General features: G+C 40.9%; 2 pseudogenes; one reads left to right on the top strand and one right to left on the bottom strand.

The window, feature by feature from the left end:
- Positions 1-33457: 33457 nt before the first annotated feature.
- On the bottom strand, positions 33458-43235 carry LOC107373047 (G2/M phase-specific E3 ubiquitin-protein ligase-like; annotated as a pseudogene).
- A 3320-nt stretch (positions 43236-46555) lies between these two features.
- On the top strand, positions 46556-57862 carry LOC129157136 (uncharacterized; annotated as a pseudogene).
- The last annotated feature ends 14227 nt before the right edge of the window (positions 57863-72089 follow it).

The raw sequence follows: 72089 nt of genomic DNA, 5'->3' as shown, positions 1-72089 counted from the left end.
GAGTTGCTATTCATATGGGCAGAGATCTGGCCATGCACAATTTTCTCAAGGACCTTCGAGAGAAACGGGACTTTCGATATCGGGCGAAAGTTCTCATAAGTGGAGGGATCCAAACCAGGTTTTTTCAATATCGGCTGAACAACCGCATCTTTAAAAACCTTAGGGAACACTCCAGTGCTGAGGCTAATGTTAAAAATGTTCATGAGTGCCGGGCTCAGCGCAGACACCGAGTCACGTACCAATTTAGCTGGGAGGCAGTCCACCGAAGAGCCAGCTGGCTTCATGGAGCTAATCAGTTTCATCAAGTCAGCAAGCTGAACTGGAGCAAAGTCCTTATGAGTTACCTTTGAACTGCAGTTCTAAAAGATCTACCGACCGCAAAAACAGAGGAGCGCTTGCTGTTTGGCGGCCTTATCAGTGATCAGTGCGTCGGAGGACAAGGTGATGCCCGCAGCGCCCCGCTCCACAGCATGCAGCCAAACGCATCAGGCGCAAATAAAAGACAGAAAACATTAAAGGAAATAAACCGACATGAACGATCGCGTGTCAGTACCTATGGTCCGGCACAGCGCGTTGCTGATCACAGAGAATGTGATCATACGATAATTCAATAGGGAGCGTGGTTTCACAGACGCGGAAGTGAGAGCGTCGGTGAAACGCCGGCTGCTCTAGGAAACCCCCAAGCATTCGAGCGTCAACGAAGTGACACGGAAATGCCGGGCTTTCCAGAAGTAAGTAAGATAACTTACTATGAGCTGATAGTTCATTGGATTGATTGGTAGGTTGGAAACTCTGATCATGAATCTGAAGAAATGATGACTGAGCTGGAAAGGCGACTTCCGTTTATAGCCGCGGTTTGTGACGTAGATGCGACGTGGAGGGAATCCCCGCGAGGGGCATGCTGGGAGTCCCTACTTTGCGGATTTTCACCTATCGCGGCCAGGTCTGGAACGCATCTACCGCGATAAACGAGGGATTACTGTAGTTCATACACCCCCTACTGCTGCTCTCCAGAGTGTTCTGCAGCATAATCAGCACATTCTCTTTGAACTTGATAGTGTAATGACCTGGCTGGGGTTGTAAGCCAGGTGCATTCTAGGTATTGTGTTATATGTGTTTCCTATCGTTCTGCTAGTTCCTATGTGCTGATTTGCTTGTTGTGTGAGTGTTATGTAAGCCACAGGGAAGGTGATGTGTGTTCTGTGGAGCGGGTTGAATTAGCATGGTTAACTGACACCGTGACTCTGTGTGGTAGGAGCATGATAGAGGATCGTGTCTGTAGCATTACAAAGCGTTGAAGAAAAAGCTTAATACAGGTCCGCGTGAACCCTACTGCCTCCTGCTGGTTGAGTTGGGGACTATAACCTTGCCGCTGGGACGCCCTACCTCCTTGTTACCACTTCCATCCGGCCACAATAAGAGACCGGCCATTGTTTACCTCCGATAACTCCGACACCGGCCAAAATTGGAGACCCGGCCTTTAATTGAATACCGGCCTGTATTAGAGGATTTACGGTATTTTAAGTAGCATTTACATAATATGCAACCAAGTTCATATTAATCAATTATAACAAGTTTAATAAACTTAAAAAGAAGGAAAATGTTACTTTAACTCAATATTTTTAAGTAAAGATAACTTCTGAGAACTTTTTAAGTTTACCTACTTATTCCAATTAATTATTTTGAGCATTCGGGTTGATTTAACAATACTGCTGTGAGTCATTTTGTGAACATCAGATTAAGCATGCTTTTAGAATGTGATCGACCACAACTGAGACAATTTTTTATGATTATATTATAAATAATTAATAACAATATGCTCTAACTGTACACCTATGATAAAAAATGTTTATTGATTTACAAATATGCAGTGCAGGATGAGTAAGACCACTGGCAGGATCAGAAAAACTTTGGTCAAGGTATCTTGACCAGTGCTTTTCAAACTTTTGCCATTAAGTACAACACAAAATATTTAAGTACCACCAGGCCTAAATGTAGCTAAAGCCAGATTTAGCTTGGTCTTTAGCAGATGAAAAGTAGATTAAATTATGTGAAAACTGGTTGTAAACAAGAGATGCTGACGTTGTACCTCTGCCAAATCCATATGAACGGGACTGATTGTCTTTAATAAATGTTCCCATTTTAAGAATGACAATGAAATTCCTGATAGTTTTTTTCTCCTATTTCAATTGTTATAAAATATGTGCTTTTCTTTACCATTTAAGGATTGGATGTTGTTTAAAATAAACAGAAAAAAGTTATGACACTATAGACTAATAGAAACATCAGGTTCACTTAGGCTATAATATTAAGCCACATGCTGACCTTTTGTCCAAAATTAAAGATCGAATAAATAATATTTGAACCGTCTTACAGTAGAAAGCAATCCAGCAAATGTGACAATATATAAAATGGGCTACAGTCAAAACAATACAACTACAAATGGTTTTTATACCATGTCAAATTTGGACTTTTCATGAGATATTGTCCAGTGCAAGCATTATCTAAATGTAAACTTTAGTCCAAGTATATATATTACTTTAATATGCAAGTAGAATAGTAGAATTATAAGTATACTTAAAATTTACTTGAAGTATATTTCTGATATGTACAATCTAAATGTTAGTAAACTTTACAAGTATATATTTAAGTATACTTATACATTACTTGGTGAAAATTACTTCTGATAGAGTCAAGTACAAGTATAGTCTAAATGTAAGTAAACTTTAATGTAAGTATGTATTAAAGTATACTTAGTAGTATTTAAAAAATGTACTCGGATGACTATACTTCTGATAAGTACATTGAAAGTAAACTTGAAGTATACTGTACAGTAATCCCTCGCTACTTCGCGGTTCGTTCATCGCGGATTCGCGGATTCGCAGATTTTTTCTTTGGAGCATTTTTCAGGGGGAATTCGCAGATTTGCGGTATTTTTCACTGATTTGCGGTATTTTTCTATGCGAAATATCAAGAAATTCTTGTTTTTTTTCATCAATTTCATCATAAAATGCACTTTTTGTAATAAAACAAAAAAAACCAAGTAAAAATTTTTTTTTCTTGAGTTTTACCCACAAAAAGAGAATGTGATCATACGATAATTCAATATGGTACTGTATGTCAGACAGGTCGGCTGGATTCGGGAGCTGAGCTTGTAGGGAGCGTGGTTTCACAGACGCGGAAGTGATAGCGTCGGTGAAACGCCGGCTGATCTAGGAAACCCCCGAGCGTTCGAGCGTCAACAAAGTGACACGGAAATGCCGGGCTTTCCAGAAGTAAGTAAGATAACTTACTATGAGCTGATAGTTCGTTGGATTGATCGGTAGGTTGGAAACTCTGATCATGAATCTGAAGAAACGATGACTGAGTGGTGAGCTGGAAAGGCGACTTCCGTTTATAGCCGCGGTTTGTGACGTAGGTGCGACGTGGAGAGAATCCCCGCGAGGGACATGCTGGGAGTCCCTACATCGCGGATTTTCACCTATCGCGGCCAGGTCTGGAACGCATCTACGGCGATAAACGAGGGATTACTGTATTCATTTTTAGTATACTTCAGTGTACTTCTTTTTGGTAAGGGTGTACTTGATTTCAAAATCAAAGGAAGCCAGTTGTGCCACCCAACGTTGTTCTGCTGCCCCCAGTCTGGCAGTATGGATGTGGGCAACTGGATTGTTATCTGTATACGCCACAAACTTTGCCCCTGTCAAATAGTCCTTGAACTTCTCTGTAATTGCCCATTTTAGGGCTAAAAGTTCCAATTTGAACGAGCTGTAGTTGGCGTCATTCCGCTCTGTGGGGTGTAGACTCCTACTGGCATATGCATCCACATGTTCCTTGCCGTCTCGTACCTGGGCTAACACAGCACCCAAACCTTGGTTACTAGCATCAGTGTAAAGTACAAACGGTTTGGAGAAATCAGCATAGGCCAAAATGGGGGATCTCACGAGGGCAGCCTTCAAAATTTCGAATGCTTCTTGACATTTGGCGGACCACTGAATCTGCGTGTCTGATCTTTTATGGCAAGGACGCCCTATTAGAAGGGCATGCAGAGGTTAAGCCAACTTGGCAAATCCGGGGACAAATCGCCTGTCATAACCTGCTAGGCCTAAAAAGGCTCTGACCTGACGGGTAGTAGATGGAACAGGCCAGTCCTGGACAGCCTGGATTTTCTCGGGATCTGGTCTCACCCCATGTTGATCAACAAGATGCCCGAGGTACTTTACCTGCGGCTGAAGCAGCTTACATTTGTCCAACCTCAGTCTCAGCCCATGTTGCCACAGTTTCTGCAGAACACTCTCCAACTGTTGCAGGTGAGTAGAGAAATCAGGTGAGTAGATGATTATATCATCTAAATAAACCAACACCGATTCTGACAGGTGGCTGTTTAAACACCGCTGCATCACCCGTTGGAACGTGGCGGGGGCGTTACAAAGCCCAAAAGGCATGCGATCGAACTCAAACAAACCCAGAGGGGTAATAAAAGCAGTTTTCTCACGATCCTGAGGGTCCATTTCTACTTGTCGGTATCCGCTGGCAAGATCCAATGTCGAAAACCACTCTGCTCTGGTCAAACATGTCAGGGTCTCCTCAATTTGTGGGAGTGGGAAGGCATCTTTGTGAGTTACTGCATTAAGTTTTCTATAATCAACACAGAACCGCCAGCTACCATCCTTCTTCCTCACCAACATGATTGGGGCTGCCCAGGGACTACTACTCTCCCGAATGACCCCCTTATCCAACATATCGGTGAGTAGTGTCTTAATCTCCTTGTACATCAGTGGTGGTAATGGACGGTACTTCTGTTTAATAGGTGGTATGTCACCTGTGTGGATCTGGTGACGAACCAGATCTGTTTTTCCATAGTCCTCCTCATCCACAGCAAACACTTTCCGCTATCTCTGAAGCAGGGCCCGCAGCTCTGCCTTCTGCTGTGGGGTCAAATCCATACAATTGGTTAATTGGCTCACCTCCTCATCAGGGATTGCAGGCTCCTCTGGTCCAGCTGCCTTCACCACACCCACCTCCACCACGCCATCAGATCCCATCATCAGACTAAGGTCATTGTCCCTCTGTACATCAGAATCCTCCACCTGGTACAGCTGACCCAGCTTCTGGTAGCGACCTATAATGACTTCATGCGGGTGGGGGTTACAAAGTCTGATAGGAAGTCTTCCTTCTTTAACTACAGCTAGAGTTCTGGCTATTCCCCAGGGTTTATCCCCAGGTAGAGTGTCCACCAACACCAAATGTTCTGATCCGCCCCTGCTTCCGCATGCTCAGCCCCAGACTGTAACTTCACAATTTGGGGGCACCCGAACCCCTCTGCGGCTGGCAGGCCAGACATAACCCAGAAATCCATCAGTTCAGGTAGCAACAGTCTCTCGGCAGATAGCAAAAGCGCCCTTCCAGGCTCTGTGAGCTTGGAATGTCTGGGGAAGAGAAGCAGACTTGCCTTTGGTGAAGACAGCATCCCAACATGCACTAATCACATTCATCCCCACAACGACAGGGTGTGTGGAGCAATCATTTTTCACAATTACAATCCCTTTTCCTGGTATTTTAACACCTTCCACTTCAAAATCCATAACGGCATAACCAGTATATGGTATTTCGAGCCCGTTGGCTGCTTTTAAGGCAAATACTAGGGGTGTGTCTGTTTTATTCACTTCTGGAAAATGAGTGTCCATCACCTGTTGTTGCACCAATGTGACCTGAGAGCCTGTATCCAACAGTGCAGTCATCTTAACTCCTCCCATGCACACTTCTGTGAGGGGACACTGTCCAATGAAAGATGTGGTGGCCCTTTGTTTATTGGATATACACATTGTCCCCACCACCTGGGCCTCAGTAGCAGGGTTACTTAGTTTAACGGCGGTGGATGGTCCAGAGTGGTTTGGCAAAACCGGGCAATATGTCCAGCTTGCTTACTTACAGCGATGACATATGGGCTCCCCATCCCGTGTCCAACAATTGGTGTAACCGGAGCGCTTCTGCTTAAATCTTGGTTTATTAGGAACTGGACTTGTCTGACTTTGCTGCAGCAGGTGAGGTTTAATCTCATCAAAAACATCTCTTACGATTTCTCTCATTTGACTCTTTACATCATCCAGAATTTCTTTTTTAAACTTCTCCTTCCAGTCTGGTTCACACAATGGTTTATTCCTTACGGACTCACCCACTGTGAAGCAAGTAGTTTGCAGTCCTTGGCGTCCCAGCTGTTCCTCTTCTAACAGTAAAGCCTCCCGATGGACAGTTGCAAAGTCATCTTCAGGGTGGTGCCGCACACAAGCTCGCAGAGTCTGTGACAGTAGGCCTTCACACAAACCCAACAGCATCTGTTCCTGCAAGCTCTCCTCAGCAGGTGCGTGGTCAGGACTGTGCCGCTGTAGCCTGCAATATAGCTCCCATAATTTTAAGACGAATGCTTTCACCGACTCATTTGGTTTCTGTATACAACTGAAAAACTGTGATCTTAACACTGCCACAGGAGTATTGTCACCACACAGAGAATCCAAATACTCAAAAATTTTCTTAACTCTGTTTCTGCCTGCTTCTTCCAACACAGCAACTTGACGTTTTGGCTCACCGCTCAGAGCCCCAATTAAGATTTCTATCTTCCTGGGTTCCTCCATCTCTTAGCATTTAACAACCCCTGCAGTTGCTCCTTCCAATCCCCATATGAAATATCTGCATCCGGACCCCTGTACTGTGGTACCCAAGGGGCACCCGGATACACAGGCATCATCATTCTTGTCTCCGCCCCTAGGCACACAACCCCGCTCCCAAACCTGTGTCCTGCTGACAACGCCAAATTATGTAACCTAGGCAACGCTGGAGCTATGCCGCTCCAGCTTCACACAGGGATTCACAACGGCACAGGTGGAGAGCGAGGGTGCAAAACCAGAGGGACAGAGACACCAGAGAGCATAAGTTTGTCTGCAACCTCTTTTATGAACTAAATAAAAGCCCCCGTCTAAAAATATACAACTAAAAAGTTTGAGTCCATGAAAGCAGTTTAAAACACGTCCTTCAAAAATACCCCAAAAGATAGTTGGGCTCCTCCCACATCCACAACGTCACACGGAGGGAATTTCCAGGAGGGGAAAGGCGGCGTCCCGCCTTCAGCCCGGGGGCTCTCGCCGCTCCTTCCTGACAAGGACAGAACACTGGGGCAGAACTTTTGTCTGTGACACAGTGCAATCTCTTTCTCGTAGGATCGGCCCATACGGCGCGTCACCCAGCATACAACAGAGGAAGCAGGCAGAGGTCCAACCTCTGCCCTGCTGTCATTCAAAGGCGTTGCTCCCACTCGTTGTCGCTGCACGCCAGGGATGAACCGGTCCTCCTGCGATCCAACGCGTTCTGTGCTACATCCACCTATGTTAGTCCAGTCCCTCTGCCTTCTTGTTTCTTTGGTCTCTTTTTCCTCTCTCCTCCTGCAGTTCTGCAGCTTCTTCCTTTTATCAGCCTGCTAACTATGCGCACCTGGTGTGCTCTCCCAGCCACGCCCACCTCTCCAGGTGACTGTCATGTCAACAGTGGCAAAGCAATCTAAACTAAACAGGCACATAAAACCAACAACACACGACAAAATCATGCAATAACACAAAACTGTTAAGAAATTCCAACAATTAATAAAAGAATTTAAAGCAACAGAAAACACACATTCCACTGTGTGACATAAGCACAAGATAACTTACTGGAAGAAACAGAATTATTATCATGAGAACCAGAACAAGACAGCCTGATAACAGTCATGTGAAAATAACAGTTAAAAAGTATGTATGTGTAATAGAAATAAAAATATATTAGAATTAGTGTAACTCACTGTGATCCAAACAATAAATCAGCTATAGCTGATTAGCAATCATGAAATGAGGTCTGGGAGTTTTTAAGTTTCATTCTTTTATTACATTTTTTTTCTTAGATCTGTTAAAAGGTCACCATGGCAGCCTGTGTGTCTCCAACACCAGCTACACAACGCAGCAAGTGTAAGTTCCAAATACCTGCCTCGACCACTTCATATAGGAATTTGTACTTTAAAGAGCTAGGCCAAACCTGTTATTTTTTTTCTCCATAGCCATTTGGATCATCGGTGACAGCTGAGTGAGGCGTGGTGCCCAGAGAGCTGCAGAGACCCTCTGACAACCTTGGCCTCCCTGACGTCTGTGTCTCCTGGTTCGGTTGGGGCGGACTGAGGTGGAAAGACCCTCTCCCCTTCTTTTTCCACTCCCTGCATGGAAGAGCAGCTCCTGATCTGCAGTGTGAATCTGGTGAACATGAAGGAGGACCTGCACCGGCTTCACCTTTTACACTCTCATATCACACTGTTGAGAACTGTACTTCCTTCGCAACCCAATGTTCCACTCACTCTGCAGCTCTCTGGGCCCCTTTTATTATTTTAAGTATTTTTTAACTTTGTGTCCTGTTATTTTATAAAATGTGACGTAAAAAAATAAATGTTTTTGCGCAATTACTGGAATTTCTTTGGTTAAGACAAAAAAGGAAGAATCATTTATGCCAAGTTGTTTCCACAACAGGTCTGTTTTAAGTCCAACAGTTTCTTAGCAGCCAATAGAAATGTGTTCTTTACTAACTTTACTTGGTTTTAAAATCTTACTAAAATAAACAGAGTGCTGTATTGCAAAACCCAATCATACTTGTTATGTAAATATTAGCTTTGTAGATACTTTTTACAGATAGATATTTGTGTGCTAAAAAAAACCATAAACTTAAATAATTTGTCATTCTTTATTGAAAAACAATAAAATACTGGTATACAGAAAGTGTGGGAAAATTGATAATGTTAACGTATTGCTCTTTAAATGTAATACTATTTATCTTTAAAAAGAAAAACTCTAAAAATGTCCTGTACAGCAACATGACAGAAGAAAGGTGGTCTGTCTGTCAGAATGTGCTGAAAAGATTTGCTCTATCAAGAGGAGCGTTTTGTGTAAGAGTTTATGTTATTGTAATATTGGTTTGGGTTATGTATCTGGAAGGTGGAAGGTGCCACTAATATTAAAAGGATTAAAATAGGTTCTAAAAAAAATAAGGCAAGCAGTGCGACAGCCAAAGCAAATTAAAAAGGTACATTTATTACAAAACCCTCATGATGATGCCAAGGGAAAAAAGCGTTCAGTCGAGTGTGCGCAGGGCCCCAAGGGACAAGGCGGTCCAGTCCGGCCCTGCTGAGCTCTCGACCAAGGAATCTCCAAGGCCGGCGTCGTCATCTGTGAACCACAGGATCGCCGCACGGTGGATCCAATCCTCCTCGGCCCGGTCCCTGTGGCACACAACAACTCCGGCAGTAAATAGGTCCCCGGCACCAGACCACTCACAGAGAGAGAGCAACTCTAACACTGCCAGGCACTGATCAATTACTTACGCGCGGGGGCAGATTAACTCTGCCCGCCTGCCGTGTTGCTCTCTGTGCCCTGGCGTCTCCGGCTGTGGATCTCTCTCCACTGTTGCTGCTGCTTCTCCAGCCATCTTCTTTGCCATCACCTGCTAGGCACTCCTGATCCTCCACCCCACCATCACCTGCTGGGAATTCCTGCTCCTCCACCCCGCCATCACTTGCTGGGCACGGCTACTCCTCCCCGCCTTCACCTGTTGGAGATTGCTGGTCCTCCACACCGCCATCAGCTGCCTGTGGCGCACCGCTGACAACCAGCCCAGGCCCAGGTCTCACCTCTCCCTGCCCGCCCTGGATCCACCTCCACCCACCCAGGCTTAAGCCTCCCCCTGCCCGCTGCACATCCAGCCGGCCTCTGCCCTGTCCCTTCTCTCACCTGCATCACACCCAGGCTCATCAGGCTCCCCCATGCCCGCAGCCTTCTCCCACCCACGCAGCCTCTCCAACGTCATCCGCACCTCCAGGTAACCCACCCTCAGCATCACCCCCCCAACACGCTCACCCTCACCCGGCTGCCACCTGGGACAGACATGTCATGAAATGAGAGATGCACAGACCTTTTCAAAACTAACCTAAACATTTTTGGCCTATACCTTAGAAATCTGGCTAAATTATGAGCCAGACTTTCTGGAAGATGAATTTCCGTCATGGTCCCTGTGTCACCAGACACACAGCAGCTGGGAGCTCTAAACTGGGTGGCTACTGTATATAAAAAACAAAGAAACAGCACATTTATAAATGTTTAAAAGAGCATAAAATCACATGTAACAATAATCTGCAAAACAAATTAAAACTACAAGGTGATAATAAAATGTTTACATAGACGATTATTAAAAATAATTAACCTTTGCTACGGGTAAGATTTCACGTCAGCCTGGACAAGTGCATTCTTGCAGCTAAATCAGTCTGACAGCCAATGTCTTGGGTAGATTTAGCCTGAAAAAAAAAAATAGAAGCACATTGTTGTTGGAGTTTATAAAGTCAGATAATATACAAAAGAAACTGTCAGATATAGGCACTTTATAACATTCCTAGTGTGTGGTCGTTGTTATAACGTAAAAGTCAGTCACATATGATGTGGAGAGCCTGAAATGCGACCTCCTGAACAGAATTCCTTACAGAACCGGGTCACGCTGTGCTGGATTTCACGCTGTAATGATGTCTGTCAACTGTTGCAGGATTACCGATTGACACAAAAACAACCCGAATTTTCTCCGAGCCTGACAGTAATAGTCATGTGGACCGTTTTGTCGGCCAGGGCTTCGAGAAATGTTCCGATTCGTCGCTGATTCTAAACTTACATCCCGTTCCACATTTTGTGAACTTGACAAATTCGCCCGAAGGAAGTGCAGACCTAAGTAAACCACGTCTCTCAAACTTTGCATTTAGGTAGGGAATTGAGCTGCAGTATATTTGCGGTCAGGTCTCTCTACGAGTCCGAGAGCGCCACAAGCGGTCAGCCCCGTCCGAGAGCTCCATGAGCGGTCAGCCCTGTCCGAGAGCTCAACGAGCGGTCAGCCCCGTGTGAGAGCTCCACGAGCGGTCAGCCCGCGCAGAAGCTAGTAGGCGCCGCATTGGTCAGACATGCAGAAAAAGAAAGAATAGAAAGAGAGAGAAAAAAGAAAGAAATATAGAAAAAAAGAGAGCTAAAAAAGACAGTAAAAAGAGAGAGAAGAAAAAAAAGAATAAAAAGAGAGAGTGAAAAAAGAAAGAGAGAGAGAAAAGAGAGGAAGAAAAAATGAAAAAATAAAAGAAAGAATGAAGAAGGAAGAAAAAAGAAAACAGAAAGAAAGAAAAAAGAAAAGGACAAAAACAAAAAGAATGAAAAGAAAGAAGGAAGAGGAAAGAAAGAAATAAAAAAGAAAGAAAGAAAAAGAAAGTAAAAAGAGAAAAGAAAGAAAAAAAGCAGAAGAAAAAAGAAAGAAAATACAAGAAAATAAAAAAGAAAGAAAGAAAGAAAGAAAAGGAAAAAAGAAGGAAAAAGAAAAAGAAAAGAAAGGTCTGAGAGAAAAAAGATAAAAACAATGAGAGAAAAAAGAAAGTACCGTAAATCCTCTAATACAGGCCGGTACTCAATTAAAGGCCGGGTCTCCAATTTTGGCCGGTGTCGGAGCCAGCGGAGGTAAATAATGACCGGTCTCTTATTGTGGCCGGGTGGAATGTGGTAACAAGCAAGTATGAGCGTCCCAGCGGCAGGGTTATAGTCCCCAAATCAACCAGCAGGAGGCAGTAGAGGTTCACGCAGACCTTTGTTGGGCTTTTTCTTCAACGCTTTGTAACGCTACAGACACGATCCTCTATCACGCTCCTTCCACACAGAGTCACGGTGTCAGTTAACCATGCTAATTCAACCCCTCCACAGAACACACATCACCTTCCCTGTGGCTTACATAACACTCACACAACACGCAAATCAGCACATAGGAACTAGCAGAACGATAGGAAACACATATAACACAATACCCAGAATGCACCTGGCTTACAACCCCAGCCAGGTCATTACACTATCAAGTTCAAATAGAATGTGCTGATTACGCTGCAGAACACTCTGGAGAGCAGCAGTAGGGGGTGTATGAACTAGTCAACTTCACTATACAGTAATCCCTCGCTACTTCGCGGTTCGTTCTTCGCGGATTCGTTGCTTCGCGGATTTTTTCTTTGGAGCATTTTTCAGGGGTAATTCGCAGATTCGCGGTATTTTTCACTGATTCGCGGTATTTTTCTATGCGAAATATCAAGAAATTCTTATTTTTTTCATCAATTTCATCATAAAATGCACTTTTTGTAATAAAACTAAAAAAAAACCAAGTAAAAAAATTTTTTTTTCTTGAGTTTTACCCACAAAAAGAGAATGTGATCATACGATAATTCAATAGGGAGCGTGGTTTCACAGACGCGGAAGTGATAGCGTCGGTGAAACGCCGGCTGATCTAGGAAACCCCCGAGTGTTCGAGCGTCAACAAAGTGACATGGAAATGCCGGGCTTTCCAGAAGTAAGTAAGATACGCGCTGTGCCAGACCGTAGGTACTGACACGCGATCGTTCATGTCGGTTCATTTCCTTTAATGTTTTCTGTCTTTTATTTGCGCCTGATGTGTATCGCTGCTGTGGAGCGGGGCGCATCAACTTGTCCTCCGAAGCACAGATCACTGATGCGGCCGGCAAGCAGGGAGCGCTCCGCTGTTTTCGCGGTCGGTAGATCTGCCTCCTGAGCACGGCCACAGTAACAATCAGGTGTCGCCACCTCAAAAACTAATTTAACACGTGATCGTTCATGTCAGTTCATTTCCTTTAATGTTTTCTGTCTTTTATTTGCGCCTGATGCGTTTCGCTGCATGCTGTGGAGCGGGGCGCTGCGCGCATCACCTTGTCCTCCGATGCACTGATCACTGATACGACCGCCAAACAGCGAGCGCTCCGCTGTTTTTGCGGTCGGTAGATCTTTTAGAACTGCAGTTCAAAGGTAACTCATGAGGTGAATATATATGAACCCAGGTAGCAGTTTTTCTTTAGGATTGAGAGGAGATGCAGGAAGATAATAAACAGACAGGACAGAAAAATAGTCAAATAAAAACAAGTTAGTTTTTGTACCTGGTGGTTGCAACAAACATACACCATTGAAGGTCATCAGAAGTGAGGAACAGAAAATGAAATAATTATTTTAATGTTTAGAGCAGCAGGAACTCCGAGAGGCTGCAGGCGCATCAGTGAGTTTGCGGCCGCTGCGCAGGGGGAGGGGGGAGAGGGCTGAAGCAGGGGGAGGGGGGAGATGGCTGAAGCAGAAACTACCGTTGTTAAAAGAAATGTGTTTAACTTTGAAAATGTGGGCGCAATTTTAATAGTCAAAAACTCGAGCGAACCATTAGTTCATTTTGCTCAATTAGAAACAGAGGTCTGCCTCTAATACTGGCCCTCCTTCCAATAAAGGCCTGGAGCTTGATGAGCTTGAGTCAAATACAGGCCCAGGCCTGTATTAGAGGATTTACGGTAAACCCTTTTTTCTGTTTTTCTTTCTTTTCTCTCTCTCTTTTCTTTGTTACGACTGGTGATGGTATGGGTGAAGGACGTCGTAACATAGAAGGCGTGGGGTCAGGATTTTAAAAGCAAACCGTTTTATAACAAATAAATGACAAAACTCATGCACAGTTACTAGGCCAGTTAAATACAAGAACTAAAGGTGACCTCCTAAATAGGGAAAAACAAGGACTGGAGAGAACACGCAAGCTGGAGCTCAGCTCCACTAATATACTAAACCAATAAGTCAAAAGTAAACTCACCAATTCTGCTATTCCCCCTTTTTGGGTTAAAATAGCAAGCAAACTGATTTAGTCCAAACCAACTAAAGGCGAGCACAGGGCTGTTAAGGTAATGGAAACAAAACAGTAATAATTACTAAATCAAGTGCTTTTGAGCCAACACACCAAAAGCAATACTTATGCTCCACTGAGCACACACAACCAACAGGTTAACTTAAACTCTACAAAGGCTATACTGAGCAAACACAGGAAGAAGGTTCAAACTAACCTAACTAACCTATTTCCTACCTCTATTGAGCACACTCTCCAAAAGTTCCACAGAACTCAGAGTAAAACCAAACTCAATGAAATTACATAGGTTCAAACTAAGTGTGTCTAGATTTCATCCACTCTGTAGGTATTCCCCACTCTTTCTGCCCCCTGGTTCTTCTGGCCGCGCCCTTTTAAAAACTCAGAAGCTGATTAGGGATTGAGCGCAGCTGGAAGGCGGGAAGGAGGAGCAGGAGCGGAGGAGGGGCTGCCCCTCTCTGCAGGGAAGTGGAGCAGGAACAGGAGCAGGTAGAAACTGGTGATCATAACACCCCCTCCCTTAAAAGAGAAAAAAAAACAACAACATTTCAATCGAAGCATTTTAGCTATTTTATTTATTTATTTATTTTTTTTCCAGCCAATTACTTTCCATGGTCTGTATGTCTTAAGTCCCATCATTGGAGGTCTATCAAAGGATCACCACGTTGTCCAGGACATTCCCGCTAACTTCCTAAGGAAATACTGGCTAACTCAACCCTAGTCTTCATGCGGGTCAAAGGTGAGCAAATTGAGCACAAAACCAGCGGGAGATGAGGTGGCCCATGTCTGAAGCCCGCCTCACAGCCTCACGGAGTACCCCCGAGATGACCCGAGGGCCAACACTAACCTCCTTACCGCAACGCTATTAAAACAATAAACGGGACACATCCTAAAGAGGATGTATCCATACGTCCTACAAGGGAATTCCATAAACATTGTACAAATGGTGATTAAAACAAGGGACATACAAACCACTGTAGGCGAATATACTTAGCATCCTCTGGATAGGCCATCAGCTACAACATTCTCAGTCCCCTTCTTATGGCGGATCTCTATCAAAAACTCCTGCAGGATCAATGCCCATCTCATAAGGCGCTGGTTATGGTTATACATCCTGCTGAGAAAAACCAAAGGATTATGATCCGTGAACACAATAGTGGGGGTGGAACTGGAACCAACATAAACGTGAAAATGCTGCAAAGCTAGCAGAAGGGCCAGAGTTTCTTTTTCTATTGTGGAGTATTTTAACTGATGCTGGTTAAACTTCTTAGAGAAGTAGCACACAGGGTGGTTGACACCCTCCCCATCCTCCTGCAGTAATACTGCACCAGCACCCACTGAGCTAGCATCCACCTCAAGTTTGAACGGCTTGTTCAAATCAGGAGCCGCAAGCACTGGAGCATGACACATCAAGCATTTAGCGGCCTCAAAGGCAGCTTGACACTCTGCAGTCCACACAAACTTCATTTTTGGACTGATCAATTCAGTAAGAGGGTGTACGACAGTTGAAAAATTCCTGCAAAACCCACGGTAGTAACCTACCATGCCTAAAAATCTGCGAAGGTCCCTTCGAGTCTTAGGAGTGTGGAACTCTAGCATGGCCTGCACTTTGTCTTTAAGGACTCTCACCTGTCCTTGCCCAACTTCCTTTCCTAGGTAATTTACTGTAGCTTTCACAAATTCACATTTGGCTAAGTGGTCATAACATCTTCCTTTTACTTTCTTTTTTCTCTCTCTGTTTTTTTCTTTCTTTTTCTCTCTCTTTTTCTTTCTGTTTTTCTCTCTTTTCTTTCTTTTTCTCTCTAATTTATCTTTCTCTGTTTTTTCTTTCTTTTCTCTCTCTCTGTTTTTTCTTTCTTTCTTTCTCCCTCTGTTTTTTTCTTTCTTTTTTCTTTCATTTTCTCTCTCTCTCTTATTTTTCTCTGTTACTTTTTTCTTTTTTCCTTTCTTGAATTTTCTTTCTTTTTTCCTCTCTCTTTTTCTTTCATTTTTTCTCTCTCTTTTTCTTTTTTCTTTTTCTCTCTCTGTTTTTCTTTCTTTTTTCTCTCTGTTTTTTCTTTCTTTTTCACTCTGTTTTTTCTTTCTTTTTTCTCTCTGTTTTTTTCTCTTTTTCATTTCTCTCTCTCTCTCTTATTTTTCTTATTTATTTCTCTGTTTTTCTTTCTTTTCTTTCTTTTTTCTTTCTCTCTTCTGTCTCTGTTTTTCTTTTTTTCTTCTCTCTCTCTCTTTCCTCTCTTTTTTCTCTCACTTGTCTCGCTGTTTTCTTTGTTTTTCTCTCTCTGTTTTTCTTTCCTTTTTCTCTCAGTTTTTTCTTTCTTTGTTCTCTCAGTTTTTTCTCTCTTTTTTCTTTCATTTTTCACTCTTTTTTCTTTCTTCATTTCTCTCTCTCTTTTCTTCCTTTTACTTTGTTTTATCTCTGTTGTTTTCTTTCTTTTTTCTCACTCTGTTTTTTCTTTCTTTTTCTCTCTTTTTTCTTTCATTTTTTCTGTCTTTTTCTTTTATCTCTCTGTTTTTTCTTTCATTTTTCTGTCTGTTGTTTTCTTGCTTTCATCTCTCTCTAGTTTTTTCTTTCGTTTTTCTCTCTTTTTTCTTTCATTTTCTCTGTCTTTGATTTTTCTCTCTCTTTTTTTCTTTCTTTTTCTCTCTGTTTTTGTGTTTCTTTTTTTCTCTCTGTTTTTTTCTTTCTTTCTTTTTTCTCCCTTGTTTTCTTTCTTCTCTGTTTTTTCTTCCTTTCTTCTCAGTTTTTTTCTTTCTTTCTTCTCTCTCTGTATTTTCTTTCTTTTTTCTCCCTCTGCTTTCTTCTTTCTGTTTTCTTTTTCTGGTTTTCTTTCTTTTCTCTTTCATTTTTCACTCTCTCTTTTTCTTTCATTTTTCACTCTCTCTTTTTCTTTCTTTTTTCTCTCTCTATTTTTCTTTCATTTTTCTCTCAGTTTTTTTCTTTCTTTTTTTCTCCCTCTGTTTTCTTCTTTCTTTTTTCTTCCTGTTTTCTTCCTCTGGTTTTCTTTCTTTTCTCTTTAATTTTTCACTCTCTCTTTTCATTCTGTTTTCTTTCTCTGTTTTTTCTGTCTTTTTTCTCTCAGTTTTTTTCTTTCTTTTTTCAGTTTTTACTTTCTTTTTTCTCTCATTGCTTTTATCTCTCTTTTCTCTCAGTTCTTTCTTTCTTTTTTCTCTGATTTTTCTCTCTGATTTTTTCTTTCTCTCATTTTTCTCTGTTATTTTTTCTTTCATTTTTCTCTTTTCTTTTATTTTCTCTCTTTTTTCTTTCCTTTCTCTCTCTCTCTGTCTGATTTGTCCTTTCTCTCTCTGTGTTTATTTCTTTCTTTTTCTCTCTTTTTTCTTTCATTTTCTATCTTTTTTCATTTTTCTCTCTTTATTTATTCTTTTTTCTTTCATTTTTCTGTCTTTTTCTTTCTTCTTTCTCTCTTTTTATTCATTCTTTTTTCTTTATTTTGTCTTTCGTTTTCTCTCTTTCTCATTTCTTTTTTCTCTGTTGTTTTCTTTTTATCTCTCTCTCTGTTCTAATTTTCTCTCTCTTTTTTCTTTCTTTTATTCTATCTTTTTATTCATTCATTTTTCTTTCCTTTTTCATTCGTTTTTCTCTCTTTTTTCATTCTTTTTCTCTATGTTTTTCCTTCTTTTTTCTCTCTCTGTTTTTCTTTCGTTTCTCTCTCTTTTTTTCTTTCATTTTCTGTCTCTCTTTCATTTTTCTCTGTTTAAAAAAAGAAAAGAGAGAGGTACAATAGAAATAAAAAAGAGAGATAAAATAAGAAAGAAGAAAGAGAGACATACAAGAATAAACAGAGAGATAAAAATGAAAGAAAAAAAGAGATAAAAAGAAAGAAAAAGTCAGAGATAAAAAGAAAGAAAAAAGAGAATAAAAGAAAAAAGAGAGAGAAATGAACAAAAGAAAAAAGGGAGAGAGGAAAAACAGAGATAAAAAGAATGAAACAAACATAAAAAGAACGAATAAAAAGAGAGAAAAAAAGACATTAAAAACAGACCGAAGAAAAGAGAAGAAAAAGAGAGAGTGAAAAAGGAAAGAAAGAGAGAAAAAGAGAAAAGAAAAATGAAAAAATAAAAGAAAGAATAAAGAAGGAAGAAAAAAGAAAAGGAAAACAGAAAGAAAGATAAAGGAAAAGTACAACAACAAAAAGAAAGAAAAGAAAGAGAAAAGAGGAATGAAAGAATGCAAGAAAAAGAAAAAAGAAAGAAAAAAGAAAAAGAAAAAGAAAAAAGGAAGAAAAACGAAAGAAAATACAAGAAAGGAAAAAAGAAAGAAGGAAAGAAAGAAAGAAAAAGGAAAAAGAAAAAGAAAAGAAAAAATGAGAGAAAAGAGATAAAACAATGACAGAAAAAAGAAAGTAAAACCTTTTTTTCTGTGTTTTTCTTTCTTTTGACTCTCTCTTTTCTTTCTTTTACTTCCTTTTTTCTCTCTCTCTGTTATTTCTTTCTTTTTTCTCTCTTTTTCTTTCTGTCTTTTTCTTCTTTCTCTCTCATTTTTCTCTATCTGTTTTTTCTTTCTTTTTTCTCTCTGTTTTTTTCTTTATTTTTTCTCCCTCTGTTTTTTCTTTCTTTTTTCTCTCTTTTTTTTCATTTTCTCTTTCTTTAGTTTTTCTAACTCTCTTTTATTTTTCTCTCAGTTCTTTCTTTCTTTCTTTCTTTCTCTTTTTTCCTTTCTAGTATTTTCTTTCTTTTTTTCTCTCTGTTTTTTTCTTTTTCTCTTTCTTTAACTCTCTCTCTCTTTTTTATTATTTCTTTTTCTCTCTGTTGTTGTCTTTCTTTTTTTCTCCCTGTTATTTTCTTTCTTTTTTCACTCTCTGTTTTTTCTTTCTGTTTTCGTTCTCTGTTTTTCTTTCTCTCTTTCATTTCTCTCTCTCTCTTTTATTTTTAGGCCCGAGCAGCGAAAGCGCTGTGGGCCTCTTGTTTTTGCTCTGTTTATTCTTTTTATTTATTATTCCGGTGCCGCTTTGAATGGCTTTTTGGGGACCTTACCATACCCCAAAACTCACAATGTTTTGCAGACATGTCAGGCCTGGTGAAAAATTTGATATTTTAAAGGTCCCAAAAAAATCGCAAAGAAAATGGCTGAACAGCGCCCACTAGAAAGTAAAAAAAAAAAAACCTCTCCTTAAAGCTTAGTTTATCGTACAGTTATGAAATTTGGTACACTTGTAGTACTCAACAGTCCACACAGAAAAGTCTCTTGCAAGCATGGTCAATATCGAACAGGAAGTCGGCCATTTTGGTTTGAAATGGCGATTTGTAGCCGTTTTTGCCATTTTTAGGGTCCGTTTCTGATTGGATTGCTCGATCATTTTTTGCACGATCGTCTCAAAAATTGTGTAAAATTGCTCAGAAGGGATGGGCGAACAATATGAGACAAGGATTCTGACTTTTCGTATATGTTGAAGGGGCGGGGCCATGCCTCGAAGTTTGACTACTCGCCAAAAAAATATAAATTGCTATAACTTCATAACTGAATGTAACTGAGTTACAAAAATTGCTGTGGTCATTCGTCATCCGCCCACAAAGGAACATCATACAAGCAGCGCCCCCTCAGGACCAAAAAGGTTAGGTTTTACTGTGAAAGGTCCCAAATTGCCCCATTTCACTTAATCACCACAACTTTGTAGCTGGTAACTCAAGAAGAGTGGGGGTTGCTTGGCGTCTCTTTATGGGAGTTTTCGGCAGAGGGCGGGACTGTGACGGCGCGGCGAAGTCAGGCGTACCGCCATGGCCTTACGTTTGCCTCCCATTTCGTCATTTCTAAAGATATCGTCACGAAACTTCTTGTGAGTGATCCTAGTCCGGCCCCCCAAAAAATCTGACGTGAACATCCGGTGGCCGTGGCCTATTTTCTGAAATAGTGCCCTCTAGGACCATTAAAACTGTCAGCCCCAAGCCATGCTTTGACAGAGAATTACAAAATTTGGTACATTAATGTAGTGTCTCAGGACCTACAAAAAAGTCTCTTGGAGCCAAGTGCAAAGTCGCACAGGAAGTCGGCCATTTTGGTCCAAGTATGCGATTTAGTGGTTTTCGCACACGTTGTTTGAAGAGTGATGCTCCGTCGCTCTTTTCACCAATCGCCTTCAAACTTCTGCTATATACTTTTAAGACATAGGGGAAAAATTCAACCGTCGGATTTTTCAAAAGTTGAAAGGTGTGGGCGTGGCTAAGCCTCAAACTTTGACCTTTCGCCACGCCACTCTATTTTCACAGCTCCCTACTGGACTCCTTTTATCCAATCACCAGGAATTTCTGGCAAATAGCAGTAGACAACTTGAGGTCACTTGGTCTCCAGTACTGGCAGGTTTCGAAAAAAGGCGGGGCTTTTGGAGCATGGCGAATATCGCCATCACGCCATGGAAATACGTTTGCCTCTCATTTCTTCAGTTATCGTGAAATCGCTACGAAACTTCTGGTGAGTGATCCTAGTCTGACCCCCAAGAGAAATAGACAGCTGAAGTTTGTGGGCGTGGCCTATTTTCTGAAATAGCGCCCCCTATGACAATTTAAACTAATAGCCCCAAGCCATGCTTTGACTGAGGATTACGAAATTTGGTACACTAATGTGGTGTCTTAGGACCTACAAAAAAGTCTCTTGGAGCCAAGTGCAAAGTCGCACAGGAAGTCGGCCATTTTGGTCCAAGTACGCGATTTAGTGGTTTTCGCACACATTGTTTTGAGAGTAATGCTCCGTCGCCCTTTTCACCAATCACCTTCAAACTTGCTATATACTCTTAAGACATAGGGGGAAAAATTCAACCATCGGATTTTTCAAAAGTTGAAAGGTGTGGGCGTGGCTAAGCCTCAAACTTTGACCTTTCACCATTACATTACTTGACTTTATAACTCCCATGTGCATTATCAGATCTATATCAAACTTTGTCTGTGTGATCACTGACCACATCTGAAGACAATGACAATGTGGACAGCTGACATCACCTAAGTCCTGCCCCCTGGCTACAGGAAGCCTATTGTTTTATGGTTAACTGCCCATATTTGTCCCCTCTAATTTAGTCAACATGACACTAAGGTCATGCACTGTCTTCATGATGTTGTAATGACCATTCAGATCTGATAACTTTCCCGATAGGGAGGGGCTTTGATGCCATGGCAAATTCTGGCGTGACGCCATGACCTTACGTTTGACTGTAACTTCCACAAAAAGCCTCCGATCTGCCTGAGACTGAACATGGCAATCAAAAATCATGCCCTTATGCAAACGAGGCACAAACGGTTGATGAACGTTGTATGATATCACCACAGCGCCCCCTACATACCTTTAAAACTGTAATAACTCCTACAGACGAGGTCGTAACTGCACCAAACTTGCTATGTGTCATCACACAAAGGAACCCAACACAATCCTGAAGTAATTGGTTCATATTGCTTTAGCTCCGCCCCCTGACAAATATTAGGCCCTGAATAACACATGCATGATGCAATTCACACCAAACTGCATACAAATGACTGTTATCAACCTACAAACTTCTTCATGGAATATTTCCTAAATTTGGGACAGCGCTCCCTAGATTCAATAAAACCTTTGTAACTTCTGCAAAAAAGCTCCAAACTATATAAAACTTGGTGAGTCATCACACAACTGCAATCAACATATGTATGTGCTCACTTGTTCAAATCCCTTTAACTCCGCCTACTTACAGCTTTTTGTCTCTAGATGACCCATGCAATGTTTGATTGATGCCAAATTAACAGGAAACCATCTTTGATAACCAAAGATGACCTCTATGGCATTTAGTTGTAAATGGTCACAGCGCCCCCTAGATGGGTTCAAACTTTAATAACTTCTCAAGACAAAGTCAGAATGGCATTATACTTGGCTTGTGACAATCAATCAATCAATCAATCAATCAAAGCTTTATTTATAAAGCGCCTTCCGCAACCCTGTCAGGAAGCCCAAAGCGCTGAACATGGTACAGTTGTAAGTAATTATACTGAATAAATCAACAATAAAAGAAATTCAAATTACAAAATACAAATTACAAAATACAAAATGGAAATAACAAGATAGATGAAACATTCCGGTAAAATACAAATGTGTGAAACACAATTGGATTGAGTGGATGGATTGAGTGTACCAATGAAAACTGTGGAATGGATTCAACATAATAGAGGGCCATAATCAAACATGTTCTGGAAACGCCAAGCGGAGGAGGTGTGTTTTTAGGTGATTCTTAAAGACTGGCAGAGAAGGGGACAGCCTAACTGAGGGTGGCAACTGGTTCCAGAGTAACGGTGCTAGGACTGAGAAAGCCCGGTCCCCACGGGTACGACACCTAGACCGAGGGACAGCGAGCAGGCCTTGGTCAGAGGAGCGCAGAGCGTGTGATGGGGAATGTCTGTTCAGGAGTGTGGCCAGATAGGGGGGAGCACCACCCTGGAAGAAATGATAAACAAAGACGAGTATTTTGAATTGTGAGCGATAGGAAATCGGAAGCCAGTGCAGGGAGGCCAGAACTGGACTGATGTGGTCCCGTTTCCTGGTCCCAGTCAGGAACCTGGCAGCGCTGTTCTGCACAACCTGTAGGCGACGCAGTGTTGACTGACACAACCCTGCGTAGAGAGAGCTGCAGTAGTCAACATCACGTGACTGCACCAAACACATTGATGTGGTTGTTGGTTCAATTCCCTGTATCTCCACCCCTTTCAGCTCACTGGCTCTAGATAACACACACAACGTCCGATTGATGCCAAAATAACAGAAAACCGTCGTTGTCAACCAAAGCTGACCTAAATGGGATTTTTCTGTAGTTGGTCACAGCGCCCCCTAGATAACTTCAACTTCCCATAACTTAAAAAAACACCAATGTGGTAAAGATAAGAGTATGCCCTAGTGGTGACACATGTAATACAATCGTGGGCTCAGAGGGGATGCTGAGTCAGGGTGAGGTGCGGAGGGGGTGACCGTTAGCGGTTTCTGGTGTCAGGGTGGTCGACGTTTGTATTCCGCGGACGTGCCCTGGTGCCCCGGGCTGCCGGCCAGGCCGGAGCGGCGCGGAGCTCCGAGGGCCGAATGACGCTGCTTGCAGCTTTAATTCTTTTTGATCTCTCTGTTTTTCTCTATTTTTTCTTACTTTTTCTCTCTCTCTTTTTCTTTCATTTTTCTCTCTCTTAATATACATTCTTTCTTCTCTATGTTTTTTCTTTTTTCTGTGTTTTTTTCTTTCTTTTCTCTCAGTTTTTTTCTTTCTTTTTTCTCCCTCTGTTTTTTCCGTTCTTTTTCATTGTCTTTTTTTCTTTCTGTTTTCTTTCTCTGTTATTTTTTTTTCTCCCTCTGTTTTTTATTTCTCTCTCTTTTTTCTTTCTTTTTTCTCTTTCTCTATTTTTCTTCCTTTTTTCTCCCTCTGTTTTTTCTTTTTACTCTCTGTTTTTTTCTTTTTTCTCTCTCTCTGTTTTTTTCTTTTTTCTTTCTCTGTTTTTCTTTCTTTTTTCCCTGTTTTTTCTTTCCTTTTTCTCTCTTTTTTCTTTCATGTTTCACACTCTTTTTTCTTTCTGTTTTATTTCTCTGTTATTTCTTTCTTTTTCTCTCTGTTTTTTCTTTTACTGTCTTTTTTCTCCCTCTCCTTTTTTATGTTTTTCTCTCTTTTGTCTTTCCTTTATCTCTTTTATCTCTCTCTGTTTTTCTTTCTTTTTTCTCCCTCTGTTTGTTCCTTTATTTTTTCTCTTTTTTCTTTCATTTTTTCTCTCTCTATCATTTTTCTCTCTGTTATTTTTCTCTCAGTTCTTTCTTTCTTTCTTTTTCTTTTTCCTTTCTTGTATTTTCTTTCTTTTTTCTATGTTTTTTCTTTCATTTTTTCTCTCTCTTTTATTCTTTCTTTTTCTCTCTGTTTTTCTCTCTGTTTTTTCTTTCTTTTTTCGCTCTGTTTTTTCTTTCTGTTTTCTTTCTCTGTTTTTCTTCCTTTTTCTCTGCTTTTTTCTTTCTCTCTTTAATTTTTCTCTCTCTTATTTTTCTTTTTATCACTCTGTTTTTTATCTTTTTTCTTTCTTTCTCTCTCTCTTTTTCTTTCATTTTTCTCTCTTATTACATTTTCTTTCTTCTTTCTGTTTTTTCTTTTTTCTGTTTTTCTTTCTTTTCTCTCAGTTTTTTTCTTTTTTTCTCCTTCAGTTTTTTCTTTCTTTTTCACTGTCTGTTTTTTCTTTCTGTTTTCTTTCTCTGTTTTTTCTTTTTTATCCCTAAGTTTTTTGTTTTTTATTTCTCTCTTTCATTTTCTTTTTTCTCTCTGTCTATTTTTCTTTCTTTTTTCTCCCTCTGTTTTTTCTTTCTTTTTCTCTCTGTTTTTCTTTCATTTTCCCCCTCTGTTTTTTCTTTCTTTTTTTCCCCTCTGTTTTTTCTTTCTTTTTCCTATCTGTTTTCCTTCTCTCGTTTTCTTTCTTTTTTCTTTCTCTCTTTTTTCTTTCTTTGTTCTCTCAGTTTTTACTTTCTTTTTTCTCTCATTGTTTTTAATCTCTCTTTTCTCTCAGTTTTGTCTTTCTTTTTTCTCTCAGATTTTTCTTTCTCTCATTTTTTTCTGTAATTTTTCTTTCATTTTTCTCTTTTCTTTCATTTTTCTCTTGTTTCTTTCCTTTCTCTCTCTCTGATTTGTCCTTTCTCTCTCATTTTTTCTTTCTTTTTCTTTCATTTTTTCATTTTTCTCTCTCTCTCTCATTTTGTTCATTCTTTTTTCTTTCAGTTTCTCTATTTTCTTCTTTCTATTTTTATTCATTCTTTTTTCTTTATTTTTTCTGTCTTCTTTTCTTTATTTTTTCTCTGTTGTTTTCTTTCTTTTATCTCTCTGTTTTTTTCTAATTGTTCTCTCTTTTTTCTTAATTTTTTTCTCTTAATTCATAGTTTTTTCTTTTTTCTTTCTTTTTCTCTTTTTTCTTTTTTCTCTGTTTTTTTCTTTTCTCTGTTTTTCTTTCATTTTTCTCTCTTTTTTTCTTTCATTTCTCTCTCTCTCTCTCTCTTTTCTTTCATTTTTCTCTGTTTAAAAAAGAAAAAGAGATAGATACAATAGAAAGAATAAGAGACAGATAAAATAAGAAAGACAAAAGAGAGACATACAAGAATAAACAGAGAGATAAATTGAAAAAAAAAACCAGAAAAAAAGAAAGAAAAAAATCAGAGATAAAAACAAAGAAAAAAGAGAGAAAAAGGAAATAAAGAGAGAAAAATAAAGAATAAAAAGAGAATAAAAGAAAAGAGAGAGAAATGAAGAAAGAAAAAAGGGAGAGAGAAAACAGAGATCAAAAGAAGGAAACAAACAGAAAGAATAAAAAGAGAGAGTGAAAAAAGAAAGAGAGAAAAAGAGAAAGAAAAATGAAAAAATAAGAGAAAGAACAAAGAAGGAAGAAAAAAGAAAACAGAAAGAAAGAAAAAAGAAAAGGACAAAACAAAATGAAAGAAAAGATAGAAAGAAAAAAGAGGAAAGAAAGAAAGAAAAAAGAAAGAAAGAAACAGAAAGTAAGTAAAAAAGGAAAAAGAAAGAAAAAACAGGAAGAAAAAATAAAGAAAATATAAGAAAGGAAAAAGAAAGAAAGACAGAAAGAAAGGAAAAGGAAAAAAGAAGGAAAAAGAAAAGAAAGAAAAAACTGAGAAAAAGAGATAAAAACAATGAGAGAAAAAAGAAAGTAAAACCTTTATTTCTGCGTTTCTTTTACTTTCTTTTTTCTCTCTCTGTTTTTTCTTTCTTTTCTCTTTTTCTTTCTTTTTCTCTCTTTTTTCTTTCTGTTTTTCTCTTGTTTCTTTTTCTCTGTTTTTTATTTCTTTTTTCTCCCTCTGTTTTTCTTTCTTTTTTCTTTCTATTTTCTCTCATTTCTTTTATATCTGTGTTTTTCGTTCTTTTTTCTCTCTGTTTTTTCTTTCTTTTTTTCTCTCTCTCTCTTTTCGTCTCTGTTTTGCATTTTCTTTCTTTCTTTTTTCATTTTTTTCTCTCTTTTTTCTTTTATTCTCTTTTTATTCTATCTTTTTCTCTCTCTTTCCTTTTCTCTCTTTTTTTCTTTTTTCTCTGTTGTTTTCTTTCTTTTTATCTCTCTCTGTTTTTCTATTTTTCTCTCTGTTTTTTCTTTCTTTTATTCTCTCTTTTTATTCACTTTTTTCTTTCTTTTTTCTTTTACTTTCATTTTTCTCTCATTGCTTTTCTCTCTTTTTTCTCTCAGTTTTTTCTAATTTTTCTCTCTTTTTCTTTCAATTTCTCTCTCTCACTGATTTGTCCTTTCTCTCTCTCAGTTTTTTCTTTTTCTCTCTTTTTCTTTCTTTTTCTCTCTCACTTTTCTTTTTGTCTCTTTTTGTCCTTTATCTTTCCCTTTCTTTCTCTTTCTTTCTTTCTTTCTTTCTTTCTTTTTTTCCTTTCTTGTATTTTCTTTCTTTTTTCTCTCATTGTTTTTTCTCTTTTTCTCTGTTTTTCTTTCTTTTTTCACTATGTTTTTCTTTTCCCTTTGTTTTTTTCTTTCTTGTTTTATCTCTTTGTTTTTAATTTATTTTTCTCAGTTTTTAAATTTTTCAGTTTTTTTTCTATTTTTTCTTTCGGTTCTCTCTCACTCTCTTTTTTCTCTCTCTTTTTTCTCTCTTTGTTTTGTCTTTCTTTTTTCTCTCTGATTTTTCTTTCTTTATTTTCTCTTTGTTTTTGTTCTTTTTCTCTCTGTTTTTTCTCTCTTTTTTCCTTGTTTTTTCTCTTTTATTCTTTGTTTTTTCTCTGTTGTTTTCTTTCTTTTTATCTCTCTGTTTTTTTCTCTTTTTCTCTCTCTTTTTTCTTTCTTTTATTTTCTCTTTTTATTCATTCTTTTTTCTTTCATTTTTCTCTCTTTTTTCTTTCTTTTTTCTCTCTCAGTTTTTCTTTCATTTTCTCTCTTTCTTTCAATTTCTCTCTCTCTTTTTCTTTCCTTTTTCTCTCTGTGTTAAAAAAACTAGAAAAAGAGAGAGATACAAAAGAAAGAAAAAAGAGAGATATAAAATAAGAAAGAAAAAACAGAGACATACTGTTGGGCAATTTCTATATTCCATCCAAATTACCTCAAAAAAGTCACAGCATACAGAGAGGGATTAGATCTTTTTGGAAATTGTAATCATCAAACAACAATCAAAGAAAGTAAAAAGAAAACAGAATGATGAACATTGAAACTGTTCCAAACAGCAAGAAGAAGGAGAGACACGGGTCTTCAAGACCAAACTGGTACTCCTGATTCTGTCAGCCGAGAGAATGCTAGCCTTCGACAAGACAATGAAGGACTCCATGAAATTGTGGAAGACCTTCGAAAAACTATAGAAACGTTTAGAAATAGGAAGTCTAAATAGATCCTAAAGGAAAAAGAGGACCTTTTAGAAGAAAATCACTTTCTACGTGAAAAAATCACTTCACTGCAAGAGGAAAATCAGAAATTGGTTCTCAATTTTAATGAAAAATTCAACAACCAACTGGAACATCTGAAAAAACAACACAATTTCATGGAAGAACAAAGTATTAAACTCCAGAACATTAAATTGGACTTTGAGAAGGAGAGGGAAGACAATAAGTTACTTTGTGACCAAGTTGGGGATCTGAAGAGAAAACTTGCCTTTTCTAACAACAAGTTATCTCAGAAAACCGAGAAAGTTCGAGAACTAGAGGAGAAACTAGAAGAACAGACTCTGGAGCTCCAAGCCACACGTTTTGAACTCAACGGTTCTGAATATGAGTGTAGGTTCCTGCGCGATTTAAACAGCTCCCTCTCTGAAAAAAAAAACAAAGATTTCGAAGAGAAACTCAAACACACTACCATAGACCTGGAGAAGAGTCGAGAGAACGTGGTTATTCAGAAAATAGCTTTGGATCAAGGCGTTTTGGACTTCCATTATGCCTGTGAGAAAATTAGCAGCCTTGAATGCCAAACTGAGGAGTTTATAGAAGTTACTAGCGCTCTGGTTGAGGATAATGAACGCTTGGAGGAAATTTTTGAGCATTTAACGGAGAAACTTACAACAAACCAGGTCCTAAATCTAGTCCTTCACAAACGAGTCCTGTATCTAAAAGCTAAACACACAGAATCTGAAAAGTTAGTCCAGACAGAGGAGTGTCTCAGTCAGAGAACCAAGTGAAGAAAGACTTAAATCTGAAACCCAAGCGTCAGAAGAAGAAACTTTTCCAAACCTTTAAAAAGAAAAGTAGCTCTCTCATTAAGAAGTCTGGATAATAAAGACACTGGATGTGGACGAGCTACCAGAAGCACGTTGGGATGGGTGGTAATGCAAAACCTGTTGGGGTCAGACATGCAGTCAGGAGGTGTTTCTATCTAGGATCTACTCCGTCCACCATGGAGTTTAAAAAAATACAGCACAAGGATTATCTCACAGGAAAAAGATCACCCGATCAATTTATTTCTGTCTCTGTGCTGCATGGGGGGTTTTCTCTGGATGGTCCAGTTCACCCCCCACCCACATTTCTAAATCCCTGACACATTATACCCTGATGGATCTGCTCAGCTCTTCAGTAACCAGCTTTTAAACAGCATTTGTGCCAGAAAGCTCATTTATCTAGTTTTTCTACTGATATAATTACACCACACAGTAATAACTAGGCACATAACTTGAAAAAAGGTAATAGAATTGAACAAGCATCATACACCCTTTTGGGGGTTAGGTTTAGAGAGCTTTACAAAAGTCAAGGTAAGCAAATTTTTACATTTATGCAACATTAATGCCTCTTCATGACCTTTTATCTTTCTGTCATCCTCCAGCCATCCAACTGGAACCAGTTAGTGTTGCTGATCATCTCTTTAGTCCCCATGTAACACTCAGGCGTTTAAAAAGTTGAAGTCCTCCATCATATTTGTGCCCGTTCTAGTCTGTGCAACATTCTGTCACAGAGGGTTCATTTGATTTAATTTTTTTATAATTTGGGCCGATTTTTACCTTTGTAATCCTCAAATCAACTCAGTCGTCATATCCTGTGCATCCATATTTCAAGTGTCAGTTTGCTGTACTGGCCCCTGAGGACAAATATGTAGCTGTTGAACGTAAAGTTAGTTGTCTAAACTTACTTACTAAACCTTGTCCTTTTTCTCTTTTTTAAAGAATATGTTTTGTCCATTTTGTGGGAGAAATCTTCTGACTCTCCAGTCATACTGTGGCCAATGTGGCAGAAATATTGAGTTTTTAAGAAGTCACCAAGCAGAAGGTAAATTTTTTATTAATGCTGTTTTTATTTGACGTTGATTAACAAAAATAAAGCTAAATAACCTACAAACTATGTCCTGCTTTATATAATAATTAACAATTGTCTAAAACAGGCTACCAAACTGTGTAAATGCTGTGGATGTTGTGTCTAAAATAGTTTTCATATTCTCATTCACAGGTTCACAAGCAACAGAGGTGGAAGGACTTATCCATAAGTATTTTACTGAGGGTCATACTTTAGAAGTAATAACTGATTTCCTGGCGATAAAGCACAATATTTCATTGAGTCTCAGCTCTTTAAAAAGAAGACTACGGGATGCAGACCTTACTAGGAGAATTAACTACACTCCAATTGCCACTGTGCGGGCAGCTATAGTCGAGGAACTTCAAGGATCTGGCAAACTTTTGGGCTACCGAGCAATGTGGCAGATTCTTAAACCAGGGGCGGCGTTAGGCCTGGCTACTTGGGCTCAAGTCCCGGATGTTTAATGAAAAGCCCCGGATCTAAATCGCGGAAGTAACATGCAGTACCAAAGTCCAACAGAGAGGGAGCAGCTGATAGCAGTTTGTATACAGCCTGCCTGAGCCTCCACCACTGAAGAAGAAGCCCTTCAGCAGCCGACTTCTTCTACAGTCTCTGCCTGAAACGCATGAGTGAAGATAGACATAAGGGTGTTTTTTAGACAAAAAGTACGACAGAACCCCAGCTTTGATGAGACTGGTGTTGACTCAGGTTTGTGAGTCTTATTTGAAAATATTTGTTGTGCTGCTGGTTTGCCTAAAGTTAGCTTACTATAAGGTAAAGTTGATGGAGAAAGAAAGGGAATATTTACTATCATCTCACACTAAACACACAGAAGCCGCGATCAGACAGAGATGCGCCGAGCTTCGGGGAGAAGTGACATATTTTGGCGGTTCTGGCTTGCCATAAGAACCAGCCGTCAGCCCGCCGCAACACACAGAAGCCGCGATCAGACAGATGTGCCGAGCTGCTGGGAGAACCAGCCGACAGCCCGCGCAGCTAACAGGAGCCGCGATCAGCCAGAGATGGACCGGGCTGTGGGGAGAAACAGCCGGCATTCCAGGTGGAAAACAGAGGTCTCCCGAGAGCTCCACAAGCCGATAGTCGGAACCCAGCTCCACCAACATGTTATATTTCAACCCATTTTCTAAAGTGCAGCATTATGTTAAATGCGCTGGGTTTTACCCTATTACATTTAAATTTCAACAGTACATGTTAAAATCTAAGCTCAGCTCGGCAGTGACCTAAAATACATATATATAATTTTACTTACCGAAAAAAATAAAGTGGAGACTCCTCGGATGCTCTATTAGTGCAATTAATGCCACATCAAGTCATTTTGTCCAACAATTGCACAAAAAATATCCAAAAAAGAATACACACACACAGAGACTCAAAATCCCGGAGCAGTTTCCAAGCCAGACCGAGGCTCTACTGAGGGCTTTCCACGGAGCTAGCTCTGTGGTCACATGGGTCTGATGCTCATTAATTATACAGAATTTTAGGCTTTATTACACTTAAACAGAAGAGTGAGAAAAAAATTCACCCCCTCAGAGTTGTCATGAGTGTAAACTAGATCATTTAAACAAAAAACATGTTTTGATACCAGGCTGTAAACATGTTTATTTCTGCTGTGAAAATGGCATTTTTAACATGGGAGTGAATGAGGATTTGCTCGCTTCTGATATCAGCCCCCAGCGGATGCGGGTGGAACTGCAATTTTTCTTACTTCCGGGTTCGCCTCAATCTTAAAGCCGCATTGTGGGGGCCTGGTGTGTGCGCGCGTGTGTGTCAAGCCCCGGATCTTCTTCAGTCCTAAATCCGCCCCTGTCTGAAACAAAAATACTCTTTCACTGTCCGAAGAAAGGATGTAATGCTCTTCATGAGAGAAGTTGATCCATCTGGGATAGAAAATCGTTTGAGAAGAAGGTTTGCCAGAAGAACATACCATTCATTGGGACCAAATGAAGTCTGGCATGTTGTATGATAAACTGAAACCTTTTGGAATTGGAATCAGTGGCTGTATTGATGGATTTTCAAGAAAGATTATGTGGCTCACTTGTGGAAAATCCAACAAAGATCCTAATGTGATTGCCCAAAACTATATAAATTGTGTTGCTGAGTTTGGTGTTTTTCCATCACGTCTTTGCACCGACTGGCACAGAAAATGGACTTATGGCAGCACTTCAATGTTGCTTGAGATCAGAGCAAACAGATGAATTTGCAGGAGCCAGAAGTCATGTGTATGGTACATCAATGTCTAACCAGCGCATTGAAAGCTGGTGGTCCTACTTTCGCAAGCAAAGGTTTTTATCTCCAACTTTTTTTATTGTTCAAATGTACAAAACAACAACAGGTTACAATGTGTGTTATCATACTAGGATTCAATTTTGGTTGGAGCTGTTTGGTGACCTGAGGGAGAGGCATCTGTTTAATGGCAGCAGTGACCACACAAGGCAACTCCAGTACTGTTTTCTGGATGTCCTGCATGAAGAACTGAACGAACATAAGCAATACTGGAACACTCACGTTATTCGTCCTGTTCGACAGTCTAAAAGCCCATCTGGGAGACCAGAAGCAATGTATTATTTGCCTCACAGGTTAGTACGGCAAGTTATGTTGAAAGAAAAAAATGACTGAAATCTTTCATTACAGCTGAATCTCCATGGTGAAATCTTGTTTATAAAGCCTCTAAGACAGGGGTGGGCAATCCTGGTCATTTAGGGCCTGTATCCAGCATATTTACATTTTTTCCTGCTCCAACACACCTGATTCCTCAGAACACACCAGTTCATCAGTTCACCAAGCTCAACAGAAGTATGTTAATCAGTCGTGCTGGAGCAGACAAACCCCTGAAAATGTAGGATAGCAGCATTTGAGGACCAGGGCTGCATATCTGTGCTGTAAGAGATTGTCTAGCAGACTGCAGTATGCATTTTTTAAGAATTGATTTGCAGGTGACTCATGACTACAGGACCCTCAAGAGCACCTTTTGTGATGCTGTAATTTTAACCCCCCAACGTGTCAAAGAAGATACATCCATACTTACCTCTGCATCACTCAGGGTAGGGAACCTGGTCCTGGAATACAACTATCCTGCATGAATTGTTGGTTCTTTTTTACCTTGCTGCAGACAGTTTCGTTTGCGGCTGCAAACTTCTCAGTCAGCTCTGAGGAAAATTGCAGCTGTGAACAAAACTGTCAGCAAGATAAAAATAAACCTTTTCTGTGTTATTAAAAAGAACCAACAATACAGTTAGAAAAGCAACACAGCAAGAACATACCAAAGAACTATCCAGCATGTTTTACTTTCTTCCCTGCTTCAACACACCTGATTTTAATCTACAGAGCCTGATGAGCTGCTGAACAGGTCAGTCAACTGTGTGGAATAGTTGCTCACCAGGACCAGTGTTCCCTACCCCTGCAACTTCTTAGCTGTGTATTATAGCTTTAACATTGTAGTTTTGCCTCCGTATGTGGATTTTTTTTTTGTTTGTAACAAGGAAATCAGATCATTTGCATCTGAATTATAATTCAATTTGAAATGGGAAAAGATTGTAACGTGCCAATAGATGATTAATATCAATATTTTATTTTTTATTTCTTCCCAGATTTAATGCAAATAATTGTGGATTTGCAGCATCTACACATACCCTGAACCAGCTTCGAAGCCTCATTCCAGCACCATCATCTGCTGTTGTTGAGGATGATCAGCAAATATGCTTTGAGGGACTGCAGAGACAAAGTGGTTAGCCACGTCCTCTACGATGGGAATCGGCTGTAGACAACTACTTAACCTTGAAGAACATGGCAGAATTATAATATAACCTGTCAGGTGAGATCTTAGACAGCTTATAAACAAACTTGAACTATTAAAAAAATGTCAAATGAAAATGTATTAAAAGGATTTAAATAAGAGTAAATATGTGAAATCAAAGACCGTGTTTTAAAAAAAATGCATCAAACTCTCTCTTGTACTGTTTTTATCTCTGCAACTGCATTTTCCAAACCCCTCATCTAGGAGATACAAATTATGATCTCTCAAACCAGCAGAAGATAAAAGGGCAACACCTTTATCTGTAAATGTGAGTGTAAAAAATAAACAAAAAATGTGGGCCAAAGGACAATTCAGCTACAATAAATTGATTTAGTGAGCGCTTCAGTACAGAAAACAGGACCAGTTCTACAAGGGCAGTGGCCCATCTATATTCTTCAACCACCCATACTTTACATTGACACAGCTGGTCTTGATGTAGTGATGCTAATGATCTAGTTTTCCAGGCCATTCTGGTGCCATGTTTTAGAATACGAATATAGTGTGTTTGAAAATTCCTTTCACCTCTATGCTATGCTGCTGACATTGTCGGAAAAATAGATAAGACATATTTGCATTTGTTTTTCAACCTTGTATTTTAATTTGCAATGTTTTTGATTGCTGTGGCACCATTTAACAGTGTTTTGATGTATATATTTTCATCAGAAATTCTTTGTTTTTTATTAAAGTATTTGTGGTATTCATGTGGAAAAGTAAAAAAGCAAACAACTGTCCAGCCATTGTTTTTAATTTGTTCACAGCTCTAACAAAACTACATCAACAAATCTAAGATGTTTTACCTCAAGAACTTTGAAATTATGTGTAAATCTTTGAAAGTGTTCACATTAACATTTAATTATCTCATAGAAACAGAAACCAAACAGCATGAAAATCCTGTTGAATTTTTCTATTCCAGATTATTAGTTTTATTTACATCCTGAAAGACTCACCTGTCATACCAACATGTTTAATCTTTGTCATTTTTCAAATCTATATTTCAATAGCACCCAAAACCAGGTGAATTCTTGATTCCAAAGTTCATGTTCGCTTTAAAAGTGTTGTAATTGTCTAAGAGGGGCAGCTTCAGGGTGTTAGCACACATATTTGCCATGGGGAACTTTGAACTTGTGTCGAACTGAAGACGCGGCTGAGGATTCACACCAGCGGGAAGTATGCATGGCAGACCTGTAGCAAACATGAAGATCTCCTCCAGGGTAACTGAATTGTCATTTTCTAAAATCAAACACAAATTAACACAAATTATCAACCCAAAAAAAGAGATACAATGGTAATTCATACTAATTAAATTTTTTTTTACTTACCTTCACAATCAAGGAGATAGTCTCCCCAGAAACTTTTTGTTTGGTCTTCCTGGGTCCTCCTGTTGCTTCCACCTGGACTAAGCTGAGGCTGAAATAGGTCTTCGATTCCTGCAGCAGATAACTTTTCATTGACTGACAGAGAACAGGGGTCAGAACTGCAGGGTGTTGTTGTAGAGCAGTTAGAAACTGCAAACTTGAAAGGCCATCCTTGAACCTAAAATAGTATGTTGGGTTTTAAATTTTAATGAGTAATGTCCTGTTTTCCACTTAAATCCTTTTCCTACAGTAAGATAATATTACCTTTCAATAGCTCTGTGGTTCTTGTCTAGGATATACCACCTAAGGTAATCCTTGATCACAGAGTGCTTTTCCTGCAATGACGAAACACGTCTGAAACAACCAGCAGTCTGCAACATGGTGCTGTTCTGTACCATCTGGTCCTGTAGGTTCTCCAGTGAAGATGCATTTTCAATCTAAAAACAAGGTGGCTGTCACTGATTAGAAATTTATACCAACATCGTGAGAAATCATGTTTAAAGTAAACAAAGCTGCTTTAATAAAATGTCTCCTCTACCCAAATGTCAATAACCCTACCTGCTGTAGCACTTTCCCTATTTCTTCATCTATGTCCCCTATAGATGCACTGAAACTGGAATGCCCTGAGATGTGGTTGACTAGATCCTCCGATAGAAAGTTTGGGCCAGGTCCACCATGAACAAAGGACACAGATATCATCTTCCCTGCCAAACCATTTTCATCCTCTCTGATTGCTGCTCAGGGAAATTAAAAGCAATGAAAAATTAAATTGGTTGCCATATTACGCTACAGTTCAGTTGATTGGTTAAATGTCATTTAACTTCAAATATTACCCACTGGTGTACCTGTAGAGTTGTAGACAATGTAGCGTCTGTTTTCAGGACCATCAAATATGGGTCGTTGGTTCAGCCTTTTCATTAGTAAAGAGAGGAATTCCCTTTTGGGGCCACCTGTATCAAGATCATCTTCCAACCTGCCTCCATCGTCAGAAAACTTTACAAGAAGGTATTTTTCTGCAGAGAATGTGCTTCTTTTAAATACTCTCACAGCTCCATCCCAAATGTCAGAGCGGCAAATGTTAAATCTGCTGACTGAGTGACGATCAATCTGAAGAGCCAGGTTTGCAATAACCTCTGATACAGATAGTTGTTGCATCCTATCACAACACAAATCATTGTCATGTTACTTTTCATATAAATATATATATATATATATATTTTTTTTAAATGCATGATTGTATAACCAAAGTAATAATATAGAAAATTTTTTTCTTACTCTGCATCCCTCTGAGAATGTGTACTGCCCTCCTCACTGCTAGAATCCTCCTGATTCTCTGCTACAATTGGAGCATATAGTTCTGTGTACTTGCTGTTTGAAATTTTTTAATATAATTATACACTGTGGATAATGTCTTCAAGCATTATATAAATAGGAAATAATACCTGTAGCATGTAGTTTCCATGGCATGGATAGATGGTGATGGGCCTTCTTCTGCGTCCGAAAGTAAAACCTGTTCAGACAATAAAAAAAAGATTTTTAGAAAGAAGCTAAATATGGAAAAGTTTGAGTGTAGAAGATAAGTTTAAAATGTTATTCTGTGAATATGTAGGTCAATTTATAGAATAAAGTAATAATTTCTGTTATGAAACAAATTCAGAAGTGAAAAACATACTATAACATTAAGAATCTGAATATTACCTCCTGAATATTTTCTTCCGGCACTCACAGAGAGCAGACGCTTCTGCCGTTCCTCCCTTATCTGTGTTTTCCCAAGTCTCTTCTTGTCCCGTCTGCCTACAGAGCGCTTCTCTGCATTTCCTCTGCAATCACCTTCTTTTTCAACATGGACTTAATTAATTGGTCATTCAACGCGATTGATAAGATTTTTTCTACAATGAGGACGGAGGAGGGGGCTCACGCTTGTCCTCAGGGGACACATGCAGCGGGACATATGTTCGATTCCTGGAAAAAGTGGAATATCATCTGTCTCTCTCAGCTGTCCATTGAGGACGTCGAAGATTTGTGGATATTTGGCCTGATGATCGTTGGATTTCTTCTGATTGGAGTGGGAGGATATCTGGCTTTCCGTAAAATTGGGATGACGAGAGCGATTGGAGGGCGACCCGCATCCATGGACGGCACCGTCCGTGTGGATACCTCACAGACTGGGACGTTGCTCGAGGTGAATCGCAAGCTGGACAATGTCTCAGCTGCGTTACCGGTATTAGCGCGCAGGATTGATAACATCTCGGAAAGGGTCACCGGACGGTGTGGAGATGTTTAATCACTGAATTGGCTTCACTGGAGGACTTGAATGATCAATACAGACTTAAGGCAGAGAGAAAAATTATCTCTGTCTGATCCAAACAAAGTTTCTGTTATCGAATCTGACGCCATAAGCAGCCTTGGAGTTGCGTGCAAAACCCCCACGCTGGAAGGAATGCTGACAAATGCTGTGAATCTCTATCCACCCCCCCCCCCCCCCCCCCGCCTTCAGATTGTGGTCTCCACCGAGGTCATCAAGCTGAAGGACTCACTGCTCTCTATGCTTCCTCATGACCTCCCTCCCACCTGTTGGTCTGCAGCTGGTCGATGCACCGCAGTGGCAGCTCCCATTGGAGGCTTCAGGATCCCGCCCACCCCCACCTCCCCATCAGACTCTGATGTTGTATACGTGCTGTCTGTGCTTCCATGTCGGGTGTTTTTTTTGCATTTGAGTGCTACACCCTGCTGGTGTAACCCTGTTAATGCCTTTTTTTTCTCCCTCCCTGAACTTCACTCATGTAACACCCTTTTCATCTAACTATTAAGGTAGCGCGACTCATGTTGCGAATGACCGCAGACACCAATTCTTGTCATGTCTTACCCACGTATGTCTGATCTTTGAATTATGTGTGCTGAAACTGAATTTCATTTCTCTGTATGTCCTGCACATGTGGAGAACATGACAATAAATGACTTTGAATCTTTTTGAATCTTTGAATCCAAGTCAGTGTGTGACACTCCCCTTTCAGGGCTGGAACTGGTCAAGGCAGTATTCCTTAGCTGAAAAAAGAACCCACTGTAAAGAAAATATTGACTGGCTCAGTTATATTGTAAAACTGGCCGGCTGGTCATATTGTAAAGAAAATTTGGTTGGTTTAACCATATTGTAAGGAGAAACTGTCTTTACTCAGTTTTATTGTTAAGAAGACTCAAAGGTTGTTTTCATCGATAAACTGACGATAATATCTGAGTGTCTGTGTTTCAGTTCAATGAGAAAACCAGTTTGACAATTAAAAGTTTTAATTCTTCAAATTAAACTAATGATTTTGAAATTGACAAACAGGAAATAACGATCAACATTGGCAACTTGTGGGACAATCTTTAACAGTTGATATGCTGTTCTTGCTCAAATAGACCTTCTGGTGAATTTATGAAGATTGAGAATGTTGTGAGTAGTGAGAGTGATATGATGTGATTATGGATGCGTGTGGGTGCAAAGTGTGGTGAGAATTGAACATGAGGTGATTTTGCTTCAGGAAGAAACAAGTGTCTGAGTGAAAAGTGATGGTTTGAATAAACTTAGGTTTAGTTGGAAAAGATGCTTCCAAACGCTAAACACTGTGTTCTGTCTCACCGAACTCTTGTGGACCCTCTTTCGGATCCGGGCCGTGGAGGATGTTGTGGTTCATCCAGATGACACTCAACGGCTGACAGGGAAGACGTAGGTGTCGAACGGAACCGGTCCAGAGTTGCCCTGGGTACACGTTGATGGTAAAGCGTTTTGTCGACGCGCTTTCTTAAGTTAATTCACTCAGAAATCAAAAGACTCGGTAATGAGTCTGCGTTAGAAGTTGCGATTCAGCTATTCTGCCTGGCTTGGCAGAAACAGCGTGAAAGGGGGGAAGAACGAGCCAACAGGCTCTGCCCCCCCTTTGGTTTTCAGGTCTGTTCTCTTTCGTTGTCAAGCACGAACTCAAATCATAAGACCGAAACTTACCAAAAACCTTTCTCTTCTCAAAGCAAACGTGTGCGTCATCAAATGTGTCTGGAGTTTACTGTGGGAAGATGTGTGTGGGTGTGTGTGAATGTTTGTGTGTGAAGGTCAGCAACAAACATCCTCAACACTATCTAATTATGGATTCATTAAGCCATTATAATTACCCCAAAGCATAAGAACCATTCATTTGATTAAACACATTTATAATGAGCAAAATGATAATGGTTACTTTAACATTAAAATCAAGAAAAAGAAATTTAAACTTTATGTTTTGACTTGGTCTGGGTACAACTCATGGAAACACATCTTCTGGTAGACTGCAGGTGGCTGATGTTATGGTTTCCTCCCAGACTCGCTGGCGTTCAGGTCTTAATCTGTGGGTGAAAGTTCTCAGCGACCCAGCTTTGACCCAGCTGAGTCCAGCACCACCATTGTGACAGAAAACCCATATTTCCTCACGTCACACCACCACTGTATTAAAGTGAGTGTTTTCAATTCTGGGCCTGGAGGGCCGATATCCAGCACATTTTAGTTTTAACACACTTGATTTGGATCAGCAGGTGATCAACAGGTATCTGCAGAGCCTGAAGAGCAGCTGCACAGGTGATTCAACCACTGAATCAAGTGTGTTGGAGCAGTGAAACCACAAAAATGTGCTGAATACAAACCCTCCAGGCCTTGAATTATATACATTTGAATGATAGATTTAAAGGTTGAACATGGAACAGACATTATAGCAACATCTAGTGTTTAGAGGTAGTAGTGCAACAACAGAACACACTTTCCAGCCATCAGGGTGTTGGTTCACTGCAGATACGTTGTGACCAGCCAGTACCATGTCCAGTAACGAATTGTACAAGGACTAATTTCTACCACGTTTATTTTACAACAGTATTTAACGTTAGCAGTAGCGGTTTTAGGCACGGACAGACAGGGCAGTTGCCCGGGGCGGTGCGGTGCGGCGGGGGAATTCACCTCTGCGTCTTTCCCAAATGAAATGAGCGTGCAGGGGCTGAATCAACTGTATTAACATGGCTAAAGTCAATCACATCTTAACGTTCTTCCATATTTCATTCATAATATCATAAACACAGGCCTATCATTCTTTCAGGTTTCTCTGAATTGTGTGAAATGGCTGAATAAAAAAAGGAAAAACAAAACTATTTTGTGCTCACCCCCCCCCCCCCCCCCCCATCAAGGTCAAATTATTTAGTCCTGACTAAAGGAAACTTACTGAGTCAGGAGCCAAACAGAGGAGATGAACATAAAAAGGCTAAAACCACCAGGTGCCAGGTGCCCCATTCAGGGGGAAAAGGAAAAAAACAGAAAAAAGAGGAGAAAGATAAAGGTATGTAGCTCTCATGATGCATGTTTTCAATTTTTTGAACCAGTTAACTGGGATTTTAACGGTTAAATGCGGTCAACTAATTGCTAACAGAGCTAATAGGGCTGAAATATTGAAACGAATATTCAAATGGTTCGAAAAAAGTCCTTGAATTGTTTTTTACTGATTCAAACTAGGATTTGTTAAATGCTCACTGCAGCCTGTGGCCTGCCTGAACAACACACACACATGTTGATCATGTTCACATAATAATAAATAAAAAACTCTACAAGCTGAAGAAAACTCCCCAGTCACCACTAACTATCCTGTTTATTTATTGCAGATGGCTGCACTGATTATTTTTACATGATTTGTTCTGTAAAAGTTGGCATTTTTGGTAGTCTACAGTTTTTTATGTCAGTTTAAATTACAATTTCAGAGGCAATTCTAAAATATTATGGATCATGAGATCTATTGGAGATCTACCCCAACTTTTGGACTGCTCTGCCAGTCACTGTGGCTCAAGCTGAGAGGAGCTTTTCAAAACTTGATCAAGTCATACCTGAGGTCACCTATGTTTCAGGGGCAGCTCACTAACCTTGCTCTGATTAGTATCAATCACTCAGTAGGGGAGCAGATTTCATGTGATGACAGTATTGATGACGTTGCATCAAGGTTAGGTTTTAATTTTAGTTTGTGTTTTCTATTCTAAGTGCAATGCTGTAGTGATTATCTTTAGTTTGTTATGTGTGAAATATTTTTGCTATTTAGAATATTTATTATAAATTACGTTCATATATTCTTAATATTTAGTTATTGTTTGTTTTTGTATATTTGATTCTATATATTTGGATACAGTATATAATGTATAGTGCTTTACATTTTGACAACTTCATAGTAATTAATGTAAATATGTGCAACTTATAAAAATGAATGTTCAATAGTCGTTCTAATAAAACATGCCTGTTTGTAGAAAACATGTGTGTGTTCGTGCAGGTGGGGTGGTGGGGGGGGGGGGGGGGGGGCGCTCAAAGGGGGCCTCGCCCGGGGAGTAATTCGATGTAAAACCGCCACTGAACGTTAGAACATCGTCTTGACTCAAAATTAGCTGCTTGACTTGTCAAGTCCGCCATTTCACACCGTCTCAGCCTGGCCTTGCCAAGCAAACTTTTTACCGCAACGATATCCCCTATTGGCTGGTACATTTAAACATAAACTCAGTGTTGTGCCATATTTTTTAAAGGACATACTGGACATTCATTCTGCACACCTCTAAATACCACGTGGAGGTAGTATTATTTTTAAAAAATGGCTTTTCATTAAAAAAGAGCCTACAACAGCTCAGGAGGTAGAGCGGGTTGTCTCATGATCGGAGGGGTCATGGAGTGTGTGACAACTTATTTTTTCATTGATCCTATCGTCTAATCTCACAGCTGAAACAAGCATCCTTAATAATCTGTGCACAGGAAGCTTACCGATGCTGTAGTAAAACAAAAGGTATAATAATTTATTATTAATAAAACCTTGTTGCAGCACTAAAGCAGAAAAATGAGATTTTTCAATAAATATGCTAAATATTTACATATGAATTGTTTTGCCATATTTTATACTGAGTATACAATATATAAATAATGTAATGAATATCACATTATTATAAAATCACTTGGAGGAAAATGGAGTTGCAGTTTACACTCACCACTGTATCAGTTGGACTGAAGTCAGAAACACCTGTAATGATAACTTCTGAATCAGATATTTCAGACTCTGTACTGAAAATATATGTGTCTTTCATATAAGCTCTTTCATATATTATTATAAGCTCTTTCATATGAAAATATATGTATCTCTCACATATGCTCCTTATATATTATCATAAATACATTATATGCCTTTTCATGGAATCTTGTTATAATATCAAAAACCTCTCAGTGCCTTTTCTGCACAAAGCTCTAACCAGCTGCATACCTGGAAGGGAGTAACACATCCCATCTCCTGTCCGCCTAATCTCACAGCACCAACTGTTCCGAGGATGTTGCAGGATGTGTTCCTGGCCATCTCAAGGTTGCATGTTCTTGGGATGAATTGGTCTTTCATTAACAAGGCTATTAGCTGACGTGCGTCTGCAAGTGCAGATGGCAGAACTACGTATGTAACATTCCATAATCTGTTAATAAATATAGCTGCTGATCAGAGAACGCCAGAAACACTTGATGCAGCAGACAAGAGCTAAACGCGGGTTTAGCTGGGAAAGCTGTGTGTTTCTCCCTCTGCAGCGGTGAACCAGATTGATTCTTCTGATTATTTGTCTTCACTCTCTACCAACGAAAGGTGTTTTTTCCCCTCCATTTACTCCGTACCTGTGATGGTCTTACAGAAGAAAAGACCAACAGTACCTGAGCTGGACTGATCTGTTAAATAAAATATAAAACACAAAATCACATTACTTACACTATTAATTCTGAGCACACATATAATTTTGTTCTGCTATTAATGTTATTGTCATTTACAATAGGAAAGATAATCCTCAAGTTTACAGATGTAAACTGTGATGCGCTGATAAGCCTTCCCTAGTGCATCCTTGAAACCCTTTAGAGTGATGGTGTTTCTGTTCCTGGGATGTTAACTATCTTTGTACCATCTGGATAAAGCAGAGCATAGGAGGCACTTCCCAACTGTTTATTAAAGTCCTTCAGTTTTTGCACAGCAGCTTGTTGCAAATGTTCAGCATCAATCTCTGGATTCACAACAAAGGGGACGGCTGTACCCTTTACAGGTTTCAGTATTCCATCCTTCAATTGCATAAGAGCAACTGAAATCTGTAGAAAAACAGAGACAACATGAACATTTTATGCTGAAAAAAAAAAGCTATGCAATAAACTAACCAATCTGCAGAAGTTACCTTGACATTGTTTTCTTTGTGCTGTGTTTTCTTCCTCTTGAAACAGGACTATCTCTCCTTCTCTTTTAACACCCGGAAATTGCGGAATGATTCCACAACAGATTTTTCAGATTTTACTGGGTCAATACGTAAAAAAAAATCACAAAAGATATTTCATAGATCACCAGTGTGTATTCATTCATATTGGGATCAATTAAATGACTATAGCCCACTGTACAATTAAGTCTCACTTTAGTTACAAAAAATGAATGATTGTAATTTAGTACACTACCTTCTGTTGAAACAGTCTCAACAGGACACAAGAATTTTACATCCTTGCCACATGAACAGCAGAATGTTGAGTGTGATTGCAGAAAAAATCCACAAAAAGGGCAATACATTGCTCCCTGTAATAAAAACATACAAATATTAGGACAAAAGTCTACATTTGACAAACATTCTTTAATGTATATTTTCCTAACATGTTACGCTAGAGAACTTCTAGGAGAGGGAAGACGGTTGTTGGATATGGTTTAACTCTAGCTTAATTAACGTTAATTTAACTTTTTAGAAATTTGTGTTAAGCCCGCTCAATGTCAAAGTATAGTTCCATAGATTAGTTTGTTCGTAATTGTCAGTCTGGCTAAGAGCTCTCGTCACTTATGCTTGCTGAGTAGTTAATAGCTTATTATTTTCTTTAAATTTATCATCTTTGCAGGGTGTCGTTGCTATATTACGACGTGGTTATTTTACAAGCGCTAAACTTGATATATACAGTGAAACTCCTTTCGTTCCAACACAACACAATTAAGTCATTTATCTTTAAAACAACATACTTCAACACTATGTTAACTGAACGATATCAACGTTTTACTTACTTTTCCACTCGAAAACTCCCGCTACCGTATTTGTTTGTTGTGGTGCTTCTTCTTCTTTCTCTTCGTCAACAATGTGGCGCATTACCGCTAACTACTGGTTCCAGTTTTAGCGGGACTTCCGTGGTCGTGTCATTTCCGTTTTAGCAGAACTTCCGTTGTAGCTTTTCTTGTGTTGTGAGTTTTGTTGTGTTGTGCTGTGGGTTTTGTTGTGTTGTGCTGTGGGTTTCGTTGTGTTGTGCTGTGGGTTTTGTTGTGTTGTGTTGTGGGTTTCGTTGTGTTGTGTTGTGGGTTTCGTTGTGTTGTGCTTTGGGTTTTGTTGTGTTGTGTTGTGGGTTTTGTTGTGTTGTGGCTTTTGTAATTTGATGACCCTTCTGGGCCACTGTACTCCTACAGATCACATCTCTAGAGACGCACCGCTGTGACCACATACCCTGTTAGAGCACGTTTTTTTAACCTAATAAATCAGAACAATGAAACTGTTCCAAACAGCAAGAAGAAGGAGAGACACGGGTCTTCAAGACCAAACTGGTACTCCTGATTCTGACCCAAGCGTCAGAAGAAGAAACTTTTCCAAACCTTTAAAACGAAATGTACACAGCAAAATCTGCAGTGTTAATTAGTGTCAATTTTCTGGTGAAAATGATTTAGAGTTGATGGTTGTTGAATCCTGGTGTGGTTTGAACACCCACGGTGTCCAAATAGCTCTTGGGGTGGAGCTAACAGCATGAGTTAAGCGCCAACTCTCCTGTAGAGTTCATTTCTACATCCAGTCCGAGAGGAGAGCGGGCAACTCCAGAAAGTTCCACGCAGCGCGGACAAGACTAGCAGATGCAGTGTCAAGTTTTCGACGTCAAACAGTAAGTACCACATATATTTATTAATAAAGAGCCATAAACAACACATAAAATGGGACGTTATTGTAATTTCAGTTTTAGACGGTAAGACATAAAATTTTGTATCCAGCTAAAGCTAGCTTAGATGCTCGGTAGCCTCAGAGTTGATTAGCTATAGACTAGCGCTGTTTTGAAATTTTTAGAAATTAGTTCGGCTGGCACTAAACCCCGAGAAAATGGACTGAAGTTAATTATTGCAGCACAAAATGTGCGGGGAAATTATTGTGAGATTCCCGGAAGTCCCGTTGCACCGACTTAATTTTAGGCGCCTGTCCGGATTGGGGAGCTAATTCGCATCATGCTAACATAAAATGGTAATTTACAGACAAACAACACTTTCTCTTGATAGACATTTGAGAACGGGTCGCTAGAATCTCAATGGAAAGAACAGCCACTCGGCAGCAGGCGAACGCGCTGCTAACGGCAAATGTTTGTGAAGCTTTAGCCCACTGCTGCAGGTTACATGACTGGTAAAAATAGCTCTCCAAATGGGAAAAAGATTGAGGACACAGCGATTGACGTCGTTAAAATATAAGGGACAGAACAGTTCAGTCGGGTGTGGACGTAGTTCTGCTTTCCTCGTGTAAACTACCGGGGTAAACTACAATCTGCTCCTGAAGCAGAAACTGTCACTGATGTCACAGAACTGCACATTTTTGATGAGACTGATACAGCAGTGGAGGAAGACATCTTTCTTGAACTGATAGAGGCCAATCCTGACATATGCCTGACTGTAAGTGACAGCTCAGCAGGTGATGGTAAGTTTCATTTCATTGTTAAATCTTATTTTAATGAATGCTCATTGATTTTCAGGTGCAGATTTTTATAATACCTTTTGGCTGTAACAAGCTGGCTATTCAAATAATATATTTAATACTACGATCAGCAACAGTATCCAAAAGGCAAACATTTAACATTGTGGTTGTTTGCAGTTGTTGCATAAAATCCAGCCAAATTGAATTTTGTTAAGAAATCTATTTTATTGAAAAGATAATGCAAATTGGTCTACATAATTAAACAGATAAGAGCTTTACACATGATATGCGGATAACACATGGTGCAAACATACAAGAATAAAAGCTATGTTACACATGCACTCAACAGCCCATACACCCTAATCACACTTTGTCTACTTTCATGAAAAAAATATAGCTTAATCTCTTTAATTGAATACGAAATGTTAGTATAAAATAAACAAATGGAATCAAACTAATGTATTTCATACTTAGCTGATTTTATTAAAAACATAACAATCTACTAATGGCAGAATTACCTCAGAACTGCACTCCTCCACCAGGTTGGCAACAGTTATTTTTTTCATGTTTGAAATTATAATTTTTTTTCTTATAGCTCATTCAACCTCATCCTCCCTCACGGATACCGTGTCACTATCTTCTAGTGACAGTGATCTTCACAGAGATTTGGGGATCCCTGTTACTGGAAGTAGATTGAGCTCTGGGGTCAAGAACAAGTCTACCACAGAAGTTTCAGAGTCTGAGGCTGCAAAAGAGGTACTTCAGATGCATTTTAAAAAATTCAACTGTAATTGGCATAATTCAGATTGCTACAATATAAATATGGTTTCATTAAAAGTTGTAAATTGTATGATAAGATAATCTGAATGAATAGCTGCTGCTGGTATTTATTTTTTATTTTTACTGGCTGGCAGGGAAGTAGCTCTGTCTGTTTTAGTATGAACTAGGAATGGGCGATATGACCTAAAACTGATATTGCGCTAAATTTTGAAGCACATGCTTTAATGATATATATCTCGATTTATTCTTCTCTTCTGTTTATAAATGTAAAAATCACTATTTTTGAACAATCTGACATACCCAGTTAAATTGCATAACAAATCTAAAGTATACAATAAATTTCAATATAAATTATTATAAATTGCATTTAATTTTCTAAACTTAACTAAATACAACATATCTCAGTTTTAATGTTAAGGTTATTTTTCCTAACAATGCAACAAAATTATAACATGAATAAAGATGAAGATATTTTAAAAAGCACAAGCTAAATGTGACAGACTAGATTCTAAATTGTCTGAACTAAAGTGAAAAATGCAAATATCAATAATGATTCAATAATGTATCATATTGTTCTGAGGATGTTTTTCTGCTCAGCATCCAACTACAAAACAAGGTCTGTGTAACCAATGTAACCTCATGCTCTTTACAATCACATCTTCACGCTCTCTGCTCAGCAGCAGCTGCTGTGTTTCGTCCAGAGCTGACGCAGATTGACAACATTCATGTAAAAGCGGGAGAAGTTTACGCTCAGCCTTGTTGCTTAAAGAGCTGAACTGTCGCACTCCTCAATGACGTCATCAGCAAGCGCCAGTTAGCCGATAGTAAATCTTTATCGTAGGCCAAAATCATACCGGTTACATCTTGTACAGTTTATACCACGCATTACTAGTAAGAACTGAAAAATGATGGTATATACTTTTTGTTTTATTTCGCAAGACATAATCTGTCTGTTAATTGACAACTTGTTGTAGATGGTAGAGAATGCATTGCTTGTAAAACCTGGAGGTGAGGATGTCTTGGAAGAGTACAACTTGGAGAAATCCCTGCAGCATTGCACGCGCAGGCAACTTGTTAACATACTGGCTAGTCATATGACTGAGATGCACGGGTAAGAAACTGGACTGATTCAGATTAAAAGGATCAATCTAGCAAAAGGAATGTTTTGTTTTCAAGATGTATTACACTGAGTTATGGTTTATAAAACCTTGTTATAACTTAATATTTTTTGTGTTTGCATTTGTTTTCTTTGGTGTAAAGGAGGATTCCTTCACGTAAGCAGAAAGAGAAGTATGCCCTGGGAATCATTACGCTTTTTCCTTCACTGAAGGATCCTTTTTCTCCAAAAGGCTACGTAAGTAAAAAAAAATATATATACCGTATTTTCTGGAGTATAAGTCGCTCCGGAGTAGAAGTCACACCAGTCATAAAATGTATAATGAAGAAGAAAAAAACATAAAAGTCGCACTGGAATAAGTTGCATTTTGGGGTGAAATTTTATTATTTTTCTTACAAAATCTGAGACCAAGCATTTCACATTGCAAGACAAGTACTGGTAACAATAACAGAAGAAACAACCAGCTGTTGCATCAGCGTACGCAGCAGCGTGCCACGGTCTACAGCAGAGTTTGAAACCCTCCTAGCGGGACAGGGGAGTTCATTCCTGGGTCGTAGCCGGCCTGCAGCAGCGCGGTATTTACATAATTTGGTATATGTCACTCTGGCTGGTCCTGCGACTTATATACCAGACTATGGAGAGAAAAAAAGTGCAACTTATAGTCCGGAAAATACGGTATACCTGAAGAAAAATCTACTCAGACTAACTGTTCAATGTTTGTAGGGATGCACATTTTGAAAATTTCTTTAACCGGCTATTGATGCCCCTTAACGATTAATAGCCAGTTAACCGGAACCAACCAACAACGCTCATTACATTTATGAACAAAAAGAAAAGAGTGAGATGACAGCTGGAATGTCCTTCAGACTCGGAACTAGTTGTGCAGTGGACCGTCTGGCATCAAATGCACATCGCTGCTGGCAATTGCATGCTCATAAGCGCATTCTGGAGACCATGGTTTAAAAAAAAAACTTCCTTTACTTACATTAAACTAAATAATTACACTGACATGTTCTGCCAGGCTCAGCACTATGACGGGAGGCCTATTGTGTTCCAGGAATGAAATAACGAAGAATAAACTGCTTCCACAGTGCTAATTGCTCAGTGTTTGACAAGCCAATTTCTTCTGTGGTTGCCCGGTAAACATTTTAATAGTGTTACTATTGCGCCCTGTAGTGGCACATAATATATTATACGGAAACGCAAAAGCAGGATATGAAACTGTTAACCGGGAAAAACTATTTTACCCGGTTACAACATTAACGGCAATTAAGCGGTTAACTAAGTGCATTCCTAAATGTTTGACATAATATAATTCACCAGTTAGAAAAAAGGTCTGAAAAATAAAGTGTGTGTGTGTGTGTGTGTGTGTGTGTGTGAGTTATACCCCATATTTGAAAATTAAATTTGTGTAAAATTTAAGTTGCTCTTCTGAGATATGTGAGTGAACATTATTTTCTAATATTTGTTTTTTTTATTTCATTGACAGAAGCACTTCTATGACACTTCTATGATGGGGAAAAAGGCACAGGATATTTAGCATGGCGCCTCAAAACCATGTCCAGGAGTAGATATAAGAGGCCAGAGAAGGTAGCCACCTCACCTCAAGTGCAAGGACCAAACCACAAAGGAACAGCAACCACAGTGCCTCAACAGCTTGATGGAGATGCCTGCAGGGAGGCAGTTTCATTTCTTCTTCACTGTAACGATGAGACAGTTGTCTTTCAAAAGATGAAGATGACCTTTCAACATCGACAGGACCTTGTGCATGATCCACAGAAAAGTGCAATGTCCTCAAATCATTCCCACGTTTTTTAGACGTTAAAGGACTAGTAAGTGTTTTTTTTTTTTTTTTTACCGTGTCCTGTCTGGCTGTGAAGCAAGCAGAATTGATGTCTGAATGCTGGTGACAAGCCTTACAGATTTACTCTCAGGTCATCAAAGCGTTTGCTTTTAATGTCACGCCTGATACTTAAAACTTTATTGTTATTGTTGTTGAATGCTTTGTAATTCCGACCAGACACGGAGACAGAGGTGAAAGAGAAAGGAAAAGAAAAGGTGGGGAGAGAGGAGGGGGGGGGGGGGGGGTGTTCCACAAAAATAAACAATGAACAAGAGTCTGCTTCTAGACCTGCAGAAAAAGGCAAAAAAAAGGGACACAACAACAATACAGCAAGATCTAGCTATCACTGCGTCAACTTGATGAAGAAAATATATAATCAACATTGCTTAACTGAAGAATCACGATAATAAATCACAGTGCATTAAGTGCCCACCATAGTCTTAAGACCTGTGTTTAACGTTCCCAAGCCCATACTTTTGAGAGCACCATGTGAGCACCTGTGTGTGTACACGCGCTTGTTTATGTAAGGTTTCTCTATAGGAGCGTCCAACAGAGAGTGCGAGGGACCACAGATCCGCCCCCCAAAGATGCGCAGGAGACGGGGGGAGCTCCAAGTCCCAGAGATCCAGGTGCTGCCCCAGAACACAGGAACCCCAAGGAGACTGCAACCAGGAAAGCCCCCCCCCCCCCCCCCGAGAGGCACAGAGGATCGCCCCGGGGGGCCACAACCAGCAGCCGGCAGAGTCCCGGGAGATATCAGCGGCATGCCCACAGGCCTGCCCGCAGCCTCCCACCCCCTAGCCGGCTCAGCCCGGGACCCAGCGACCCGGGACCCAGGGGTGACCACCCCCGCCGGGGACCCAGCAGAGCCCAGGGACCCAGACCCCACCAGGCAGCCACCGGGATCTATCAGGCAGATGCCTGAATCTTAAACCCCCAGACCCGGTTGCCACGAACACTCAGGCAGACCATAGCACAACCCCTAACACCAGGTGTGGCAGGGGGAGGGGGGACAAAGATCTATATCATCAAGAGAGGTTCCAGGAAAGGGGAGGAGTCAAAGGCCCCACCTGACATATACAATCATACACAAACACAGTCACACACTCCCTCCCTCATGCTCACACATGCACATACAACCCAAGACTTACAAAAATGCACGCCGGACACCCACTCATGCTCTCCATACACACCCTATTCACTCTGGTCCCGGTACTGCTGCACACTGGGTACAACCATCACCGGTAACCAGAGTTTGACCCTTTCTGCTGGGGTGCTGATGAGCAGGCTCCCCCGCCCAACGCCGAGCACAGCAACCCACCACCCCAAACCCCAACCAAACGGCCAGATCTCCCTCCTACCCTCCAGCCCCAGGAGGCCTAGCAACAACAGAGGTGGCTAAGACCCCTAGTCTCCCTCAGCCTGCTCCAATATAGTGTTGTGTGATCATGAGGTGTATTCCATGGCTGTGGTGAGTGGGCAGTGCGGGCATCATCCGGCCTATGCCAGCTGGTGCCACCGCACCACCCCACTTACACCCTCAGCCATCAGTGTCTAAGTGCGGTTTAAAATTGGAAGTGGGCACCGGCACCCGGGAGGAGGCTGAAATATCCCCCTGCCAAATGCCGTTGAATGTGCTCACTCCCAAGGCCCTAAGTGTGTGTTTGTGTGGAATGTCGTCAGTGGAAGTGTATAAGGTGCAAATAAAATTGGGGGGTAGGTTGCCACAGGAATGCGGAAATGTGGTCCATACCCGCACTCCCTGACTTGCCCACCCCTCAAGATCCTATGTGTATGTTTGTGTGATGATGTGAGGGAGCAGGAGGAGAGAAATATGCGGGGATGGGGAGGAATGGCTGGCTGGGCTTAGCCCTCCAGGGAGCCAGCTCCCCTACTGGCCCCAATAGGCACCTCTGTTGTCAAACTGCCACCCAGGGCATGGAGACCCCAGCCCATCCTGCCAGGGTCCAAAGCAGCAGCATTACAGAGCCCCACGGAGTCCGAGGGCACCAACCCAGCCCCACCCCAGCAGAATATCTATGCCCATCCCTGCATTTGCACAACTTCCAGAATATATAAGACATGGGACATCCAGGTAAGGTTGGGTCCTCCCCCTCCTGAACCTCCCCCCTCCCCTGTGATGGAACGGCAGAGGAGCCAAGGTCTACCTGAGGCCCCCGAACCCGGGCCAGGCACTGCTGCGTGTTCCTGCCTTCTTCCCGGCAGCATACATGTCAGGACCCGACCCCCAAGGCCCCGCCCAGATCCCCACCCGGGGCCGGCCACCCCCAAACCCCGACCCCCCAGGCCCCCACCCAGACCCGCCCAGGGGCATTGCAGCCGCCAGGCAGTGACCCATGGCCGCCGCCAAGCCCCCCAAGGGGCCCCACTCACAACTACCAGTAGTCCACCCCCCGAGGCAACCCAAGCACCTCCAGAGGGGGGCAACGGCCGCCCAGTCCCAGACACCCCCAGTGAACCCACCTCCAGGGAACATCCGGATACTCCAAACTCAGACCCCACACCCCCCCACCTACACCATCTCGTAGGACAACATCAACGGCCCCCCACCCTCGCTATGTGATGGAACCGATCAAAGGGGCCCAGAGAGATTCATCTGAAGTGGAAGCAGAGGATATATCAAGTGCAATATGATCTAACAAAAGATTTCTATACTGGTTAATGCAGAGAGTTTCTCTGTTTTTCCAATTCAAGAGGATAGTTTTCTTAGCGATGCATATGGCAGTCAGAACCACGTGAACCAAAGATGTTTCAATCGGGACATCGTCCAGGTTTCCCAGTAAACAAAGAGAGGGGGAAGTTGGGATATGACATTTCAGACATTTTGACAGATCCTCACATACTCTACCCCAAAATTCCTGGACAGGTGGGCAGGACCACAGTGCATGAATGTAATTGTCAGGAATGTTGTTTGTGCAGTGTGTTCAGGTGTCAGACGACACAAACCCCATCTTGAACATTTGATGACCTGTATAGTGTACTCTGTGTAGAATTTTGTACTGAATTAATTGTAAATTGGAGTGTCTGATCATTTTAAAAGTTTTTAAACAAGTTTGGGACCAGAAGTCCTGGTCAAAGCTAACTGATAGATCCACCTCCCATTTTTCAATAGGGATTGCAATTTTATCGTCTATTTTGGACAGTGTCTTATATACTTTAGACAGTAGTTTGGGGGGTTTGAGATTATAAAAGTCTAATACCCTTGGTGGTGTTTGTAATTCTCTTTTATTGAGCTTACATTTTTGTTTGACTACAGATTTAATTTGGTGATATTCTAAAAAGCTATTCTTATCCATTCCAAATTGGAAGACTATTTGATTAAATGGAATGAAGTCCAATCCTTCATATATGTGTTCCAGGTATAGGATTCCTTTATTTTTCCAGTCCGGAAGGTTCATCATTTTGTTGTTTTGCAAAATGTCAGGATTATTCCAGACAGGTGTGCGTCTGCATGGTACTAGTGAAGACTCGGTCATTTTAAGATACTCCCACCATGCTGTCAGAGAGGTGCTGATACTAATACTTTTGAAGCTTTCATGTTTTCTTATGCTTGAGCTAATAAATGGTAAGTCTGAAAGCTCTATCGTATTGCAAAGTGTCTGTTCTATATCTAACCAGGACTCATCTAGTGGGTTATCTTGCAACCATCTTGGTATATATTGCAGCCTGTTGGCTAAGAAATAATAATAAAAGTTGGGTAAATCCAGTCCTCCTCTGTCTTTGGTCTTCTGAAGCGTTTTTAAGCTAATTCCTGGAGGTTTATCCTGCCAAAGGAATTTAGTAATTGAGGAGTCCAGAGATTTAAACCAGTCAGCTGGTGGTTTGTTTGGGATCATCGAGAATAAGTAATTTATTCTGGGTAAGACCATCGTTTTAATTGTAGCCACTCTCCCCATGAGTGATATTGGTAAGGATTTCCATCTTGCAAGATCATCTTCCACTTTCCTTAAAAGTGGGATGTAGTTTAGTTTGGTTAGATCTGCTAACTTGGGAGAGATATTAATTCCCAGGTATGTGATATTCCCTGACTCCAATTGTGTATTAAGCAAATTAACAAATGAGAAATTAATTGGTAGAACTGTGGATTTTAACCAGTTTATAGAGTAATCTGAAACTCTGGAAAAAGAGTTTATCAGTTCTATTGCTTGGGAGAGAGAGGATTGAAAATTCTGGAGAAAGAGTAAAACATCATCTGCATAAAGACAGATCTTATGTTCTATTTTCTTACACTTTATCCCTTTAATATCTGTTGTTTGCCTAATTGCTGTTGCTAGTGGTTCAATAAAGATAGCAAATAGTGAGGGGGAGAGTGGGCATCCCTGCCTGGTCCCCCTCTGAAGACAGAAGCTAGCTGATATTTGGTCATTCGTCCTGACACTTGCTGTTGGTGAACTGTATAATGTTTGTAGCCAGTTTATGAAGAAGTTCCCAAAACCAAATTTATGTAAAGTTGCAAATAAGAACTTCCAGTTAACTCTATCAAAAGCCTTTTCTGCATCTAGAGATAATATACTAGTTTCTATGTTTCTACTGTAAGAGAAATCTATCAAATTAAGTAATCTACGCGAGTTTGTGGATGACTGTCTACCCTTAATGAAACCAGTTTGGTCAGGGTGTATTATGAAGGGGGTTACCTTCTCTAATCTTTTGGCCAGGGCTTTACAAATTATTTTCAGATCAACATTAATAAGAGAAATTGGGCGATAGCTGGTTGGAAATGCTGGGTCTTTGCCTGGTTTTAACAAGAGACTAATATTGGCTGAATTCATGTTTGGCTGTAATCTGCCGCTCTCTTCGATTTCCCTCACCATTCTGAAAAATGTTGGAGCCAGAATGATCCAGAATTCTTTGTAGAATTCTACTGGGAACCCATCTGGACCTGGAGCTTTCCTATTACTCATGGATTTAAGGGCTTCCTGGAGCTCCGCTGATGTTAGTGGCGAGTCCAGGACTGTAACTTGGCTGTCTGATAATTTAGGAAGTGTTATCCTGTCAAGGAACTTATTGATCTCATTATCTGATGGGTTTATCTGTGGTGAGTACAACGTTTGGTAAAAGTCTCTGAAGGTGTTGTTTATTCTTTCAGGGTCATTAACTATATTCCCGGTTGAGTCTTTAACAGCAGATATGGTAGTTTTCTCTTTATTTATTTTTAATTGGCTAGCTAAGAATTTACCTGATTTATTACTATGTTCGAAGTTTTCTATTCGTAGTCTTTGTGCTAAAAAGTGTGTCTTTTTGTCAATAATTCCATGAAGTTCTAGTTTAGCTTTACGTAATTTGCTCATTGACTCTTCTTCTGTGGATGCCTCTAAAGACTTGATGATTTCCTCTAACTCCTGAATACATTTGTTTTCTGTTTTTTTCCTATGTGATGAGAAAGATTATCACTGTATTCACTGTAACGATGAGACAGTTGTCTTTCAAAAGATGAAGATGACCTTTCAACATCGACAGGACCTTGTGCATGATCCACAGAAAAGTGCAGATGTCCTCAAATCATTCCCACTTGGCTGGGTTTGAAGACCATGGCCTCAGCAAATACAGCAATAGCAACACCTAGTGGCAGGTCAATTCAGGTGGAGAGCAGCACACCGACATCTCTGCCTGATGATCTCAACTCTTTTTATACTCGGTTCAAGTCTGATAATCACGTCCAGCTCCAGGAAATAAAATCTAAATTAAACCCTGGGAACCCTGCATTCAGATTCAGATTTACCAAGCAGCAGGTTGTGAAAGCTCTTAAGCAGACTAAGGAGAAAAGCGCACCTGGCCCAGACCACATCAGCAGCAGAGTTCTCAGAAACTGTGCACAGCAACTAGGGTGTGTGTTTCAGACCTTGTTCCAGAGTTCCATGGATACAAGTACAGTTCCCCAGCTCTGGAAACACTCTACGGTCATACCCATCCCCAAGACCAGCAGGGTTAAGGCTCTCAATGATCTTCGACCTGTGGCTTTGACCTCTTTACCGATGAAGGCTATGGAGAGGATCTTGAAACATCACATTATCAGAGCCTTACACCCTCAGTTAGATCCACTTCAGTTTGCGTATCGGAAAGGGAGAAGTGTTGATGATGCAAAAACATTCATCTTAGACATGGTGCACCGACATCTGGAGATCCCAAACTCTTCAGCTAGACTGCTGTTTGTTGACTTCTCTTCAGCATTTAACACCCTGCAACCTCACATCCTGGCTGGCAAGCTCACTTCTCTTTTTCACCTGGATGATCAGATAATCCTATGGATCCTGGATTTTTTAACTAACAGATCACAAAGAGTTCTGGTTAACAACACTCTCTCGGACCTTCTTTACACCTCTACTGGCACCCCACAAGGCTGCGTGTTGTCTCCTCTACTCTTCATTCTCTACACAGATGACTGTAGATCCATCCAGCCTGACAGTTACATGGTAAAATATGCTGATGACACTGTGCTCCTGTCTCTTCTGTCAGGCCCTACTGTTTACCACAGGCAGGTCCTGCAGGAGTTTGTGGATTGGTGTGACACTGCATGCCTGGAGCTGAATGTGACTAAAACCAAGGAGATGGTGGTGTCCTTCTCAAACAAACAGAGAGCGCTGGTTACCGCTGCATCCACTATCATTCATGGACAGCCAGTGGAGCTGGTTGAAGAGTATAAATATCTAGGGACCACCATTGATCACCTCCTGAAATTTGCTTCCAACACCGAGGACATCCTCAGAAAGTGTCAGCAACGACTCTACCTCCTGAGGAAGTTGAATTCATTTGGAGTCAGGAAGGACATTTTACTGACTTTCTATTATTCTTTTATAGAGAGTATTATCACATTTTCCATCCCCTGTTGGTTTTATTCTGTCAGCCTGCAGTATAGAAACCGACTACAAAGCACCGTCAAGGTGTGCTCTCGGATCATTGGACTACCACTGCGAAGCTTAACTTCTCAATGTGACCAGCATACAGGAAGTTTAGCACAGAAAATCATTAAAGACCCATCACACCCTCTTCATACTGTTTTCGAGTGGCTGCCCTCCAAACGCCGACTTCGATGCCCATGCTGTAAAACACAGAGGAGGAGAAGTTCCTTTGTTCCCAGAGCTGTGCTTCTTCTTAATTCTCAGTGCAGATAGGGGGAGTGTGCATTACTTGTATGTGTGCGTGCATGTAGTTACATGTGTGTGTGTGTGTGTGTGTGTGTGTGTGTGTGTGTGTGTGTGTGTGTGAGCCAAAGTTTTAATCATTGTTGGTCATTCACATGTGAGTTTATGACATGATTGTGTATATAGGTTTTTATGGGTTTTACAAATGTGTAATTTGGATGTGTTTTTAGAATTTAGAGATTTTAGTGCCGGCTGCTTCACAGTGCTGTCTCGAATTGCCCCTCGGGGACTAATAAAGTTGTCTTGAGTCTTGAGTCTTGAATTAAAGCATTTTCATGCGTTAATGATTAATAGGTAAACCAAGACTTCCAACTGTTGCTTGGAGCTGAAACCTCTTCTAAAATGCTTGAGAAATGGGACACGGCATTTAAACCCAAGATTATTGATGAGGCCCGAAATCTGACTCAATCAGCGGAGGAGCGCCAACTTCTGAAAGCTGCTGGGAACCTTTCAACAGATGATGACACCAGTAAGGCTACTCACACTCTTGCATTGTAGTCCAGCAAGCTCAAGCTTTTTTATTTGTGAATTGTAATATGCCTTCTTTTTCCCTGCCAAAAGACTGGGACACTGATATGGCTTCTCTGCTGCTCCTTCTTCATTTGTTGCCACCCACCGCTGGTCGAAAGAGGACAAAAATTAGCCCCTGTGATGCGGTGGACAAAATGGTGCACTTTCACAAGGTGAATATGCCTATTCTATTACAGTCTAATAAACTAGGGTAACCCATTAGCAACAGAATATTATTTCCTATCCGTGTATCATTCGTTCTTTTCATTTTCTATTTAAACAAAGTCTAAAAAAGGCAAATTTTGTTTATTTGGTTATCCATCCATACATTTTCAGCTGCTTGTCTGGGGTTGGGTCGCGGGAACAGTAGCTTCTCCGGCTCCTCAACGCAGAGGAGCTGCGAGTCGACTCCGAGCCCCTCCCGGATGACTGAGGTTCCCATCCTATCTCGAAGGGAGAACCCAGACTCCCTGTGGAGAAAACTAATTTTGGCCGCTTGGGTCCGCGATCTTTCTTTTGGTCACTACCCAAGCGGCTGAAATGAATGCAGGGAACGCCTTGGGATTTCTCAAGAGGAGCTGGCCCAAGTGGCTGTGGAGAGGGAAGTCTGGTCCTCTCAGCTTAGGCTGCTGCCCCCGCGACCCGACCCTGGATAAGCGATTAAAAATGGATAGATGGAATAGAACGAATGATGCATGGATTTTTTCCTATATGTAAGTTGTCATTACAAAAGTACCTTTTATAGTTTTCTTAATGCCATATGTACACATCATATGCAGTTTGCTGTATAGCATCAGGAAGCACTTAAAAAATTGAAGTTGCTCATTTCTCAACTGCTTTTTTACTGGTGCAGCAGTAGCTCAGGTGGTAAAGCTGCTTGCCTCATGATTGGAGGGTCATGGGCTCGATTCCAGCTCCCGCCAGGTGTATTCAGCTGTTGTGTCCTTGGCCAAGACACTTCACCCAACTTGCCTGTGTTGGTGGTGGTCAGAGGGGCTGACGGCGCCAAATGGCAGCCTCCCCAGGGTGGCTGTGGCTACAAAGTAGCTTACCATCACTGGCAGTGTGTGAATGTGAGAGTGCATGAAAGCATCTTTGAGTGTCCTAAACAAGCGCTATATAAGTTTGATGATGATTATTATTAAGTGTTCTTTCCAGTTTCACAGGTTTATTCCCTTCACATAAAAGCAAAACATTTAATTAGTATCTCACCATCTATTTGTAGAAAATTTTATACATTTGTTGGTTGCTGGATAACCATACTGGAGTGTTTCAGCAATAAATAAAAATAAATATAAAAATGTCTATTTCAATTGTATGTGTTTTTGTTTCTCAGTAAAACTGCAGCATTGATGAACACCTGCAGAGACGAGAGGGGAAGCAGCCATACATTTTTGCATTTGGTCGCACACCAAACAAAACTGGTGCATTCTACATTGTTGTGGATAAGCACCTCATCCCCTGCCAAGTCACCAGCTCATTGGGTGCTTTTGATGAACTGTTCAAATGTCACTACGTTTTCAACCTGTCCTATGATGAGTCCCTGGTCCAGCTCTTCACCTTTGTGCAAACAACGATCTACAACATCGACGCTACAACAACAAGTGGATCTCCAAGAGTTTGTGAGCTTCGTGCAAAATTCTTTAACTAGGTTTAAAAAATGTTCAAGTGTTTCATCTGTCAAGCTGTTCATGCTGCTTGCCAGTTACTAATAACTCATTTAAGACTTGACCATAGTTTCTATCCAAGCACCAGGTTTAAGTTGGTTTGTGCACAAGATCATTGTAGGCGACAGTTTTCTACATATTCAGGTTTCAAAAAACATTTAGCTGTTCATGAAAAGGATCTTTTGCAAAGTCTTGATGCAGAAAATCCTGTGTGTTTCACAGTTAACTGTTCAGAAGATGACACTAAAGAAAGTGAAACAAATACCACGCAGAGCCTAGAAAATAATGGCTTTGAGGAGAAAGAATCTGATCTTATTGAAAATATGAAACATATTTGTGCTTCAATAACTGGTAAACTGCAAGGAAGTGGTATGACAAATAGTGCTGTTTCATCAGTTGTTAGTGATTTGGAAGATCTTGCTACTGGTCTACTTCAGTTACAAACCCTTTAACTTGCAATGTGCACATAGTGGTGTTGGTCAGTATGTTGTGCCTCTATTTTATTTTTAGTTGTATTAAAGCAGCTGATTGGTGGCCAGTTTGTTTTGGTGCTTGAAAGACCTTTGGAATTAAAGGATTTTTATTTAATTTGTTTTTGTATCATTGTATTTCTTGAGCCTCCAAGGCAATTACGTTCAGGCTTAATAGAGATGAATGGCATTTATCTTTCACATTCTGTTGCCTCATGTGAAATGTGAAATTTTGTAAATTTTGATTATGGGAGTGTTTTCACTATTGCAAACACTTAACAGTACAACTAAACTGGTGTTTGTTATGATATTGTGAAATTCACAGCAAATTGATAATTAGAACATGTTAAAAACACTTGTTAAAAATTTAAATCAAATATTAGTGCTGATGGTGTTATTTTATAACACTATTGAAAATGTAATTTTAACACTGGACTGGTGAGGATTATATAAACACTGCAATAGTGTTAAAAATATCACTGTCAGAGTTAAATTTACACTGACGATTTTGCTCTCTCATTAAGAAGTCTGGATAACAAAGACACTGGATGTGGACGAGCTGCCAGAAGCACGTGGGGATGGGTGGTAATGCAAAACCTGTTGGGGTCAGACATGCAGTCAGGAGGTGTTTCTATCACCATGGAGTATAAAAAATGCAGCACAAGGATTATCTCACAGGAAAAAGATCACCCGATCAATTTATTTCTGTCTCTTTGTGCTGCATGGGGTTTTTTCTCTGGGTGCTCCAGTTCACCCCCCACCCACATTTCTAAATCCCTGACACATTATACCCTGATGGATCTGCTCAGCTCTTCAGTAACCAGCTTTTAAACAGCATTTGTGCCAGAAAGCTCATTTATCTAGTTATTCTACTGACATAATTACACCACACAGTAATAAGTAGGCACATAACTTGAAAAAAGGTAATGGAATTGAACAAGCATCATACACCCTTTTGGGGGTTAGGGTTAGAGAGCTTTACAAAAGTCGAGATAAGCTAATTCTTTTACATTTATGCAGCATTAATGTCTCTTTAAGACCTTTTAACTTCTGGTCATCCTCCAGTCATCCAACTGGAACCAGTTAGTGTTGCTGATCATCTCTTTAGTCCCCATGTAACACTCAGGCGTTAAAAAAGTTTGTCCTCCATCATATTTGTGCCTGTTCTAGTCTCATTTTTAAGGATTTTTATTTCTAGATATGATTTTACTACATTATGAGAAATAGAAATGCTAAATAAAACACCCAATTATACAAACAAGTGACACTGAAAACAATTGAATATGGTGCAAAAGTCCATTTATCTCAGTAATTCAACACAGAGACAATTTAAATGGCCTGGAACCAGTTTCAGGTGTTTTCTATTTGCAATTATTAATCTATGTTGATTTGTGACTTGTTTCCAGTGGCGGCTGGCCAGTAGAGGGCGATAGGGCGCCACCCTCCCAGTTTTTCCGTGTTTTCAATTTTTATTTTAAAAAATAAATAAATAAAATTAACAATAATCACATATTCTAAGTTAATTTGTGTTTTGTAACAAAAATAAATCATATATATATATATATATATATATATTGGTCTCTGCCGGTCTCTGCCGAGCTCTGCCGAGCGGTGGAGGCTGTGTGCTGTTTTTCAATCGCCCAAACAGGACGAGACCAGCTGCCCAATTGCTGACAAGAATATCAAAGGGTAGGAATGGGAATGTATCCAATCAGCGTCGACGTTGTTTCGGAACGTTTCAGAAGCATGATGGGTTATGGAGCTACCGCCAAAGGATTCGTTGGTGTTCGGTAGAACTCGGCAGAGTCGTTTTTGGTCGTGACGCAGATGTAACATGGACGCCGCCGGTGACTACAACCAGCATGGATACCGGATCTCAGCAGCCACTGAATTCAGTTCGGTCTCCTCTCCAGTATCCGTTCGAGAGGAGAACTATGGTGGAAAAACTTAATGTCAAAGAGCTTGGACCAGATCAGCCCGACGTAAAGATAAGCCAGCACGAGAAGGAGTGAGGTAAACTGTACACACTAGGCTTCTCCCGAAATTGGTACACCAGGAAGGCTTGGCTAGCTGGATGTAATCACGCTAATGCGTTATTTTGCTTTCCGTGTTTGTTATTCAAAACGGCTGGGACAGGCATGGATGAGTCAGGAGTTACAGACATGAAACATTTTTCTGAGAAGGTGAAGAAACACGAGTCATCCCGGGCACACATGGACAACAACACGGTGAAGCTAGCCATGCTAGGCAGCAGAGCTAACGTTGCCATGCAGGGAACAACAGCAGCTGGGTGCAGAGGTAAGCTGTACATTACATTTCTGTGAACAAGACAATCAGAATCAGAAATCCTTGGTTGTCCCACAAACCGGGACATTTGTTTAATAACATGTTTAATGTGCAATAACTGTAAAAACTAATTTCAACACACATACTTATTATAAATATTTAATCACGTAAATGTGTATTTCATGTAAATTTGTACATACATCAATCTGATTCCATTTTACTTGTTACACTTCTGCTGCAGCAAAGAAATTTCCCAGCTTCTGGGACAATTAAACATTTCTGATTCTCAATTAGATGTTTTTACCTCAAATGTAAAAACATCTGATTGAGAATCAGAAATGTTTTATTGTCCCAAAAACTGGGAAATATGACATTTGTAAGAGGATACTGATGACATTATTTCCTATAAAAGTGTTTCCTATGTACTTATCTGTTGTTTTTTATTTATCATATGACAGGTTTTTCACACCATCCTGAGCCATGCAAAAGAAGATTCTTGTCACCACACCCATGACCACAGCCGAATCAGAAAGGTGCTTTTCTACTTTAAAGAGGATTAAGACTTTCCTTGAGGAACACCATGACACAGGATGGGCTGAATGCTCTTGCCATGCTCTCCATGGAAAAAAAAGCTTGTCACAAACATTCCTGACTTCAATAAAAAGGTCATCGAGAGCTTTGCCACTCAGAAGGACAGAAGTGCAAAATTTCTGTACAAATGAGGTATCACACACACACAAATGCATCCACTTGATCTTTGTATAAAGTTGACCTTGGCACAACACTCCAGCAATATTTAACAGTGTAAATTTCTGGCATTTTGTCTAAGTAGTGTTTACTACCATTACTGTAACAGTGACCTGCTCATAATTTTTGGTGTTCACTCAAATGTTGAAATTAAACAAAATGTTTTTGTTACTTGCCTCTTGCATTGCCTATTTACCATTTATGGTCATGTTATTTTATGTGCAATTTAATGCAGTATTTTTCAACCTTGGTCCGCAAGGCAGCGTGCCAATAGTCAGACACACCTGGATTAATCAGTTTGTCCAATGATGTAAGACAGGAAATAAAAGAGCTGTGCTTAATTCAGGAAATAGTGAAGTTGTGCACAAAGCTCAGAAAGCACAAGTTTGTTTAAAAATAAAAAAAATAGCACAGCCCCACCAAAAATATTTTTCACCAGCCGTCACTGCTTGTTTCATATCACAAAGTGACATTTGAAAAATTAAAATGCATTTTTTAGAAATGAAGCTTGAGTTTACAGTAATAATATCCATGTCTAGTGTTTGATTCTCTGCCTGATTATTTTTAATTTAAAGATTTGCTTTTAGCGCACATTTGCCTGAATGGTTAAGATGTGATTATTTAGATTATTTCATTACAAAACCTCTAATTCATTAGATAATTTTTTTAATCAACTCCCACCCCTAATAAAATAATGTGTATTTGTAAACACATGTATGTGAGTTTATATTGTCACAATGATGAAGTCATCGAATGATCAAAATTTGTATTTTGATTTATTCTGCATGCTGGGCATTATTCATTTATTTGGATGTTGCTACCATGCAATCTGCTGTAATCAAAGGACATACAGCAAGTTCTAGAAGGCTCTTTATGTGTCACGATCTGCCCTTTCCCTCTTGACTGTGTCTCTCTCCTGCCCCGATTAGTCCAGATTGTTTTCACCTGTCCCTCGTTAACAAGCCCATGTGTTCCCAATCAGCCTTGTGTATTTATACCACATGTTTTGCTCCTGTTCCTTCGTCAGATCATTGTTGTTTGTTGTCACCGTTATGTTTGTTCCTGCCGTTCCCGTTCTGTGATTAAATTCGGTTTTACGTTCTCCGTGCCTGCTCTTCTGCCTCCGGAACCCACCACCACACATGGTCCACCATCTCCAGCCACACATCGTGACAGAATGATCTGACCAACCTGGACCTGTGGTGAGCTACCGTCTGTTTTTTGGAGGATTATTATTTCTTTTTTCTCTTTTTTCAGCGGAGGGAGATTCCGGCCTGGAGTTGTGTATCTCGGCGCATCCTACCTGTTCTCAGGGTGGTCGAGCCCTCTGGGTGATTCTGGCGCATCCTAGCTGTTTCGGGGTGGTCGGAATCATTTCTCCTCTCCTGCTGTTTCGCCCCGTCCTGTTTTTTCCCACGGAAGCTGCGGATCCTGGAGTTTTGGTGAGACAAACACCCCTGCGCATGCCAGCGTTCTTCGGAGTGGTAGGGCTGGTCTTCCTGCTCCTTTCCTGCTTCCCTTCACCCGAACCTCCGCCGATGACCCAGCAAATCGGGAAGTGCACCTGCTCCGACCAGATGTCGAGTACCTGCCGCCGAGCTGGGCTTCCTCACGTCGCTCCTGCAGTCCCACCCACTTCCTGGTCCACGCCTGCGGGGCCTACGCCTGCAGGTCCTTCTGGCTGCAGCCTTTTCTGCATCCTGCTACTGCAGCCCAAACCAGAGCTCATGAACTCACAAGGACCAGAGTTGTGCCGCCTAATTCAGAGGCCCCTGCTCTGCCATCCAGGACTGAACTCAAAGAGCCCGCAGAAGCCAGAGTTGTGCCGCCTATATCAGAGGCCTCTGCTCTGCCGACCCAGTGCTCGAGTTTACAGTATCCGAGTGTCCGAGTTCCTGAGTCTACGTGTCCCGAGTCAAGTGTTCCTGTGCCCCGTGTTCCAGTCAGCCCCGAGTCAAGTGTTCCTGTGCCCCGTGTTCCAGTCAGCCCCGAGTCAAGTGTTCCTGTGCCCCGTGTTACTGTCAGCCCCGAGTCAAGTGTTCCTGTGCCCCGTGTTCCAGTCAGCCCCGAGTCAAGTGTTCCTGTGTCCCGATTCCAAGTGTCCAGTTCCCCGAGTCCTCCGAGTCCAAGTGTCCCGATTCCAAGTGTCCAGTTCCCCGAGTCCTCCGAGTCCAAGTGTCCCGAGTCCGAGTGTATTCGAGTCCCCAGTCAAGTCTTCGAGTCCCCAGTCAAGTCTTCGAGTCCCGAGTGTTGTGTGGCCTTGTGGGCGTCTGGTATCCGCCCCTTGAGGGGGGGGGGGGGGGGTGTTACTGTCACGATCTGCCCTTTCCCTCTTGACTGTGTCTCTCTCCTGCCCCGATTAGTCCAGATTGTTGTCACCTGTCCCTCGTTAACCTGCCCATGTGTTCCCAATCAGCCTCGTGTATTTATACCACATGTTTTGCTCCTGTTCCTTCGTCAGATCATTGTTGTTTGTTGTCACCGTTGTGTTTGTTCCTGCCGTTCCTGTTCTGTGATTAAATTCGTTTTTACGTTCTCCGTGCCTGCTCTTCTGCCTCCGGAACCCACCACCTCACATGGTCCACCATCTCCAGCCACACATCGTGACATTATGACATCATCATTATCATCACTTTGATACCTATATGCATTAGTGGTGTGCATCTCTACCTGCCTCACGATTCGATCCGATTCCGATTATCTGCCTAACTGGTGATTTGAGTCTGAAATGCATCACGATTCTTCACACAAAAATTTTCCTTACTTAATAAAAGCAGTAGAATAGTTTTCAATTTCTTTTTGATTTCGAAATCCCTGAAAAACAGAACATTCATCTATTCACTATAGTGTGCAATAATTTTTTAAGTGTGCTGCCTATAATTACTTAAATAATATAAGAAATAATGTTTTCGGTATAGCTTTAAGATAGAATATTACTGAACTTAAAAATTGTAAATAAATACTGTGTTAAGTGATTCTTTCACATCCAGGATCCCAAAACCGAAATTAGCCTCAGACATCCAAAAAAATGTAATGGGTACATCTTAGATTACTGATAATGTTGGCCCTGTATCCCTGTCCGCCTTTTCTGTTTTAAATTGGCACTAGGGCAACGCAGTGCGCAAGTCATTGCAACTCTGCCCCCCAGAAGTAATTGTAAAACCTCAAAACTTTATTGTCCTGCATAGACATAGACCAGGGGTCGGCAACCTGTTCCCATCAAAGAGCCATTATTACCCGTTTCCCACAGTAAAGAAAACACCGCAGCAGCCGCGGCGTTGTGGGCGGGGCCTACCCTCAGACAACAGAGCGCTGCTCACAACAGGTGACAGCAGCCGGTACCGGTCGCTCGTGTACGTCAAATTTATCTTTCATAAGAAGATTATCAATAAAACGATTTATATAAAATTGATCCAGAAGTTGTAGCCCATCTCTGCCTACAATATTTTGATATTTTTCACCCGTTGATGGTTTTACTGAGCAGGTGCCACTTTTGTCATACGTTTCTTTTTAAAACATGTTTAGACTGTTCAGAATATAAATCCAGGCTCTGTCACGTTTGATTGTTGTAATTAAACTTTGTAGGTGGGGGAGGTCAGAAAAGGATCCGATCAATTTGCTTTTCTCTCATTTACAGTGACGGAGACAACAGTGCAGTGTGCCTGGCTCTGGTGTTAATCAAGTTAAATTATATCTCTTTGCAACAATTTTCACAAGAAAACAGAACAGTTAAAAGCAGGTCTTGTGTTGTGTTGACCGGATAGTTCCCGTATTTGATCGTTTATTTTGACGGAGAAAGAATAGAAAGAATTACCCCGACGCAAGCAGACGAACTGACACTTTATTCGTTTCGCGCAGATGTAGCTAAATCACTCAAGAAATGATTCCCATCTGAGCTTGACACTGAGCTCAGCGCAGCTCGCTGTCAACGCGTACGTACGGCGCACAGCGAGCTGAAGATGTGGAGAGGCGCTTGGAGCACGTCGTAGAACCAGAGAGCATGCAGGAAGATTCCTCCGACTGAAGCGAGACTTGTCACTTAGAAAATGTTCTCTGATTATGAAACTTTGGCTGAATAGCGCTTGTTCCTGTCTCCAATGTGGCGACACATCCAGGAGCTGAGGAGAATCCCAGAATCTCACTTCCTCGTCAGCTCAGAATGCGCCTATGATTACACACAAGCGTGACGCGTCAACCCGGTCTCACAGTAAGACCAGGTTGGAACTGTTCAGGTTTACGCAGACAATCTTTACATTTAGAATTGGCATACAGATGTAAAATGAATGCAGTAAAATATAAAGCATTTTATTTAAATATCCATTCATTATTTTACAAGCACAGAGAGCCGCATCAGATGGATGGAAGAGCCGCATGCGGCTCCAGAGCCGCGGTTGCCGACCCCCAACATAGACATAGGGAGAGAATCTCATTATGTCACGTTGCTGCATTGATGCGGAATCATGCACGGCTGAATCGCGATGCATCTTAGAATCGATAATTTTTCCCTCCTCTAGTTTGTACGTACGCTGAGTACGCCTGAGGTAGGCGTCTTGTTAAAACAGTCAGCTTGCCATGCGTGTGTCGCGTATGGCTCAAACTTTAAGATTGAAGTACCATGTGCGCTCTGTGCTGTGATACGTGTTTGCTTTATGTATGCTCATAGTCATGCTATAATGTTGTCTTCCTTATGAAATAAAACTGTGTTGAACTATCACCGTGTGGTTATTTCATGTTGTCTCACTGCATTACACCAGCTTCAAGAGCACAATGTTCGTGGAAGTGGCGGACGTATCTCTTCCACAATGATCAGGATGTGGTAGTAACGGTCGAGCAACTTGGGTTAAGTAACTTCGTAAGATAAGCGTGTATGAAGCTCAAATATAGTTACACTTGTGATATCTTACTATAGCAGTTGCCATGAATACACGGAATGACACAGAGGTTTTGCACACTGAGAAAGACGTAGAAGAGATCATTCGAGCTATGCTAGAAACAACTGGTGATCGTTTTAACGACGCCGGCGAACGCTTCGACATACCAGCGATACTGAAAGTGATGAAACTTGCTGTCTACGATACATTGCGTGACTATAGACGAGAGTACAGCGGTAAGTGTGCGTACATTTATCAAACATCGTAGGAATGTGTCACCGTCATCATTTTCACATTGTCTTTCATCAGGTATGCATGTATCCGGCCCCACGATCACCGCGAACATGATCGCGGATGTGGCACGCAAAATGTGTTCCGATGGACACATAAATTGGGGGCGTGTTGTGTGTTTGGTGGCTTTCGGTAGCGTTTTAGCTCACACACTAGAAGTAGCCACCTCACTGGACTACGCGTCGGACATAGGGAAGCAGATATCCGTGTATCTAACGATGCACCATACGAATTGGTTTAATGACAGCAATTGTTGGGTGAGTGTGACAAACAATAAACCACACGCTCTCACTATAGTTTTTATTTAGCCATGTTTATTTCTTTTCATATTGATATTACAAATTTCCTCTTACAGGAAGGCTTTCTGGACAAGTTCGGCTGTACTAGAAGATCACTTTGGTCACCGTGTATCTTCACCTTACTAGGCGCAACTTTGATCACACTGTCTCTTGTCCGATGTATACAATAAACACAATGTGACAATAATAACGTCTCTCTTTGTGTTTGTCATATGTTGTAATTACTTTGATGAGGGCTGGAATCTATGGCGTCAGACCCGTGCACGCGGATTGGGTCCACATCGTGCGTGTGAACGGGACTCGCGAGTGAAAATATACATGACGATAGGTCATTTGTGCACTGAGAGGGAGCAAACTGTGTCTGTGAGCGCACAAGGATGTGCACAAGTGACAAACCTGCATGCGCGCGTTGCCAACGAGCACACGGCAGAGGAAAACGTGCGCGCGCGGCAGCCTCTCAGCGCGCGGCAGCCTCTCTGCGCGCTCGGCAGCCTCTGCGCGCTCGGTTTCTGACTCCGCTCGCTCGGCTGTGAAGGGGTTTTGGCACTCTGGAGGCGTGGCCTGTGACAGATCTTCTCTGTCCTCTGATTGGTTAGTTTACCCTGCACTTTACCCTCTACCTCATTGGCTTCCCGTCGGACCAAAATGATGAGAGCTATATCTATATAAAAAAATCTGACATTCAGTAGTAGTTGTCATAGCTCAGCTGGGAGAGTGGGTGACTCTCCCCCCGGAGGATCCAGGTTCGAGTCCGGGCAAGGAAAATAGAGTAGATGTCATGTTATTTTTTCCTTATTCCTGTGATATTATTTTACAGTTGTGACCGTTCAACTGTCATTAAACGTCCGAATGTTTGCTGGGCAGTGTTTTAAAAAGTGCACATAAGCTAGATGGTTTTAACCATATAAAATTATATTTTTTGTGATACTGGAAAAATACATACTGAAATAAAACTACTGATTGAAAACTTTATGACTGTGGTTGTACAATATATGAGTCACTAATACACTGCAAAGGCCCTTAGAGTGGGGCTTCCAGAGAGAGAGAGAGAGAGAGAGAGAGAGAGAGAGAGAGAGAGAGAGAGAGAGAGAGAGAGAGAGAGAGAGAGAGAGAGAGAGAGAGAGAATTTGTATTCTGTCAAAGTTGTAATATTACTTCAGCCACTCTTGAGAGGAGACTCGAGGTAAAAATAGACTTGTGGGTGTAGGTATGTACAAGTTTAAAAAGTTCTTGCCTCATTAATGTATTGTTTATTTTTTCAGCATTTAATCGACAAATTATCCTTTCAAATAATTAATTGATGAGTTACATAATTGTCCATTTAGAATTGTTGAATGGACTGAGTCAAGTTTGGTGCACTTTATATATTTCAAAACATGTTTTTTTTTTATTTTAATGATGCATATAAATAATTTAAATGTTAATTTAATGAAATATTTCTATTTTTTCATTACCTCACCCTTGTTTTGACAAAAACGGGACCTTGCTGGATAATATCATGGAGAAACTATTTGTTCACAGTACTTGGCTCAGTGAGGATCTGTATACCAAAGGAGGAGATACTCAGAAATCTGTCTGCAGATTGTTACAACCCAGACTGGAAGTGGTGGACTGTAATAAGAAAGGAGACCAAACAGAGGAGTGGGGGTTCAACAACTGATTTATTTAACCAAAGTAAGGATTTACTAAAGCAAGAATCAGTCACAGGATTCTCTTCTGCTCATCGTGATTCCGAGTTTGGACAAGTACATATCACACGCAGTAACCCAGTCACAGATGAGCAGTGTACCGAGCGATACCACGGAGAACTGCGATATGGACGGGGACGTTGCGAGGACTAAGGCGCAGCCCGAGTCCGCACGCTCAGGTGTGAGGAGGCGTAGAAAGAAAGACTGCGCCGCTGCGACCAAACGGAAACGCTTGTGTGTGTGTGGAGACTATTACGAGGAACACACGGATCGCATTGGCTTTAAACCACTACGTGCGGAGGACTGAATGTATGCTCATCGCCATCTATGTGTACAATCACAACTGAACAAGGTTGTACGAAGAACCATTATGTCTCCCGATTTTTGTCCGTTATCGTGCTACCAGCGTCACTGGTTCTCAACGCTTGTTCTTTTATTTTGAATTACGCCAAGGAAGCATCTTCTATTGTACACGTTGTATAGCATGTACATTTTGTATCTGTATGTGTAAGAAAATACCAATTAAACCTATGTGTCCCATTTGTGTGCATATACAAATAATCTCAATAAACTCTACCCAAAAATATGAGCGCACGGTCACCAGATTCACCACAGACAGGCTGCGCGTGAATAAAGAGTGGACGAAATAACCAGAGATAGTGACATCGAACGCAGATCATAGTCTTTATTTTCAGCGGTTACACTACATACAGGTTAAAATGACATATTGTATACATATAAATTCACATCTCGTAGACTAGTCACAGAAAAGTAGCCTTTAATGTGCTTACACTCGTGTACATGTTTACAAAGAGATACCTGTAGACAAAACTGGTCCACTGTCAGAATCGCGTTGTCCGACTTTCCTTTTACGTTCTCTAGCAATTGTACGTGCAGCTGTCGGTTTCTTGAACGTCACACCACAAGCTCTTTTTCGCTGTCCGGTCACAGGTAGACGGTCCTGGTGCACCCCTCGTGACATAGCGTACTCGCGGCTGGGGTCCTGGAAACAATCGCTGTGTTCTTTCGCGCGTATCGCGTTGTCCTTTGTCAACGCCTGGCGTTTCCATTTGAGATTCCCCAAATGTGTGAGTGGCGTCAACCCAAAGGCGACTAACAAATCCTAGCACAGCTCAGGTTCTGCTCTTACAACCTTTTCAACAAAGTCTGTCATGGCAACAATCCCGTAATGCAAGTAATTCCAAGACTCGCGAGAAGCACACGTAGGCTGAGGCCCACGAGTCTCCTGCGCCTGAGACGTGTGGATCTGCGGACGACACTCTGAATCCAACGTGATCTTGGTCGAACACGTAGATTCGGTCGGTGTCCATTTCATCCGGGGAGTCCCCCATGCGAACGTATCCATGGTCGAGTTGACGAAGCGTACAATATGCCGTGATGTGTGTAAATAGCCAAATCAGCTATGCTACTTTTCTATTGTACGCAGTGGGATCTACGGTCTTTTGCAATTGCAAGTTCACAGCAGTTTCCCGAGTGACCTCAACTAGCTGCGCGCGCTTCACCGAGAGTATGTGTCTGACTATCTTAGAGGCGCTGTCCATGGGGAACCTGGCCGCTATTAGGTGCTTGAACAAGACAACTCTATCGGCAACGTGACTGTACCGCGGGTTGTATCTACGCAAAGGTCCTATTATAGCCATGCACACGTAGGATAGTAGCTTGTCGTTGGTACCGGTGGTGGATATCGATTGTAGATTCACACGTAGGTCCTGTACTCTGTGGACAATAGCGGTGTTCTCGATAGCCAGTTTCTGGGATTGCTCTAGGAAAAGGCTAGCTCTCATTTTACTTCTGTTGAGCAAGCCGTATAACATGTACGTGGCCGTGATAGGGTACGCGCTTAGGTATCGGGGTGTTTCGAATTCGCAGTGTCCTGGTGTGCGTACTGAGTTGATGAAATATGTCTTTGCCTAGTGTTTTTTGTTTCAAATCAAATCAAATCAACTTTATTTATAGAGCGCTTTCACATGGCCAAAATGGACAAACAAAGCGCTGTACACCAATAAAATGCAACACAATAGGACAGAGATATGACCATTAAAATACATTAATAAATCCATTAAAATACACTAACACGGTATCCGCGGGTCCTTAAAAAGTCTTAAAAAGTCTTAAATTAGCTTTTCCAAATTTAAGGCCTCAAAAATCCTTAAAAATGACAAATAATCCTTAAATACAGTTTCCAGAGGTCTTAAAGGACCAAAGACCCAATAAACAAGGTTCTTTTATTTCTATAAAATCTTCGTGAATGTCTAGTTAGTGTTCAGCATTTTTTGTGTATGACATTGGCGTAAGCGGAACCGTACATGTTCAGTTGGCTGTGAAAGGGGGCTATTTTTAGATGAGCACGTTAGCTGGTTAAGCTAGTGGGAGCTTGCGCCATGGGGAAGTGCAAGTTTAATTGTAACTGGATGGCTAATCCCACGATCGTGGCGTGGTTAGCACCGGTTCCATGCAATAGCTGAAAATTATAGCTTAAATTAAATTTTAAAAATGATAAATGACCCACACTTGTATAGCGCCTGTCAGAGTAAGGACTCCAAAGCGCTTTACACTACAGTGTATCATTGATCCATTCACACACACGCATTCAAACCTGATGGTGATGAGCTACGATGTAGCTACAGCTGCCCTGGGGTGTACTGACAGAGGCGAGGCTGCCGAGCACAGACGCCACCGGTCCCCCGACCACCACCAGCAGGCAAGGTGAGTTAAGTGTCTTGCCCAAGGACACAACAGCAGAATTCTCTGTCCAGAGCCGGGATCGAACCTGCAACCTTCCGATTACTGGACTACCCACTAAACCTGTGGAGCTGCTGCTGCCCTGCTTAAACAGCTTAAATTTGGTCAAAGTGGCCTTAAAAAGGGTCTTAAAAAGTCTTAAATATGACTTCCGTAAACCTGCAGATACCCTGCACTAAGAAATCCCTGTAAAATACCGTAGTAAATCCTATGAAAATACAATAAGAAATCCATTTTAAAATACAGTACAAAAACCTGAGTGCCAGTTCACAGTCCATATCCGGCCTACTTTCCCTAACTTCAAAGTCCAAAAGCCAGCGAGAACAGATGTGTTTTCAGTCTTCCTTTAAAAGTTTCTAATGACGTGGCCTGTTTTACATCAGCTGGCTGCTCATTCCAGAGACTTGGTCCAAGTACTGAAAAGGCTCGACTACCACGAGACTTCAGGCTGTACCTAGGCACAGTTAGTAATCTCTGGTCAGCTGACCTAAGGGAACGCACCGGGACATGTTGGTGGATGATATCAGAAAGATATTTAGGAGCCCCTGTGTTTAACGCCTTAAACACAAACAGGATGACCTTAAACCTGATGCGATAAAAAACAGGGAGCCAATGCAAGGCACGTAGGACTGGTGTTATATGTTCAGACCTCCTGGTAGATGTTAACAACCGAGCTGCAGAGTTCTGAACCGCCTGGAGGCGTGCTACTGGAGCTTGTCTAAGCCCCGCATATAGCGAATTACAATAATCCAGCCTGCAGGTAACAAAGGCATGTATTACAGATTCCAGATGATTA

The sequence above is a fragment of the Nothobranchius furzeri genome, chromosome 8 (assembly GCF_043380555.1).
Source record: "Nothobranchius furzeri strain GRZ-AD chromosome 8, NfurGRZ-RIMD1, whole genome shotgun sequence".
NCBI classification, from domain to species: domain Eukaryota; kingdom Metazoa; phylum Chordata; class Actinopteri; order Cyprinodontiformes; family Nothobranchiidae; genus Nothobranchius; species Nothobranchius furzeri.
The sequence above is the reverse complement of the archived record's forward strand: the minus strand, read 5'-3'. Positions and strand labels throughout refer to the sequence as shown.